The sequence below is a fragment of the Quercus robur genome, chromosome 2, assembly GCF_932294415.1.
Source record: "Quercus robur chromosome 2, dhQueRobu3.1, whole genome shotgun sequence".
In the NCBI taxonomy this organism is placed as follows: Eukaryota; Viridiplantae; Streptophyta; class Magnoliopsida; order Fagales; family Fagaceae; genus Quercus; species Quercus robur.
The window spans coordinates 84,644,266-84,716,354 of record NC_065535.1 but is presented as its reverse complement, the minus strand read 5'-3'; the positions used below and the strand labels follow the sequence as shown (position 1 = coordinate 84,716,354).

Genomic DNA, 72,089 nt, shown 5'->3' with positions numbered 1-72,089 from the left:
GGTGTCACAAATAATCCCAAGTCCATAACTCGTCCATATATCCCATCCAAGGAAAGAAGCTACATATGGCGAACCTCGTCCATATATGGACGAGCAGTGTCTACGGAATCTACTTATCATTTACAAAGGATAAGCCTTCCAAGATGGTTTTGTCCATCTTCCACTAAGGATGGACGAGCTCATCATAGAGGTCTCATCCATCCTTACTAAGGACGGACGAGTCCATCGGCCCGTCCAACCCCTGGGTAACTTCCACAGCGGTTATGGAAGTTACCCCCAACTCTCCGGACTCCTCGACATTGGGAACGGTTACCAAACAGATAACCGTTCCACACACACACACTATATAAGGCCTCTTCGATGAAAGGTGAGGAGAGACAATTTTCACTTTTGAGAAAATATTTCTTTGATACAGAGAGTTCAAAGTAACTAACTTGATTATCGGAGGATTTTTGGTCGGTCCCCACCGGTCCCTCTGATTCTGTGTTCTTTGTATTACAGGAGATCATCCAAATATCTAACGTTCGAGTCTTGTCAACCCACTGATATCCAAGGAATCATCAGTTGGCGCAGTCTGTGGGAACAGATTGTTTCACAGTTTGCTTCTCCGTGACAAAGGGTTGATGGTTCGGACTAGATCAAGGGCTACTAGCCCAGGCCATCAGGGGAGCAGCAACCCGCATCGCGATCGCCAATTCGCGCCGGTCATGCAGTCATCTGCCCAACATGCACAATCTATGGCAGACGCTATGGCGGAGTTGACTCGCCAAAACCAAGAATTACGAATGAAGATTAATATGAGGAGGCAAACACAAGAAGAACGTGAAGGAAGACAAACAGAGAGTCATGGTGGAAGAGAGAACACCGAAGTTGGAAGTCAGTTTAGAGGCACCACTTCACGAGCGGTACCATACTTGAAGGAAGAAATGGACCAAATGAAGAGAGTTATGGAGGAAATGAAGGAGAGTATGAAAAGGGCGAATCCGATAGAAGATTTGGTTCACAGGACTGATTCTCCCTTTACAGCTTCTATCAACGGTCACCCCCTGCCATTAAAGTTCAAGTTGCCTTCTCTGGATTCATATGATGGAACACGTGACACGTTTGATCACATAGCCACTTTCAAGACCACTATGCATCTTCAAGGGGTGCCTGATGAGATAATGTGTAGAGCCTTTCCTACCACCCTTAAGGGTTCAGAGCGGGTTTGGTTTAGCAAAATACCTCCAAATTCGGTGAGTTCTTTTGAAGAGTTGAGTAAGTTATTTGTTAACAATTTCATTGGAGGACAAAGGCACAAGCGTTCCTCGTCCAGTTTGTTGACAATAGAGCAGGGAGAAAACGAGAGCCTTCGGTTATTTATCACCCGTTTTAACAAAGAAGCTCTCAGTGTAGATGAAGCAGATGATAAGCTCCTACTGGCAGCCTTCCACAACGGGGTGAATTCGGATTTGTTTATACACAAGCTCTATGAAAAAGAGCCCCAGTCCATGGCCGAACTCGTCCATTCGGCTCAGAATTTTATGAATGCAGAAGATGCAATCATTGCTAAGAAGAGGAAGAGGTCCGAGAGAATGGACGCAAATCCCAGTCGTCAGCACGAGCAAGGTACTCGTCCAAAGAAGGGACGGACGGAGGAAAGGAGAGACCGAGAAAGTAAGAAGCCAGGCCCTCCAGTACGGAACCAGCAGTATACCCCTTTAAACGCCCCACTTGAGCAAGTCCTTATGCAAATCAAGGATGATCCTTCCCTGAAATGGCCGGAGAAAATGAAGGGTGATCCCAACAAGCGCAACAGGAACAAGTATTGTCGCTTCCACAGGGATCATGGTCATGACACGGACGAGTGTTTTGACTTAAAGCAACAAATTGAAAATCTCATAAGGCAAGGGAAGTTGAGGGGTTTCCTTGGACGAGACCAGAGGGACGAGAAACAGAAGGGAAAGATGGAAGAATCATCGCAACCACCACTCGGGGAGATAAGAGTCATCATTGGGGGAAGTTCAACTGGCCAGTCGTCCAAGTCCAAGAAAGCATACCTGAAGGTAGTACAGAGCGTCCAGCTTTCTAGACGATCACCAAGAGCAAGGTCTACGGACGAGCGGACAATCACTTTCACGGACGAGGATGCTGACAGAATTCATCACCCTCATGATGATGCCCTCGTCATCTCCTTATTAATTGCAAACTACACAACCAGAAGAGTGCTTGTGGACAACGGAAGCTCAGCAGACATTTTATACTATCCAGCTTTTCAGCAGATGAGATTAGGATGAGACCAGCTCCGTCCAGTGAACTCCCCCCTAGTAGGTTTTGGTGGGATGAAGGTGCAACCAGTGGGTACCATTTCCTTATTCGTGGTAGTGGGGGCATATCCACGACAAATCACCAGGGATGTAAACTTCCTTGTGGTAGATTGTCCATCCTCCTACAATGCCATAATTGGTAGACCAACTTTGAATAGTTGGAAAGCTGTTACCTCTACTTACCACTTATCAGTCAAGTTTCCAACAGAGCACGGGGTAGGACAGGTACAAGGTGACCAGCTAGCAGCAAGAGAATGTTACTTGGCCATGCTGGCCATGGATGAACAAGTTCAAGCAATGAATATTGAAGAAAAGAAGGTTGTAGCAGAGCCTACCGAAGCATTGGAAGATATTTCCTTGGATGAAAATAACCCTGAGAAGTGTACCAGGGTTGGAGCAGATTTAGAAGAGAAGATTAAAAAAGACCTCGTCCAATTTTTGAAGAAAAACATCGATGTGTTTGCGTGGAGTCACGAGGATATGCCGGGTATAGACCCGAGTGTCATTACCCACCGTTTGAATGTATGTCCTTCCTCCAAGCCAGTGCGGCAAAAGAAGAGGGTGTTTGCCCCTGAGAGAGATAGCGCAATCAAGGACGAGGTCCAAAAGCTGATGGTAGCAAAGTTCATTCGGGAAGTGTACTACCCGGATTGGTTGGCCAATGTAGTAATGGTCAAAAAAGCAAATGGCAAGTGGAGAATGTGCGTGGACTTCACTGATCTGAACAAGGCTTGCCCCAAAGATAGTTATCCACTACCGCGCATTGACCAGTTAGTAGACTCAACTGCAGGCCACAAATTACTCAGCTTCATGGATGCCTTTTCAGGATATAATCAGATAAGAATGGACGAGGCTGATCAAGAGAAGACATCTTTTGTCACCAGTCAGGGTTTATTCTGCTATAAGGTAATGCCATTTGGTTTAAAGAACGCAGGGGCGACATACCAGAGGTTGGTCAACCACATGTTCCGTCCGCAGATTGGGCGGAATGTTAAAGTCTATGTAGATGACATGTTGGTGAAAAGTCAGGACGAGGGAAAGCATCTTGACGACCTGCAGGAGACATTTGAAACATTGAGGCAGTATCACATGAAGCTGAATCCAAGCAAGTGTGCCTTTGGAGTATCATCGGGAAAGTTCCTTGGCTTTATGGTATCCCACAGGGGAATCGAAGCGAATCCAGATAAAATTCAAGCAATATTGGACATGAAGCCACCGCAAAATACCAAGGAAATCAAATCCCTCACTGGACGAGTTGCTGCGCTTAACAGGTTTGTCTCTAAAGCTACTGATAAATGTTTGCCATTTTTTAAGGTTCTCAAAAAAGCATTCTAATGGACCGACGAGTGTCAGAGAGCTTTCGAAGATTTGAAGTTATACCTTACCATGGCACCGCTACTGAGTCCATTAGTAGAAGGAGAGGAATTATATCTATACTTAGCGGTAACCCCGCATGCTGTGAGCTCAGCATTGATAAGAGAGGAAGATAAAGTGCAAAGACCTGTGTACTATACAAGCAAGGCATTGAAAGGAGCGGAAGGACGGTATCCGCAAATGGAGAAATTGGCCTTCGCACTAATCACTGCTTCAAGGAAACTGAGGCATTATTTCCAAGCACATGTCATTAATGTCATGACGGATCATCCGCTCAAGAAGGCAATGAATAGACTGGAAGCTGCAGGACGATTAATCTAGTGGGCTGTGGAGCTAAGTGAGTTCGATATCAAGTATCAACCAAGGCATGCCATAAAAGCTCAAGCCCTAGTAGATTTTATTGCGGAGTTTACCCCAAGTCATAGAGAGATGGATCGTCCACGTGGATGGTTCGTCTACACGGCATGCAGGAGGAATTGGTGTGGTCTTGCAATCCCTAGAGGGAGATAAACTGAAACATAAAGTCCGTCTACAGTATCAAGCGACTAATAATGAAGTCGAATATGAAGCCCTCCTCAAAGGGCTAAAATTGGCAAAGTCCGTAGAAGCCAAGTCCATATGTGTCATGGGGGATTCCCAACTGATCATGGGGCAAGTGAATGGGACGTATGAAGCGAAGGAAGAAAGAATGAAGAAATACCTTGGTAGAGTGATGCGCCTTGTGAAAAGGTTTGAAAAAGCTGACTTCGTTCAAATCCCAAGGGAGGAGAACGTGGAAGCTGATACTATAGCAAAAGAGGCCTCAGCAGATGAATCATTAGAGAAGTCAGATGAAGTTCAATATATGCCAAGTATCGATGTCCAGGAAGTACAGCAGGTGGATAACAGAGAAAATTGGATGACTCCCATTGTATCATACTTGAAGGATGGACGATTACCAGAAGAGAAAGACGAGGCCAGAAAGGTGAGGATGAGATCAACTATATACATCCTTATGAATGAAGTGCTATATAAGAGAGGTTTCTCTCAACCTTACCTTAGATGCTTAACTCCAGACGAAGCAAACTACGTGCTGAGAGAAGTTCATGAAGGGGCATGTGGCAATCACTCAGGAGCCAGATCACTTGTCCACAAGGTCGTCCGTGCAGGGTATTACTGGCCGCACATGCAAGCTGATGCTAAAGCATACGTTAAGGTCTGCGACCAATGCCAGCGATTTAGCAACGTCCCCAGACAACCATCGGAATACCTCACCCCAATGGTGGCACCGTGGCCCTTTGCACAATGGGGACTAGACATTTTGGGTCCCTTCCCTTTGGGAATAAGGCAGATGAAGTTTCTAGTGGTGGGCATCGATTACTTCACCAAATGGGTGGAGGCAGAACCGTTGGCAAATATCACACAGCAGAATGTAAAAAATTTCGTCTGGAAGAACATTGTATGCAGATTTGGAGTGCCAAAGGTATTGGTGTCTGACAACGGACGACAATTTGACGATGCACTCTTCAAGGACTTTTGCTTACACTTTGGAATTCAGAACCATTACTCCTCCCCTGCACACCCCCAAGCCAACGGCCAGGCTGAAGTTGCAAACCGATCCTTGTCGAAAATCATCAAGACTCGGCTTGAGGGGGCAAAGGGAATATGGCCAGATGAATTACCAGGAGTTTTATGGGCATACAGGACCACAGTGAGGACCCCTACAGGGGAGACCCCTTTCAAGTTAGCCTATGGAAGCGATGCAGTCATACCTGCAGAAGTACATATGGCTAATCACAGGGTGATGATGTATCAAGACAAGGATAATGAGGACCAGCTTCGTCTGAACCTCGATCTAATAGACGAGGTAAGGGCAAACGCAGAACACAAGGCAGCAAAGTATAAGAACCTCATGGCTAGGCAGTATGATGCGATGGTGAAGCCTAGGCGTTTCAATATAGGAGATCTCGCCCTGAGAAAAGTCTCTTTGTCAACCAAGAACCCAGCACATGGGAAGTTGGGCCCAAACTGGGAAGGACCCTATAGAGTAATCAACTGTAAAAGGCAAGGATCCTACTACCTGGAGGCCCTGGACGGGAGAAAGGGAACATCCTTGGAATGTGGAGCACCTGAGGAGGTACTACCAGTAAGAGTGAACCTATGGACGAGACTGGGTCTTATCTGTCTACTAGCGTACTACTATGAGTGATGCTGTTTGATACTACTATGTTTGGTATTGTTTGTGTGTGAAGTTTGAAACTATGATTTACCTTTTATAGTTGTGTTGTGGTTGTGGACGAAGTCATGAAGTATGTATTTATTAAATAAAAAGGCATCAGTGTGCATGTGCCTTGTCTGTAAACAATATTTATGTCATGTACAAAATGTTGTGTGAATTCTCCATGATATTGTCGTCCAATTCAATCCTCAAGAGGGTTGAAAGATCCAAGACGAACAAAATCTCTGGACGCAGAGATGTAACGTCTAAATTTTCTTGAATAAAAGGAAGAAACCACATCCATACTCGTCCAACTCATGGACGAGGTAGAGCCAACTGAAACAATCCAAATTCTAGACGAGAGAAAAAGTTGGCAAAATAAGTAGATGGTATGTAAAATTAGTTTGCAAGTCTTAAGACGAATCAAGCTAATTAAAAATACTACCTGCTAAGACGAGTTAGACTACATGAAAAATATGTATTCTCGACATGGACGAGCTAGGAGTTAAAATAGCTTAGCAGCATCCGTCCATGCAAAGAAAATGAAATCACTCGTCCATGCAAAGAAAATGAAATCATTTATCCATGCAAAGAAAATAAAACTTCATTCAAAGGGTGGACATCCTACGTCCAAAAACCCTTGATTAGTTGGAAAAGCAGAAATAGTATACTTAAAAAACCCGTCCTAAAACCATGGACGAGTATAATGTATTCTTGTTACATAAAGAAGGTCCAAAAACAAAGGACCAAATACAAAGGTTACAAAAAGAAAGAAAAAGCAAAGTTACAAAGGTTAAAGTCTCATCCTAAGAAGGGGGAGCATTCTCAGCAGGCTCGTCCTGAGGAGGCTGAGTACTGGCGTCGTCTTCCACGTTGACGTCATCAGAGCCGGTCTGGAGGAGAGAGGTTGTGGCAGCAGCAAGGTTAAGCTTGATTGCGCTGAAGTCAACTTCAGGGAAGTTTTCAGCAGCGTCCATTCTGAAATCTTCAAAACCAGCTGCATAATTGCGATCCAAAGTGTCTTGAACTCAGCCACAGCGTCCTCTCTTGCCTTGGAAAGGCGAGCATTCAACTCAATGTTCATCTTTTGTAAGTGATCAATGCGCGTTTCCTTCTCCAATGCATCCGTCCTTAGCTCCTCAATCAACTTGTTACGCTCTTTGACCTCGTCCTTAGCTTTTTCAGCAAACCCAACCCATTTCTTACAGTCAACGTTCACCTCCTGAATCCTTGTCTCCAACAAGACTCTCGTCTTGTCCAGCTCCGTTGCCTGTCTAGACGCTGCTATAAACTTTGACATGGCCTGTGAATAGACAGAACAACATAGAATGATTAAATGAGGAAAAGTTAATAACTGAACAAGGACGAGGGATACTGGCATACCTTGAAGAGGTCATGGACGCCTGAATGCTCAAATTCCTTCAAGCCCATGTTATAGCACATGTTTATATCCTCGTCCTTGACGGCTATCTGGAAACGTTCCCAAGCCAGGTCTTCATTTGCAATGATATTCATAGAAGGCTGGGACGAGCCAGGCATAGTAGATTTGGCCAAAGGAGTTCTGGGAGGAGTCTTGGACGGGGTGGACTCAACTGGAGTGGACGAGTCCACATCAACTATCTGGATGGTAGGCTGAGACTGGGGTGGTTTGGACTTGACCACCTTGGACGAGCCTTGTTTAACCCTTTTATCTCTTCGACTGGGGAGCCCTTCCAGGTCAATGTTCTTAGGCAAGAATTTTCTTTTGTCCCCAGCTGTTGGACGATCCTAGGCTTGACCCTCAGGACGTTTCCCCTCTCCTGCGATCTCCTTTCCTCGGTTCTCTTTCATTGTTGACATTCCTAGGACGAGATGAACAAATGAGGAATGTATACATAAAAAAGAAAAAAGAAAGGGAGGTTTAGCTAAAAACTTACTTTTTCGCACAGTAACTTCGTGGGCTATAGCTTCGTCTGAAGGCTCGGGACCTAAACCCCACTTGGCTAGACGTCTAAGCGTGACAAGAGAATGGAAGCTCCTGTCTGTGTGTAGACGAGCCCTGTGGACGCGGTCACGGTGAAATTTGCTCAAGGACGGACGTTTGGTAGCTATAACACAATGAACAAACAAAGGTTAGAAATTGTAAATGTACCAAATAGGAGTAAGAATAAAAATAGACAAGTGGAAGGGACATACCTTCTGGACGAAGGTTCCCCAGGTCCCCAGTGTAAGGGGGAAAGGGATCCCTGCCAACGTCCACAGGGTTCCCTGCCCAGAAGCCTGAAATAAAAATGAACTCCGTCTTCCACTTCCTATCAGACGAAGCTAGGGACTTGATCAACCTACAATCATTCCCTCTAGCAGTAAACTGGTAAAAACCTTCAGATTGACTTATGGCAGAAGGTTTATAACAATAAAGGAACTCGTCCACTGTAAGAGGACGGTCCCTACCAAAAACTTCCCTCCACAAAATTTGAATGGAAATAATTAATCTCCATGCGTTAGGATTGAATTGACAAACACCTAAACCTAACTTGACTAATAACTCTCTAGCAAAGGCATTTAAAGGAAACCTAAGGCCACCTAGGAAGTAAGATTCGTAGACGCCTATTCCAAAACGGGGCTCACAACACCATTCTCCACGGACGGGCAGCCTAGGGTTAAACTCGTCCGGGATTTGATACAAGGATTTAAGACTACCTAACCTTTGCTCGTCCGTCTTAGAATGGACGCCTACAGCGCAACTAAAGACGGTCTCAACCTCGTCCGTAGGATTGGACGGAGAACCAGCTTGAGAGCCAGAAGCTCTCCTAAGCTGTTCTTGGACGACCTCAATAGGGAGCCCAGGGGCCCCAGAAGAGTAGTCCTCGTCTGTGCTTCCTCCACTCTCATCACTAGCACTGCTAGAGCTAGACCTATCACTAGTGTCCTCACAGAACTCGTCTATAGCCTTATTAAGGCTATCAGTAGACGAGGAAGCAACAGACATCTCTAACAAGAAACTTAAACCTAAAGACGAGGAGAAGAAGAGTACCTGGCTCTAGACGGAAGAAGACTCTAGACGCAGAGAACTCCTAGACGAGGCTCTAGACGATGGATGTCAAGGAGGAAAATTTCTAGAATGAGGAGGGTTATGGGAGGCATTCCACTATTTATAGGATGTTGACCTGGGTAATCGAAACGACTCAACCAATACGGAAGCGACACGTGACATCTACCTCGGAAAAATGAATCGACGGAATCAGTCTCCAATAATAAAATGACACGTGGTGCAGTAATTATTAACCAATTGTGTCCTAGGACGTTCAGCCCTTTGGACGACTCACATGGACGAGGAGGCAACTGATGGTGTCACAAATAATCTCAAGTCCATAACTCGTCCATATATCCCGTCCAAGGAAAGAAGCTACATATGGCGAACCTCGTCCATATATGGAAGAGCAGTGTCTACGGAATCTACTTATCATTTACAAAGGATAAGCCTTCCAAGATGGTTTCGTCCATCTTCCACTAAGGATGGACGAGCTCATCATAGAGGTCTCGTCCATCCTTACTAAGGACGGACGAGTCCATCGGCCCGTCCAACCCCTGGGTAACTTCCACAGCGGTTATGGAAGTTACCCCCAACTCTCCGGACTCCTCGACATTGGGAACGGTTACCAAACAGATAACCGTTCCACACACACACACTATATAAGGCCTCTTCGATGAAAGGTGAGGAGAGACAATTTTCACTTTTGAGAAAATATTTCTTTGATACAGAGAGTTCAAAGTAACTAACTTGATCATCGGAGGATTTTTGGCCGGTCCCCACCGGTCCTTCTGATTCTGTGTTCTTTGTATTACAGGAGATCATCCAAATATCTAACGTTCGAGTCTTGTCAACCCACTGATATCCAAGGAATCATCACCTATCATTATATTACATTTTCTTCTCATATCCTTCATGCTTGCAACATTTTTCAGGGAAAAAAAAAATCAATAACTATGATATCAACAAAAGTTTAAATTTCAATTTTTTTTTTTTGGGTAATATAAGGTTATGCATACAAAATAAGTTTATGAATCAAATAGTAAATAATATTCAATCATAATGAAATTTGACATACTTGTTAGGAATATAAAAAACATGCAATTTAGCGATTAGATTTTCAAAATCTATAATTATGTTAATTTTTTTAGTAAGCGTTGGAGCCAAACTTTGTCATTTTTAAATGTGTTTTTTAAAAAGAAGGATCAAACATCTTCTCATTTTGTGTTCTTCATTCTTGATTACAAACAGGTTCAAATGAGGTTTTATATACTAGGTTTTATGATGTACTAGACTTTACTGATTGAGCTAATTGGAATCCATGCATGAATGACTTTATATTTAACTTATTTTTGTTTATTTAATTATGTACATATTTTTAAACTTTTTTTTTAGAAATAACACAAAATTTTATTTTCTAAATGAACTAACTATATCCCACATTTGAATGACCTTGTTTTTAACTTTTTTTTTTTATATTTAATTATGTAGATTTTTTTAAATTTTATTTTTTTTAAAGTGCAATACAGTTTTTTAAACAAAATAAACTAATAAAAACAATCTCATTTAAACACATCTTAAAATTATTATTACATATACATACATGCAAGAAAGTGAGACCTGAGAGTTTGATTAATAACAAAAAGAATATTTTCCATCCATCTAGTTTGGAGGAATTTCCTTTAACAGACTACGTAACAATTTATAAAACCATTAACATGAATTATATATAACTAGTCAGTAACTAGTGCAGCGTATGGAAAAGTAACATTATATAATTTTTCTTTTTCCTTTTTTTCTTATTTTATCTACATATTGAATTTGATCATTATAATAGTTCTTAATAGGTATTTATTATGATTGTGTTTATATATAGAAATATATATTATAATATTAGACATTTATTATGATTATGTTTTTTTTTTTTTTTTTTTTGAGAAAAAGGTAAGAGAAGCTTTATTAAACAGAAGAAACACATGACAAGATTACAACGCTAAATCACCCTGGAATACAGCATCCAGGTTATGTTTGTATATAGAACTATATATTCTTCTTCTTCTTTTTTCTTTATTTATTTATTTTTTTTGAGAAACAAACTATTTGCTAAATACACACACTTTAATTACTAAAAAAATATGATATACCAATATTTTTATCGAAAATTTAAATAGAGAATAAAATATAAATTCAATTAATACTATATATGAGAATTATGACATGTAAAGTTGTGAGGCCTCAAACACTTACATGGCAAAATATTATGTGAAAAATATTAGAATGTGAGCAAAAATTTATCTAAATATAGAATTTTATCATTATGATAGTTATTAAAAGATATTTATTATAATTGAATTTGTATATAGAAATATATATTATAATATTAGATATTTATTATAATTATTTTTTTACAACAGTATTTATTATGGAACTATATAAATATTGTAATATTATAAATTTATAATTGTGTTTACATATGGAACTATATATTCTCATATTTAAGAAAATATGATATGCCAAGATTTTAATGGAAACTTTAAATATGGAATAGAATTTAAATTCAATTAATATATATATATATATATATATATATATATATGAGAATTGTGATGTGTAAAATTGTGAGACCTCAAAGCTTATGTGACAAAATATTAGAATGTCATAAAAAAATAAATAAATAAAAAACTTCTTTGATCTTATCTAGATTATAGATTATAAATTTTGGATATGTTTTTACTCAAAAAAAAAAAAAATGGATATGTTATATATAAAATCAAAGCAATTTGACTTTTGATCTATCATATAATATTATGGCAGATAAGTTTTTAAGACCTCACACTTTTACATGTTACTATTTTAATTTTTTTGAGAAGTTGTAATATATATTTTGATTGAATTTATAATATATTTCATATTTATACCCTTCATTTGTTTGTTTCTCAAAAAAAAAAAAAAAAAAAAAAAAAACCCTCCATTTGAATCTTAGTACACTATATTTTCTTTAAATAGAAAAATATATACTAATTTCCTAAACAATCACAAATCACAATTGTAATAAATGTCTAATAATAATGCAAGAATATATGTATATTAAGAACAGCCATTATAATCAAAATTTATATTTAATAAAAAAATGAAAATTAAATTATGTCAAACTTGCCCGTACAAATACATTGCACAAGTTACTGGTTAAATACGTTACATGACTTGTTACGTTGGTTTTTCTATTAAAAAAAAAAAAAGTCATGGGGGTAATAGGATTTTTTTTTTTTTTTTTTGAGAAGAAGGAAATTTTCGTTTTAGTAAGAGACATTTTCTGTCATTCACAAATCTCGAAACTAGTAGGTAGATTATTTTGAAAGAAATTCGGCAACAAAAAAAAAAAAAAAAAAAAAAAGATTATTTTGAAAGAAGAGCAAATTCTACAATTTTTGCATAATCATGGCCGGATTTCCTTAATCATTCATTCTTGATCTTTTTGGATCTTGCAATTTTGTGGCGTGTGTTATGTGAATATGTAACATTTTCTACGTGCCTACCCAACAGTCAAACAACAAACCTACCGACGTTCATTTCAGGACAACCAAACCAACATTGTTTTTCTTACGCTACATTCATGTCCTGTCCTAGATTTACAAAAAATCCTCATCCGTCCACTGCACTAATCAAATAATCAAATCAAACTCCGCGTCATTAGCTTAGTGGTGGTTTATCAGTATTTTGGAATCATCCAATAGGATTCCTCTATATAATAACCTCGTACAAGTGAAATAGGAGACTACATATAACCCCCGAGAGAATAATCAAATACTCGAAATAGTTTTGATACTTTCATTTGTCATGAATATTGGCATGAATAATAAATAACATTATATCCGACCCGTTAGAATCGCTATATAGTACCAAGCTGTTCACCAACCCCAACAGCACTCTATCATTTCCCTTGCCAATATTTAATTTAAAAAAAGTAGAGGAGAAACCGAAAACGGAAGAGAAAGAAAGAAAACAGAGAAATAACACTTTGTGACAAACACAACTACCTTTTTGAGAACAATGAAATTGAACTTAACCATTACTCTTTCTCTTTGACTCTTCTCTCAGTCTTTTAACTCTTTTAACTCAAACTCAAATTCTCTCTCTCTCTATCTCGTTGTGTCTGGATTGTTCACCATACAATGCTCTAAATAGAAATTGAAGAAAGAAGCAGTTCCAAATTCACCAAAAACCAACCATGGCCACTACCAATGGGGACCAAGACTCCGTCATAGTGCCTTTACTCTCCGTTCAAAGGACCACTCCAAACTCCACCTCTCAAGTCGCCATCGTCGGCTCCAAAGTCTGCCCAATCGAGAGCCTCGACTATGAGTATGTTTCTTCTTCTAACTTCTTCTACCTCCTTCTTGGAAAGAAAAAAACAATGGCAGGAATTGTGAAAATCTTTGTGTTTGTTTGCGTGTTAAAAAGGATTTTCGAGAACGAGTTGTTCAAGCAAGACTGGAGAGGGAGTAGCAAAGTGCAGGTTTTCCAGTACATATTTATGAAATGGCTGTTGTGCTTTTTGATCGGTCTGATCGTCAGTCTAATCGGTTTCTGCAACAATCTCGCCGTCGAAAATCTCGCCGGCACGAAATTCGTCGTCACCTCTAACATGATGTTGGAGAGCAGGTCTATTTTTTTTTCTTTTGATTCGGTTCTGTTTGGTTTGATGGAAACTGTACAAATTCTCCCGAGAAAAAAAAACTGATAACTTGAATTAATATTGACATAGAATGTTATCGGAAATTGAGTTTTTATGCTCAGCTGAGTTATTGTTGAAATGTGGAAATTGAAGGGATTGGTGAAATGTGGTGCAGGTATGGGATGGCATTTTTTGTATTTGCAACGTCTAATTTTGTTCTCACTCTGTTTGCGGCTATAATTACTGCTTTTATATCACCGACGGCAGCCGGGTCGGGTATTCCGGAAGTGAAAGCTTACCTGAATGGCGTGGATGCGCCCGGAATATTTTCTTTGCGGACTTTGGTTGTAAAGGTAGAAAATTTATGAGTATTTTGGATATTATGGCTTACTCATACTTTACTTTTCCAATTAGAGTGGATACATGGAGTTGCTGATTAGTGTGGAGATTCATACAATTGAGTTCTTTTAGCGAAATTCTAGGTTCATATGGACTCACCATTTTTTCCACTAGTCACAGTTGACCACTCAAGTTGTATCCATGTGAACTGTTTCTTTTATTGTTGGGTCTCATCATATATTGTGTTTTGTAATTAATGCAAGTGGACTTGGTTGTGCCAACCTTCTTGATCAATTACTCTATGAGATTTAAGAGTGTAAGGTTTCCCTAACCAGTTCTGTTCACTAATATTGTCTACTTGTGTTAGTTCTAATTCTAATATAGTTATAGCATATGAATAAAATATAATAATTAGTAGATTTGTGTTATGCATATATATTTAAAAACTCATAAGATATAAAGAAAAAAAATAATGTTGACTATATTAAAATTCAGGGGCAACAATAATTGTAGTTTATCATGGGTGAAGACACTATTGCTGATAGAATGCTTCTATATGCAATGCTGACATGAATAGAAAAGGAACTGCTGGAATACTAGCTACTAAAATCATAGAGAGCCTTGTTAAAATACTATGATTTTTTTGGATATGTGTTAAAATACTATGAAAAATTTTATTTTACAGAATCACATTTAGCCATTGTTTTGGAGAATGGTAAGAATCTCTTATTTGTGTCTCTTTGATGTACAGATAATTGGCAGCATTTCTGCAGTGTCATCATCTCTTCTTGTGGGAAAGGCAGGACCCATGGTCCATACTGGAGCATGCGTTGCATCATTGCTGGGTCAGGGTGGGTCAAGGAAATATAAGTTAACATGCAAATGGCTACGATTTTTCAAGAATGATAGAGACCGACGAGATCTTGTAACATGTGGAGCAGCAGCTGGAATTGCTGCTGCTTTCCGTGCTCCTGTTGGTGGCGTGCTGTTTGCTCTTGAAGAGATGGCAACTTGGTATGCTATGTTAACCTATTAGCTGATCTTGTGTGTTCTCTGTCACAGTAATTTAGTATATCTTAAATTTTCATGTGATGGTTGGTTCTGGCCCATAACCCATAATTTTATATGAGAGTGCTCAAAATTTAATTGTATGTTATTTGTTTGTGTATAAAAAGAAGGCTATATAGTTAGAATTTTGACAGTATTTAAAAACTTGGAGCCATCATCATAGGCGCCCTTAGTGATGCCAAAATGACCATCCTTGTTTGACTTGTATGTATTTGGCAGCTGAATGGATGAAGTAGCCAAAATAAAAGCACTGTTTTCGATATTTATATTGAATTTGTTTCTACAGGTGGAGAGGTGCCCTTCTATGGAGAGCTTTCTTTACAACAGCTATAGTTGCAATTATACTTCGTGCTTTCATTGATATTTGTTTAAGTGGCAAATGTGGCCTATTTGGTACTGGGGGGCTGATAATGTTTGATGTCTATTCAGCAAATATTTCGTATCATGTTGAGGATTTGCCTCCTGTGCTTGCCCTTGGAGTTATAGGGGGAATATTGGGAAGTTTCTATAATTTTCTATTAGATAAGGTTCTCCGAGTATACAATCTCATTAATGAGTAAGCTCTCTTTTTAGCTTTGTGATGTTTGCACTCTGTTAGAGTTATGAAAATACTGTGGAGTCATATTTGCTAAAATCATTTTTGTTGTTTTGACTTTTCCAGAAAGGGCATCGCTTACAAAATTTTTCTTGCTTGCTTGATCTCCATTTTCACATCCTGTCTTCTTTTTGGATTACCATGGATTGCATCTTGCCGACCTTGTCCAGCTGATGCATCTGAAGCCTGTCCTACAATAGGTCGCTCTGGTAACTACAAGAAGTTCCAATGTCCTCCTGGTCAGTACAATGATCTTGCCAGCCTCATTTTTAATACAAATGATGATGCTATCAGAAACCTTTTCAGTAAAGACACCAATGCTGAGTTCCAACACTCCTCAATGCTCATATTCTTTGTTACCTGCTTTTTCTTAAGCATTTTTAGCTATGGGGTTGTGGCTCCTGCTGGTCTTTTTGTACCTGTTATTGTTACCGGTGCATCTTATGGACGTTTTGTTGGAATGTTGGTTGGTCCACACTCAAACCTTAACCATGGCCTCTACGCTGTGCTGGGTGCTGCTTCCTTGCTTGGTGGGTCTATGAGAATGACGGTTTCTCTATGTGTAATTATCCTTGAATTGACCAATAATCTACTATTGCTACCACTAATAATGCTAGTGCTTTTTGTTTCTAAGACTGTAGCTGATGCCTTCAATGGCAATATCTATGACCTTATTATGAAAGCCAAGGGGTTCCCTTATTTAGAAGGCCATGCTGAGCCTTATATGAGGCAGCTGACAGTAAGTGATGTAGTCACAGGCCCACTTCAGCTCTTTCATGGCATTGAGAAGGTCAGTAATATAGTACATGTTCTCAGAACTACAAAGCACAATGGCTTCCCTGTACTTGATGAGCCTCCGCTTTCTGAATCCCCAGTATTATTTGGTATAATCCTACGAGCTCACCTTATTACATTGTTAAAGAAGAAAGCTTTCTTCTTTCCTACCCCTGACCGAACAGGAATGGATGCCTTAAAGCAGTTTTCAGCAAGCGATTTTGCAAAGAGGGGTTCAGGCAATGGTGACAAGATAGAAGATATAGAATTGAATGAGGAAGAGATGGACATGCTCATAGATTTACATCCTTTTACTAATGCTTCGCCTTATACTGTTGTGGAGACAATGTCACTAGCAAAGGCTCGCATACTTTTTCGAGAACTTGGTTTAAGGCACCTGCTGGTGATACCCAAGATCTCTAGTGTAAGTAATGCTGTCTAATTTTTTTTTTTTTTTTTTTTTAATTTTTAATTTTTAATGGAGATTAGGTGATCTGAAGGCACCCATAGGTTATAAATTATAGTGGAGTTGATACGTAAATTCATAGAGCTGTAACACAGTTTCATGATTTTTCTGCATACTTCGTCCTGATGAATTGGCTATGTTTATATTAATCGATGGAATTTAATTTATGTCATGTATTCAACAATTAGTTTCCATCTTCCTCCACTGATTGAACTTCCATGAAATTTCAGGAACATTCAGGTTTTTTTGCCCATTTTATCTATCTAAATATCATTTATTTCTGATGCTAAATATTCATTTGTCTCATTACTTTGCATTTCATTTAGGGCCTTATTATTTGCTAAAGTGGGTAGAGCTTGGGTCCAGTGTCCAGTTGCACTAGACCTGTCTCAATAGTGACACGTGTCCATTTTTGGCCATGTGTCATCATCCCAAGCCAAGTCCTGCTGCAGCTAGTTTTGGCTGATTTGTTGTAATGACTAGGTCGTCTGTCCTGAGGAACTACATTTCTTCATTATTGTTCCTATTAAATATTCTTTCTACTATAGTATTTTCACTATTTTGCTTACTATCTTCATCTAAATGCAATGCTACTCAATTGCAGAGATCTCCTGTGGTGGGTATATTGACAAGGCATGATTTCATGCCAGAACACATATTGAGTTTGCACCCTCTGCTGGTAAACAGCAGGTGGAAAAGATTAAGATTTCGGTTTCCGCCTATGAGAAAGTTCTTTTAGGTTATCTCAGCAAGCATCAAAAGTTACCCCCGAGAATAAGTTTGTAAATAGTCTTATTGGAGCTGCTCAAGGTTTCAAATTCATCAGAAGACCGGCTTTTTCCTTCCTTTGTCAATATTGTTGCTAAATTTAGAGCTGAAGAGGGCCAGATAAGCATGAATCATGTTTCATGAACCATTAATTGTGATAATTCTTGCTCCAGTTTTGCAGTACATTGAATAAATTATGAATGCCTTTTACTTGAAAAATTGTTCTTCCTGAGCTTGGGGCAGTTGAGTTAATGGGGGCATTGTTCAAGTGGCTTGCTTTCATTTGGATGACAAATTGCCATACAGGTGAATCTAATTTAAGGTTAATTTTGTTGATCAAATTCACTGGTAGATGAAGAATTCAATAAGTTAAGTAGTTTTGAAAATTTCTGGGAAGTGCACCAAGGGATTTGATGATTTTGTCATTCTTCTTTGAGTCTCAGCGTATCATCATTATTTTTCTATGCAGTGAAGCAGAAGTTTGTTTGGGGGTTCCATTCAAGGCCATTATAAGGGTTTTGGTACTGTATGCTATAGAAATCTTCAGACTGCTACCTGGTACGGGATTACAATTATAGGGCATCATTATAGTGGGCATTATATGTTGTAGTACCCAAACATTTTGACATCATTGCAGCCTACTTATTTATTTTTATAGTTTTCTCATAAACTGTTTCAGGAATGAAGTTAAATTATTAGTTAAAGCTTATTGGAGTCTTAGAGTTCTGTCAGCCACTGTATTTTTTAAAATTGTATCACAAGCAAAGATAAATCAATGCTAATAATTTACTACTTGTCGTCTTCATGTCTTTCTTTTCGTAGCAAGTTCGGTCATTTTGGTTGGTTTGGAAAGATCTCTAATTAGTACCATGGTTATCCTGGCTTGATGTAATTTACCATTTGTTGGATACCATAATGGGGATGGTTGTGTATATTATAATTATGCCTCTTGAAACTTTCATATGAAAACCTGTGAATGAGAATTTTCCTGTGCCCAACACAAACGAACTTATTCTAGTGTAACATTTTTTCCCAAGAAACTCGTATCTAGCGTTAAAAAATGCTACGTCCACAACATTTTCATGACAGATCTTAAATGGTTATTACTGATAGGCAAAAAAATAATTTTAGTAATGAATTTAAATTAGAACCAATAATAATTTACCAATTAAGATTTGTTGTGAAAATGTAGTGAAAATATTGTTGATGGTTGCACTTTTGGTCTAACATTTGAATGCATAATTTGGAGTTTGGAGTGATATATATTTCCAATCAATGAACTAATTTTAGGCTACGTGTAATTTACATCTAGACCAAATAATTTAGGCAAAACTATATTGTTGGTCCCTTAAGTTTACCTACTGAGCGCTTTTGATCCTTCAAGTTCCAAATGAGCTCTGTTGGTCTCTATAATTTAAATTTTTTGTGCTATTGGTTCCTTCATTAACCGTCCTTAGTTTCATTGACTATGTGTTTAATAGAATAATGACGTTGCATTTTTTTAATGAGGTGGCAAATGCTAGAGATGGCACATTAGTTTTTAAAAAACTAAATTGACAAATCAAATTTATTTATATTAGCCTCATCACACACCCTTCACGTGGACGACGAGACTTTTTTTTTTTTTTTGAGTGGTTTTATTTTTTTAATAGGAACTTGGGATAGTTTTATATATATAGAACATGGGGTAGATTTTTTTTATTTTATTTTTATAGGAACATGGGGTAGTTTTGGTTGTGTACATGGGCAGTGGGAAGTTTATAGAACAAGGATAGGTTTTTTGTTTTTAATTTTTGTTAATTCATTTTTAATGTTTTAAGATAAGGATAAGTTAATTAAATTGGTAGTATTTTTGAAAATTAAAAAAGACAATAACTAACTTTCTGAATCATTTTAATATATAGAGATTAATTCATTTTAGTTTAAAAATTAAATAGAAAAAAAGTTCAAAGATTAAAATAAAATAAAAAGCTATCTTCGAAAATTCCCAATCTCACTGTTCATTTCCAGATTTCCTCCTCATCGCGGTACCAATCTTAAACCGCACATAGATTAGAGGGTGTTTGGATTGATAAAAATTGAGTTATATAACTCAGTTTTCATCTCCCAAAACTCAAAAAAGGTGGGACCTATGGAAACTCATCTTGTATGGACAAATTTTTTAGTTAAGTTTCCATAACTCAAAACTCAAAAATTTAAGAGGGCTTGTGACAGTGTGTGGTCAAATCAGTTTAAGCGAGACCATTGGGCACATTCATTGCTCTTTCTTTGTTTAATTTTTTTGTTCTTTTCAGATACGCACAACAGCTTTCTCTTCTTCACCAAAACGACAATAAGTCATGATCTTAGAACCAAAATCAATTTCGGGGCAGCATCCATGCTGGTTCTTATTCGAATATTATGTCTATGAGTAGCACATGTTAATGAGAAAGCAAAAATGGATGGTACACTTTATAATCTTGAATAATTATCAACATCTATCCTTGATTTTCTTGGTTTTCTTCCCTTTAACATCCTTATGCCTTTAGGTGCCTATATCATCTAAACAGTTTGAAAAAGTATAAGGGCACCAATGAGATTGAATCTTAGCGCGATTCAAGATTAACATTGGCGGTGTGAAAGAAATCTAGAACGAATGATGAGATTGAGGATTTTTGGGAATTGACTGTTTAGGTTTTAATCTTTTTCTTTTTAATTATATTTGCTATATAGTTTTTAATAACTAATGTGGCATTTGCAATGTCATTAAAAAAATGCCACATCTTTGTTCCGTTAGACACATAGACAATGAAATTAACAAAAGTTAATAGAAGCTCATTTTTTACATCTGGAGGTCAACCTACCAATTAAACTGCTTGGTATAATTTTTGTCAAAATTTTTCGTTCTCATCTCCAAAAAGTTAAAAATTAAAAATTAAAAAAACAGCAAAAATATTTTGAGACCTAAAGGTCGGAGAAATGTGGTGCTGTTTTGTTTCAAATGTCATGCTGGAGCGAAGAACCTTGATACCCAATTAATATATACAATATTTTAAAACAAAATATTAACCTAAGATGAAACGAAAATCTTGTAAAAGGTTAATTTTTTTCCCAAAGAACTTTAATCATAGAGCAATAGAAGAATAGAAAGAAAGAAGAATGTAAAACTGTGTATTTTGTATTCAAGTAGAGCATAGAAAGAAAGAATGGGAGATTAAAAAATAGTTCGGTATTGCATTTTCATAGGGGGCAAGGATTTGCTGCAAACTAAGTTGCAGCAACTCCTACAAAATGCACACGTGTCAAATAGCCATTTAGTGAAAAATTCAATCTTGATAAGAAAGTTTTCATTTAAATATAAGTCTGGACAGGTGTCTATATGAGGCATTGACACGTGTATTTTTGTAGGAGTTGCTATAACTTAGTTTGCAGCAAATCCTTACCCTTTCATTGGAAGCATTCTTCATCAACAATGCAGCAAAACCATGGTTAAAAGTCTCAACAAAAAGCTGCATGAAAGTATTTCAATGTTGTGTTGTGTCGTGGCTGCTTTACCTAGAAAGTTTAAATACAGGAGAACAATAACTGATTCTTTTGATAGCAAAGTTCAAGATGTAGATGTCTCACTCACCACCTGTTGATACTTGTCACAGTAAGGCATTCATTTGCAATAATAAAGTTGAAAAATAGTACACAACTGAACACATTCAAGAATGAAGAAAAATAAACAAGAGAAAGAAAAGGCAATGTCAAAATGAAATTTTCGCTTCTGCAGCTGAAGAAAACACAATTTGATTTATAAAAGACAACTATCAAACACAATTTGATTTATAAAAAGACAACTATCAAACACAATTTGATTTATAAAAGAAAACTATCGGATATCAATCAAGGCACTTTCTTTGCACTCTTGAGGTAGTCTGCCCTTATTGACCACAGCTGTTCTCCCACTGATTTCATGTCTGGCCGATCAACTCGAACAGGTGCTGCACACAGGAATGCCAAAGAAAACATTTTCATAAGTACTTCTGCATCCACTACTTCCTCCATCAAAGGATCCACCAATTCCCCCACACTTCCTTCATCGTACTTCTTGAAGGCCTGCACAATATCAAATTTGCTTGACCTGAGAGCTTATATACTGGATGGAAGGGTTTAATGAGCAACAAGGAAACCCAAAAAAAAAAAAAAAAACTTTGATACACTGCATTGATTCATTGATTGTACAACCATGCAGGTGTTAGGAGTTGCAATTATGAACAAACCCATTGGATAATTGTTGCAATTATGCATCCCTCTTAACTTTCTTTAACAGTGGCACCATCTAGATAATCACTGGCTATAGCCTATAAAGATCTACAAATGAGGTCTCTGAATTTGCCCCACTCGGGGTGGAAATTACTAATGTCATTGACACAATTTAGACTTTCAATTCAGGTTTGCACCAAGATAGAATTATTATTCCCTAATCATAAGGACAAAACACACACCCAAACATGGCTGCAATAGTCTTCTTGTATATAGGAAAGTTCTTATATCTATACTAGAGAATCACATATTAACCATAGTCTTCTTGTATATAGGAAAGTTTTTATATCCATACTAGAGAATCACATATCAACCGTGGAATAACATTATAATAGGATAATAATAAATAATAATAAAAAAATCAAACTATTTAACGAGTAGAATTAGCTGGGTAGGAGTCAGGAACCTTGTCACATCCATGGACAGCCTAATTTACAGCTTTTAGTTACATCCAAAGCATCAAAAAATTATTCAATACTCTAGGAGCAATGCTCCATCCTCTCACAAGAATGGTGGGTCACACTATTAATTTAGTTTTTTTTTTTTAGAATCTATTAATTTAGTTAGTAGGATTCACTATTATTTGAGTGGAATGACTAATGAGCATTACTCCAGAAGTACTAAATAATTATTCCAAAACACTTGCTATGAATACCAAAATTAATACTATTTTAAATTTGAATTTCCACTTATGTAATTTTATTATGATCGAGGATTATGTGGGATTAGGGTTTAATCATTTTCCTTGTTGGACATAGGCAAGAGAGTGATAAGGAAGATCTGGAAGAACTAGTCTACATGCCTAACATTGATGACATTCGGGACAAAGATGAAGAGTGCAAGGGAGAGACCTTAACCTAGGTTGCATTCAAACTTTACCACCTCAAGTTGAACTCCCTAAAGTTCTTAAGAATAGTCTTGATACATCTAACGTGAGATGAGGTTGAATTCAGGATAGTACAACCAAAAGAGGCGATAGTGAAAAAGGGCCCAAGCATTTTACGCCTGAAAGGGTTTAAGAGGGCAATGAGCGACGATTCAATTTCCACTTGAAATCAAACCTAGGAAGCCTTTAGATCTTCTCCCACTTTCAACAGATGTTATAGTATTTGGGACAATAAGAATGATACAAACCCATGGGTAGAACTCACCCTTGAAAACTGGCTTGCAAGAGAAGGGAGCCCAAGAGTTTATATACTCATGGTTAAGCTTGTGCTTAAGCCACGTGGGACACTTGGATCATAACAACCTCAAGCAAGTGATGATCCATAGTAGATTAAGTCATGGCATTTACCGTAGGAGATTAAGTCATGGTTCCAATTAGGCCCGAACATTTTCCCTACAACTTCGTTAGGCAATTGCAAGCTTGTAGTGTTGAACCACACAAAGTGTTGAATTGGGTAGGACTAGATGCATATGCTAATGATTTTCATTTGATTACAAAAGTAGCTCCACCTTTAATATTGAGGATCTAGTTGCTTATAAAGGTCCAGAAAATATCTCATTTGATACTTCAATGAGCTTTCCCATGATCCCATTACAAACCCTATTACTCATCCAACACCACCAAACCTTTTGCCAATACGTAAAAAACATATTAATGTCATTTTGGATGAGCATCCTGTTTCTAATAGGGGTGGAGGAGTTTAGTGCCACTTAATTCATTGGAAGGGCAGACCAGAGTTAGCTTGGACCTGTATCACCAGAGGAGCTATTGCAATTACACAATCTTCTAGGTACTAGCCAGAGGTATACTCTCAAGTGATAATCTCTCATCAATACAAGCCATTGTTATTTTTAAGAGAATTTCCTCATTTCGATCTGATCTGGAATCCTCTCTTTCCTCGTATCTCTACTTATTTTAGCTATACTCATTTTATGAACATGTTGCTTCTTAACAGCCCTACGTTTAGTACCATAAAATTTTCCCTTTTAACTTAATAGGTATTCTATGATGACACAATACTCCTAATGCGTTTCTCCACTTCATCCACACTACTCTACATAGAAATCCTTTGTCCCATATTTAGTGTTCCACCAATTGCAGTATATCATGTGCTTGATTTTTTTTTTTTTTTTTTTTTTTTTTACATTTTAAACTTTGGCTACTTTATAAGGAAAGAAAAAAAAATGATATAAGACAAGTTATGATTAGTGGAGAATAAAAGGGAACATCCAAAATGGGATAGAGGATTTTATTCCCCTAATCTTATCCTCATTATTTGGGATTATGTTTATGGTTTGATTATTTTACTTGTTAATTTTCTTGGAAACCTATTTATAAAGGGCTCCAGTAAAATGTAAGGGACACATAATGTGATGAAGGGAATTTGATGTTGGAATTTTCCAATAGCAAGGTACTAATTCCTGGCATGAAAATTTTCACTCCTCCGGGAGGAGTCACAACAACTGTGGGTTCCACCATGTGTCCCACATTGGCATCCACACTTGTGAGAGGGGGGAGGACTCCTCCTGTAGGAGTAAATAATTTGTCATTCCTGGCAACCTACATGTCCTGCTTAGTGCTAATTCCAAGCAACTAGGTATTGATTCCTAGGTATATCTTTCCTTTTCTATTTCCTCTCCCAAATTCCTTTTGAACTTGTCATGTATCAGCACCTAGCCCATATCAGACGCAAATTGGTGTTTACCCAGCATGATTCAGCCCAAGTGACAGGCCTACCAAGAATAACTTGAAACATTTCATCTAATTGTGGCCTCAGCAAAGGAGGTTTCTGATAGATGTAAACTTATAATCCATCAAATTGGTGTATTGTTGCATTTGTACCTCAAATGTTAGCCCCCCCCCCCCCCCCCCCACCCCACAAAAAAAAAAAAAAAAATCAAAGTAATGGAAAATAAGCTTACCCATCGAAGTGTCACCCGCTGTTCAGGAGGTCTCTTCAACTCCACAGGACGACGGCCTGACAGAATCTCTATAAGTAAAATCCCAAATGAGTAAACATCACTCTTGGGGGTGAGTTGATAGGTCTTCATGTATTCAGGGTCTAGGTAACCCACTGTCCCTTTCACTTTGGTAGAAATGTGTGTTTGATCAGTATCTAATGGACCAAGCCTTGCAAATCCGAAATCGGCCACCTTGGCTCTCATGCTCTCTGTCAGAAGAATGTTGGATGACTTCACATCTCGATGGATGATTTGCTTCTCTGTAGCAAGATGAACAAAAATTTAGACATCAATTAGATTTGCAACAAAGAAATGACACATGCTGTAAGAAGTTTATGTGGCAAGAAATCATTAAAATGTGAAATGGCATCCCAAATATTTTGGGTGTTAGATATTGTCTCAAATTTCTAATTTGATTTGGTTTAGATTTTCTTGGCATGGAAGTAAAGGTTTTTCCTTGGTGAAGAATGAAAGTTCTTTATTGAAGTATAAATTGGGTATTCCTTGTCCATCAAGGAATAGAATTGCTGCAATGAGTTTGGTGGCATTTGCCCAAGGGTCCTACCACATGGTTAGAGGAGAAGATCCTAGAAGAACATCGAGTTTTGTCACTTTGAAGAGTAGTTTGAGTGTTTGTCAATTAGGTGTGAGAGAGTTATTAGGTATATTAGGGCTTTGGGATGGCGTGAGCCTATGTGTGTGTGAGGTTTTTGAGTTAGTTTATGTTTGTTTTGTGCAAGTATGTAAGATTGTGAGTTTGGTGGTTTGTAAGGTTTGGTTGAAAGTGGTTGTAATCCATATTGTTGATAATGGATTTTGGTCAGTGTTGCACATGGCATAGGCTTTGAGTTGGACGAACCACATTAACTATTGTTGTATTGTATGATTGTTTTTATTTCTTATTCGTGTCAATGCACTTACACTAGCTCTAAATCACAAAAATGGGCTCATGGTAAAAAGAATGTGTTATGGAGAGGCTGTTATCAGGACACACACACACACACAAAAGACCAAGTTTGCAAGAAGAAGAAAGGAACATTTTTTAAGTCACATGAAGTTTCCCATGGTCAGAATCTCAAACATGAACCAATGACTGTCTTCATTACCTATAGAAACCACTGGGCACCGCTATGTGAAAATCATGGTCAGTCTAGTACTTAACCATGCAAACTGATAGATATAGACTGTTTCAGCCTTCCTAATTATCAAAATCACTCTAAACTGACGATTGATAATTTGCAAAAAAGGAAGGTGTGGATTTTGGATTGGTGCTACATGTGCAAGAGTAATGGTGAATTGGTTGACCATCTCTTCCTTCACTATCCCGTTGCTATGGATCTATGGACTATGGTTTTGGGTTTATTTGGAGTATCTTGGGTTATGCCACATACTGTTTTGGGGCTGTTAGGGTGTTGGCGAGGCAGCTTTGGTCGTCATTGAAATGGTTATATATGGTCCATCGTTCCTCATGGCTTAATGTGGTGTCTTTGGAGGGAGAGAAATAGTCGTTGTTTTGAAGATATTGAGAGATCTATTCCGGACCTCAAGCTATTCATTTTTAGAACTTTGTTGGATTGGTTGTTTGCTTTGCAAAACCAATCATTCCCTTCTTTTATTGATTTCCTAGATTCTTGCAATTTTTGTTTTTGATTTGTTGTCCCCTTGTACACTCCCTATGTACTAGGGTGTTTCCTTTTTGATATCAATATATCTTATTACTTATCAAAAAAAAAAAAATCACTCTAAACTGAGAAGTGTATCTGAAGTCTATGCCAAAGGAATTCTGTAAAATTTAGCTTATTTGTTCAGAAAATGAAGGAGGAGCAAGGAAGATTTAGGAAGATATTGCAACATTCCAACCCAACTCAGTTGTAACATTGCAAATTTGATTCCTGCCCCCTCAAAGCCAAATAAATAAATGAAGGACTGTTCCTCGGATTGGTCTTCAGAATTACAAGGATCCATGAAACAAGCAAACTGAATGGAAAGTTTGTCACCTGCATATAGATGGAGATAAGTTAGGCCATGAGCAACATCAATGGCAATTTCAAGTCGCTGATTGAAATCCAGGATTCTTCCACGTTGACCTGCCAGTAATAGCAACAACATAGTTAGCACCATTATTCTCATCAGAATTAAGATTTTTTTTCTTGTGATTAAGTAAGCTTACCATCTAAATGTTCTCTCAAAGTACCATTTGGCACATACTCTATGATGATAAGGCGTTCATTTCCTTGATCAATATAACCTAGCAATTTCACTAGATTCCGGTGATCAATTTTGGCCAGAAGTTCAACTTCACTAGAGAATTCAGTCTGCAGATTCTCAAAGAGTTCCTATGCAATCATGTCATGTGTACAAAGAAAATGCGTCAGAATTGTAAATTGAAAAATTTCATGGAATGAGAGATATGAGAAGATAACTGAAATTCCTTTTAAGAATTTTTTCATTATAAAGGCAACTTAAGCTTAAAATGACTTGAAAACTTATAAATTATATAAACATTGTAAAATAAAAGTCCTATTTTTCCACCACTTACGCAGAGCCTCTTTTAGTTTGGAAATCTTTGAACTACGTCATAAACCTACAAGTTTATCATGTTTTGTTCCTATTAGACCCAATGTGAACAGTACATCACTCTCTTTTGTTGGCCATTAGGCACTACTTCTATACATAAAGCTTGCACCAGTGTTCTGGTTGGAACCATTTGTCCATTCCAGCCCGCCCAACAGAATACCTAAAAACTTGCGCCTGGCCCCTTCTTTGATGAAAATAAAACAAGAAACACAGTTGGTTTCTTATTAGGTAAAAGACTAATCATCTACACAAAAAAACTAGCTTTTAATGGTCTAATTTGCTTGAGAGAGCAAGTTGCATCTTAGTCTAATAATATTGAATGCCATTAATCTGTCAAGTTGAAAAGAGTTGCTGAATGCAGAAATGATCCCTCTAGATGATGTTTCCTTTGCTTATCCTTCATTTACTTTTAGGTGAGAATTCCTTATCCTTTTTTTTTTTAATTTCCAAAGAACATATTTTGCAGAAAGCAACCCATTTCTAATCAAAAGGTGGCTGTATGTTTCTTGATCTGAATGTTCTATCACATTAAATGCCATTACCCACAACGTAAATTCTACTGACTAAATGGTAGAGATGATATTGCATAAGTAGTATATTCAGCATCATTTAAGGAACCAGTACTACCTTCTTCGCTCGCTTTATCGCAACCATGTTGCCGTTTTCTAGCTGTGCCTTGTAGACAGTTCCAAAGCCTCCTTCACCTATTCGTAGTGATGGTGAGAAATTGCTGGTTGCTTTCGAAAGCTGGCTCAAAGTGAGTTGTAATGATCCAATTCCTTTGAGTTTAGGTGAAATTGAGAATCTAGAAGGACTAGGTGGTATTGGCATCCGATGTGGACTGGCTGGAATCTTTTCAGGAGCCGGATTCGCATCACAAGAAGAAGCTGAATCTACTGCAAGAACAAAATTAATCACTTGTGAAGTATAGCATTAGAAAGAAAACAAATGAAATCAAGAAAATTTCATCTAATTAAGCCAGAAAAGATTTAACATTGGGGAGAATAATACCATAATTGCAAAACACTGTAAATAGTAAAAATGTAAAACACTCACTTTTAGTCATCATATTATTAAATTCATAGAATTGGGGAAGCTTAGCTATAACAGTTCATAGTATTTTAAAGTCATAGATGGCAAGATTCAGAATAGAAAATTGTACTCACTTGAGTGTGGATCCTTAGAAAGAACAGCGTGGGAAGTTGGTTTCTTTCTCCTCTGAAAGCAGGCACAGAGGAAAACACAACACAAAACCAAAGCTCCAGTTGTTGCCATGCCAGCTACTTTTGGGGTTGACATATGATGCTGGTCATGGGATTTCGACTTCTCTTTTAAATTTCTTTGAAAAAGTTTTCTTCCTGCCTTAAAGACCAAACCATCTACAAAAGCAGTAACACTTAAGAAAGATTCGAAGACTGGTACTATAAATTCTGACTATGCTGAATAAAGGTAAACTTTTTACTAATATTTGTACAAACCAGAAACTAGAGCAAACACTTTACATTGGCACATACCTAATGAAAGGTCCACTTCACAGTGATTACTTCCAAGGTACCCGTCGAATATGCAACCACTTGCATGATAAAATTGGAGGGCTTCACAGAACAGATCTTCGTTGACCGCATCCCCATTAATGTAAAACAGTTCATGACCATTAGAATTTGAATATGTTATGCTATCAGTACCACAAACCTTTGACTGGACAAATTCAGAGGCAAAGATTCTTGGCAGTTGCACCAACAGCAACAGACTTAACACAATGATATCCATTCTCAACAAAAGAATGAACTTAATTTCCATGTTTGAGAGCTAAATGATAATGCAAGCATCTCTATATTCTGCTAATCACCACCAAGCAAAGCCAGAAAAGGAGATGCACAAACAGAACCTTAAAATACTCAGCCAGTATGCTTCAAATCAAATGAACCAAAGCCTTATTGTAGTTGAACCGGATAGGAAGAGGGCTGGAAATGCAAAGCCCTCTACTCTAATCTTTCGAGTTTAAGAATTCAATTGCTCAAATATTTCGGACTATCATCATGAAAGTCGATCTTACAAATTAGCGAGAACCACATAATCTAATTCAAGAAAAAGCACAATGCTCCAATACCCAGTGCGTCAAATTGACAAAGGAGAAAAACACCTCACAGGGAGTTGAACCAAATAGCAATATAGTTGAAACCGATATAAAAGGAACTCACAAACAAGTTAATGTCTTCAAAGTGCTTTATCCATGTAGATTCAAGTTCAATTACTTTCCAAGTGCTCTATAAATGTAAGCTCAATTTTTGGCACTACCCCTCAACACTCAATCAAAGCCTTCACTACTCAGTTCACCAAATCCCAACCCCAAGAACTGAAAGAAGCCAAATTTCTCAAAATCAAACTAAATTGACTAAAACCCCAACTCACCAAAACCGGAAATGAAACAAACCCATATCACAAAACACCTAAATATAGCAATACTAAGTTGAAAAGTACAAGGTTCAACTGGTGATACCTTTGAAAGACTTCCAATGACTTAAGCCACACGATACTACTAAGCTACATGTAAGAGAATCAAACCTGAAAAGAAGGAAGCCTAGGCTAGGCTGTGACAAAACTGGGGTTTGGATATTGGATTCGATTGCTCTCAGTATCAAAAGGCAATCATCATAAATAGAAAGAAAAGTCCGGCCAAAGTCGAGGAGGAAGATGTTGGAATCTGACGTAAACCATGGCCGTCTATATAAGTCTATTTTCTCTCTCTGTCTCTCTCTTTGTATATACGCGCAATATAATAAGCAAACCGTAGTGTTGGACAATGTTGACCGTTGGGAAACTATCACATAGGCGTTTTGGTCATTTGCTTTACCGTTCACATGTGAGCTTTTCTAAAGTATGGTCATTTCTTATGTATGCAATGATGATACATAGCACGTAAGTTTCTTTCACGTAAAGATCTTGACCCTTTTTTTTTTTTGATGAGATAAAGATCTTGACCGTTGATACATATACATTAGCATTACAGTATATTATATAATTTATCTATGATCTTACCTTTGGATTCTTGTTACCCTTATTTGTAAAAATTCATGCAAAATAATCATTAGCTCAACTGACATCTTTTAGTATTTTCATTATAGGTGTTTAAAAACATCTGCTTACTTTATTTAGCAAAAAATTTATGAAAGATTGATTTAGTGATTTTCAAGACCTAATGAGATCCATAAAGTTTTAAGTTTAAAACTCTTAGCCTGTAGTTCAGAGTTACCCTTAAGAAATTTTTCTATATACGTGGGACAAGAAAACTACACACATTTAAAGAAATAATCAAGTATTTAAAGAGCTTTAAATAACAAAAATGTGAGACTTAGGCCCGTTTGGATTGAGAAATGAGAGAGAGAGTAAAGTAGAGTTGGCTGAAATTGTAGTGTTATTCCTGCTGGATTGAGCTTTTAATTTTTTAGGGATGACGGTTGGAGATGGTTTTGGTAGCTATTGATTATATTGGCTATGTTAGTTGTAGTTTTTTTTTTTTTTTTTGGCTTTTGGATCAAATGGGTATTACTATCTTTATGACACGTGGATTGTTGAGAATGGATAGCGCAGTGAGGAGTTTTTATGATATACACACCATATAATATACCCCCTGAAGTTGCTTGATATGGTGTAAAATGTTATCGCGTGGTTGAATAATTGAACATGTTCAAGGAAGAAACCAAATAGGCTTAATTAGATTAATTAATTTATTAAATACTAATCGTTTGTTGAAGTGCAGTAGTCACCATTTATTTAATTATCCATACTCCATGATTTCCTTTTGCTCTTATATGGTTGATCAGCCATCCGCTTTTTGTGATAAAGACTATTGAACCCACACAAAAAAAGAAAAAAAGGACAAGATATTTAGGGTAAAAAAGAATGAAAAAGAAAAAGGAGAACAGATAATTGCATCATGACACCATAAAAAAGCAAGACCTTCAATGTTTCTTTTTGCTAGAAAAATGACCTCCTTTATGAAAATGGAATTAAGGAGGCTAGTACATTGATTTGTACAACATTCCGAAAGGTCCTGTCCCTGTTGCCAAACGTTAACGGTTGTCACTAGTCATATGCAAATAAGGATTAAGGTATATAATTAGAATTTTTTTTTCCCTTTAGTATAAAAGACCACATGAATGAATACCTTTCAAAAAAAAAAACCACATGAATATTAGACCATTGATAGTAGAGATGAATGGCCACATTTGGTGGGACCAGTCACACAAACAAATAGGTACGTCATATGTGAAAGGAGGGTGTATTTCATGCATTAGATACACATATTCTCCTCCAATATCATATGGATCTTATAATAGTGTATGAAGCATGTGGAGTTCACATATTATGAAGAAAAAAAAAAAAGATAATGTACTCTAATTCATGAGATGATTATTAGTACGACAGAAACATGCCATAGAGTGAGTAAGGTGCTTTGGGTATTAGAAGGCTATGCTGCTCTTTTGTGGTGCATGCTTGCAAGAGTTGGTTGAAGTTGTAGGTTGTGTGTTTGTTGTGAATATCATGTGCAGTGTATGTGATGTGGCAACCTTGCATGGGCTTCTCCATGGGCATGTTGATGAGCAGTGGTTGGGTTGCTTGTGTGCAAGGCAAGGCTAGGCTACTTAAGAAGGCAGCATGCTAATTTATGTGAAAAAATGAGTTCGAGTTATGACTTGCTTGGCAAAGAATGGTTGGGTTGCATATGGGTGGTGATGTTGTGGGGGATGTGCAGCCAAGTCTAAAAGGTGGTAGACACCTGCCAAGCCCTCCAATTGGCGTATATGGACCAAGACTGACTGTTAGGTGTTGGTGATGTCAATAACATGTAACTGTGTATTATTATGTATATCTAAGTAATAGTCACTAATAGCTATTTCTTACATGTTTAATTAAAGATGTTAAAAGGTGGTAGACATGAGCCAAGCCTCCAATTGTTGTGCACGAATCAAGACTGAGTGTTAGGCATTGGTGGTGTCGACATCATGTAATTGTGTATTATTATGCGTATTATTATGCGTATCTAAGTAATTGCCACTGATAGTTATTTCCTACATGTTTACTTAAACACATTGGTGGTATCTTAATCAAGCTTCCCATCCTTTGGTATGTATATATATGTTCAATTTATGCAATTTGAATAATCTATTTCAAATTTGTATTGCATGATTAGAACAATATCCTTCTTAGGGGAGTCATTACAAAGATATGGATAGGTGTATTAGTGGAGGCTAGTCAACTCAACCAAGTGGGTTTGGATGCCTAATACCTTCCAAGCTCGTATCCTAACTTTGAACTCATATTTGATTATGTTAGACCTTTTACAAGGGTCCAAAAATTTGTTCTCAAACCTAAATTGGGTGGCGACTCCCTTCTTTTCCTTAGCCTTTAATTAGTGGTATACTCTTAAATTCATGTGTAGGATGGCTTTTCATCGAGTTGCACCTAAGATTAGCCAATCACACGGCACGCCTAACCCAGACATACCAATAGCCTGCAATAACATAGGTCACTTGAAGCCCAATCCATACCTTTAAACCCGAGTACCAAATTCAACTAAGCCTAGATTGCAACCCCATGCATGGAAAGAACTATCCTATATGTGGAAGATATAGGATGGGTTAGAGAACTTAGAGACATGACAATGATAGTGAGTGAGAAAAACTAATGCTTGGATTGAGAGTCTACGCGAAAATGAATGTCTTTACCATCTGATAATTACGCTCTGTTTGTTTCGCTGGAAAACTATCTATATAGATAGTTTTTCATATTTTCCAGTGTTTGGTAGCACAAAAAAAAATTAGTCAGCAAAAAATTATCTTTAGTCAATGGAAAACTCTAATAAAAATAAGGCTTATTTTCTATTGGATGTTTTCCAAATTTTTTTTTGGGAAAACAATCTCTCTCTCACGCATCACATCTCCTATAAATATTATCTTTTTCTTTATCCTCTATAGCTGCGGGAAACATAACTTATTTTGGCGCCGACTCTCTCTCACAGTCTCACAGTAAGCTCTCTTAGTTTTCTCCCTTCTCTTTGCTTTTTCTCTCCTCTCATATTCTCATCGTCTCTCCCCCTCTGGTCTCTCCTCTTTTTGCAAATCTCTCTCTATCTATCTCTCACAGTCAACAACTCTTCCTTGCACTGGTAATATTTCATTCCTCTCTACCAAAACCCCAATTCTATAGTTTGCTTTCTGTGTCACTAATGATATATATATAGTAATTTAATGTTTTTATAAGATAAGTTTCTTGATTTCAATTACAGTATTCCCATGTTCGACATTTTTCGATATTAAATTTTATAACCTTTGGCATTTGTTGTGGGGCAGGGGGTAGTTTGAGTTGAAAATTTGTATGAGAACAAATAGACTACAATTTAGGTGTTTTATATGATTTTTGATGTTTGTGTCTAATGATTTCGACAGTCAAGCATGTGGGCATGCTCAAACATCCATAATTCTAATTGATAAACTCAATAGATATTTTTTTAACATTATGAAGAAAGTTTGCTATTGAAGATTGTGCCGGATTTTGAGTTTGAATTTATGTACAATCTTACACACTTATGGGCAAACTTTTGCTTTGATCTAGTGATTATTGTTATTTACTTGGTACATTTCAAAGTAGATACGTTTTTTCTGCACACCAAATTCATGATTGGTTTACGGCTTATTATTTGTAATAAAAATTTATAGAGAATTTCGGTTGTGCATTCTGTTTTCCATGATACAATTTGAGAGTGTAAGTGCCATGCTCAATCATGACAGGAAGATAAGAAAGTTATCTGCTACAAAGGTGTCGGATGGTAAAACTTAAGCACTTCTTGCCACTATGCGTATTTCTATTCACTTGGTATTGATGCTTAGAGTTCCAAAGCCACAAAAATTGTAGTGGTATAGCTGCAATGAGATAGTTTTCCAAAAAAAAAAAAAAAATGAGATAGTTTTCCAAAAAATGTTTGTACATACCAAACACTAGAAAACATTCTCAAACTCATTTTCAAGGTCGTTACCAAACACTGGAAAATGAGATAGTTTTCCAAATAATGTTCTCTGGAAAATGACCAATTTTCCAGAAAACATTAATACTGAAACAAATAAAGCGTTAGCAAGTGTAAAAAGAAAGAAGGAAAAGAATGGTGAGAGAGAGACAGAGAGAGAATTTTTTTTGTTTTTTGAGTTAGAGAATTGTTATATTTACTTATATGTATTTTTTAAATGAATTGATAATTTTAATTGGACCATGTGTCATAATTTTAGACTTCATTGGCACACTAATAGACAAAATGACGACATTGCAAATGATTTCAAACTTTAGATACTAAAATCAATAATTTTAATTTCAAGAATCAAAATCAAATTACCACAAACTTCAAGGATGCAATTTACATTACAATTTTTTTTTCCTCTCCCTGCAATAAGGTGAAGGACTTTGTCCTATCATAGGAGCAACAAATGTGCCACCAAAACAACATGCTATTGGCAAGAATTAATGTAAGTCGAGATACTTTTACAATTTTATATGATAAAATGAAATTCAAGTATCAAGAGCCTTATAGCTTAATTAATTGGTATTTTTCATATTTCTAATAGAGACTTCAAGAACTTAAATCCCACATTTCCATTGTAACTATCAAATTACTGAAATTCAGTGTTATTTTCATAACATAATTTGTTCCAAAGGAATGTAATAAAAATGTGACACATTTTAGTTTGGAAATGAAGTTATAAGACTAAATGGTTTTTTGTTTTTGCAATTTACGATTACTTATCACATACATTAAATTTCCTTTTAAACCCAAACTTCTATGATTTGATCCATCATAGATATACAAAACAAAAGTCATCATCTTTAATATTTGAAAAAGGAAAACAATTTATTTCCGTAAACTATTAGCTTAATTTCCAACTCTCGTGAAAAGACATTTGAATTAAAAAGAACAATTGGTTTGATTAGAAACAACATAAAATGGAAGACCATTTGATTGGAAAAGCTGATGTTGACTTTTATCTTAATTCTTTACTGGTAACTAGTAAGTAGTGATTCCACGAGGCATGTTTTCACACCAAATAATATTAATTCTTTGCTCTCAGTGGTACCACTAGGCTTGTATTAGGTAGCAAAAAACAAGGCATGAATCCACACACCTAATTGTCATTTTATTTATGATTCGAAGTTAAAAAAGATGGTGGGAAGACTTGTGAATTCAGAATGGTCTATGGTGTGAAATGTGAATTAATGGACAGCATAACGTGTTGGAAGTTGTTATGAGCGTGTTTGAAGTTTTTTTAGAAAGCGTGTTGGAAGTATTTATATATATATATATATATATATAAATACATATATATGGGTCAAGGAACAAGGCCCACTGGTGGGTCCAACTCTGATGTGTCCCTTCTTTGAAGCCTAATTCTAGACTTTTAAGTGCCACAGCCCATTTTAGTGTTGCTCTTGTGGGTAGATTTGGATCAATTGTGGGCTAAAGTTAACACTAGCTGGGCCTGTTCTGGGTTGGCTTTGCCCCAACTCTTTTTTTGTTTTTTTTAAAGGAAATTTCTTCCATTTAAAAGTACTAAACAAATGTGGGCTAAACCTTTTTTTTTTTTGGGGGATCAAATGTGGGCTAAACTCTTTTTTTGATGTTTCTTGCGGATTTGTAAAATCACTGATTCACATAATTATTGGGTTCGACAGTGTTTTATGTATTGGATCCGATAAGATGCTATCATTTGTCTAAAAATTGCTAGTACCTTGTATATTGGACTTGATAAGATGCTGCTATTTGTCCAAAAATTTTCACATGACAACGTCCCAGTGAGTTCGGTGCACACAACACACTGGACCTAAGCTTTTCCCAAATTATTATAGCCACTCAAAATTCACTGTACAACCAATGTACTAAAAAAGTTCAAACTTTTCATATTCTAATGTTATCAATTTTGTCAATTCCACTATTATCTACTTTTTTTTTTTTTTTTTTTTTTTTTTGCTTAGAAAAAGATAGGGCCTGGATTCATCTGGCTTGTTGCTAACTTGTGTGAGTGGTGATGGGTTTTCACGTGATTGTAAGGACCACATGGTTTTTCATTCTAACACTTTATCCAAATCCAATTGCCTCGACCGACCTAATATGTGGCTAAATTTTGGGAGATAGAAGAAGCCAATTTAGAATTCTGGTTTATGAACCTCAAAGTCTTTATATTAAACAGGCAATTTCAAGCTAAAGATCTACCATATGAAAAGACAAATATATTCTACACCAAACGGATAAAGTAGTTCTTTATTGTTATCATTGTGGATTTACTAAATGAGTGATGTTAAAGGTGCTCCTTTGAATTAAAAATAATGATAATAAAGAAATTATTTATTACGTTGTTAACATCACATCAATCACACGTATATTATTTTGTTTGTAATAAGAGAAGCTCGTCTTGCATATACTAAGTTTTTTTTTTTTTTTTTTTTTTTTTTTTTTTTAAATAGTCTGTTTATAACTTTAACCAAAAAACTATAAAAGTTAGACTCTTTTATAGTTATATTCTAATTATATAATTTATTATAAAACCGATTTAAAACACAAATATTACTATTTTCGTGTGTATTCTAATAAGTATTACTGCTTACTAAAAAAAAAATATGGGATGTTTATCCTACATTGGTTGTGTGTATTTAGGGTTCGCTGTTTATAACTTCAGTCTACAACTACAAAAGTTAGACTATTTTGTAGTTGTACTCTGGTTATGTAATGTATTATAAATTCGGTTTAAAATACTAATATTACTATTTTCGTATGTGTTCTAATAAGTATTATTGTTTACTATAAAAAAAAGTTTTTTTAGGTCTTTGTTAGTTTTGACTATGCATATTGTTTTGTCAATAGTTGCAGTGATTTATGGTATTATCTTTTTTTGACATGGTTTTCGAAATTGAGGTATCACATATTCGTAAGAATGGAAATCATGCAGCACTTTTGTTAGCAAAACACATTCAAGGTATTGAGCATTAAGTTACTTGGATTGAAGAGAGCCCTTCTTTTTTTTCTTTTTTTCTTTTTTTTTTTAATTCAGATGAAGAGAGCCCTTATTTCTTAGAACATACTCTTTCAAATGATGTAATTTCTTTTAGTTATTTTTAATGAAGTTCAAGTTTCTTATAAAAAATATATATATCTTTCCCAATAAATAAAATCGGAAAATCCCATTCTTTAAAATATATATATATATATATAACTCCATTTATTCAATCTTTTTTTCCTTAATCTTGCCAAAATCTTAAAATATTGTAGCCAAATTTGAGCCCAATTTTGTTTGTACATAAAACCAGTGGAGACCATATATTTGAACGACATACAAAAAGTTGTATGGCAAAACTTTGCAAGGCAAGGCTAGGTAAGTAAAGCTTGAGAAGTTAATCATGGCAATTAAAGAAGGAAAATATTGGATACTTCTTTTTTGCTGAGAAAAAATATTGGATACTTATAACATTCTCATCAAAGATTTCAAAAAATTTAGCATTTAGCATCTCAAAAACCTACTTTATCAATTTTAACAATTCACTTTCCAATACCCCCAACATCAAAGATTTTATATTTTTTACTAATTCATTAATATATATATATATATATATTTTTTTTTTTTTTTTTTTATTCTCATTCTCATCTCTTTCACTACCAACAAACCCACTGCCATTGTCAATACCCACTGCCACCACCGCCCACAGCCACAACCACCACCACCACTGCTAACACCCAAAGGCACCACTACCAACAAGTCCATCCCTTCTTCAACTTTGTAGCACGCCCCCACACACATGAAAACAAACCATCAGATTCTTATTCCTTGGTCCTCCCATGGAAGACCCGAATCTTCGTCTCCGCCCTTTTCGCTGTCATCGACGCTTTCCGCCGATCTAACGGCACTGTCAACTGTCGTATCCTCTCTCTCCTCAATGTCAAAGTAAGCCCGAATCCCAACCTCGTGAAAGGCGTCAAATCTTCAGACATCATGGTCGACCCTTCTCGCTGAACCCACCAAATCAAAACCCAATCCCAAAACCAAACCAAATCAAATCAAGACCCAAAATCAAATCAAACTCACCTCGATCTGAACCCAACACAAAACTGCAGCTAAAACCCACCCCAACCTATCCGAATGACCACCATCCTAGCAGCCCAGCCTCTCCAGTCTCAACCCCAGCCAAGAACACCGACCATGCTGACTCAAGAATGACGCATCAAGAACGCCAACTCAATTCGATTTGAACACAAACACAAGCTTGGGTTTTTGGGTTCGGCCATAGAGAGAAGAGAAGAGTTTGGGTTAAGGGAGAACCAACAGAGGAGAAGAGCTTGCATGTGAGAAAGAGAGAGGGCACATGTGGAGATTAAAATATAATATTTGGGTTTGACACTCAGCTACCGTGTGTTACTAGAGATAGCAATGCACTATAGCTAGGTGTCAAAAAATTTAGCATTTGGCTTCTTTGATGGAGCATGATTTTTTGTACTTGGAGCTATAAAAATAGCATATCAGAGCATTTAGCATCTTTGATAAAAATGTTCTTAAGATTACAACTTATCTTCCAAAACATCTATCTAGGAAATATTATAATTAATGGAGATAGAGATGTATCTACTATCTACTGCCTTGAAAAAAAAAAAAATATATATATATATATATATATATATATATACAGGGTGGGTTGGTTCACTAAATTTGATTTATTTTTATTTTTTTGTCAAACTAAAAAAAAATTATTAAAAGGGTATTTTTAAAAAAAAAATATATATATTGTTGGACTATATTATTTTCTTATACCTTCTAGAGTTGCAAATTTTTAGAATGGTCAAAAGGACGAAAACCAATATCTATCCAACTATAAAATATTTGAATTGATTTATTTTATTTTATTTTTATATTTTAAAATTACACATTAGAGATGACTTATTTATGAATCAACTAGTAAATAATATCCAATTAACCTGAAATTAGATAATAATAACGAGAACTTATAATTCAAAAATGAATGTTCTAAAACATTAAGCCAATAATAAGTTATTGGATGGTTTATATTAACAAATAATTATATTAGATATAACTTGAAGTTAATCTCTATAAATGAATAAATATATTTTCCCTTCAGAAAATGATTTCCCATTCACCAAACCACATTTTGAATGGTTCTTCACACTTTTGAAGAAGCAACTGATTTTGTTGAGGAATATAATTCTAAAGAGTTTTCTTGCTTAATTTTCTCAGGAATTTAATTCATTTTGTCATTTGAAAATACCCACTTTTATTTCATTGTGAAAATGAAAATAACCACATTTAATTCCGTCACTTGCTTTTGTGTGCGTATGGGGATTGGATTTTCTGGGGTTTCACTTTTCGCTATTTTCAGAACCAGGTTATTGTTAAGTTTATAGTTATACTACAGATTTTACCATAAACACAAATGAAAGACAAAAAAAATATTTTGGAAAATACTAGTTCTACGTGATAGTTTCAATTTGGTAAGGTAATAAATTTCTGTCACGATATTTACATTTTACAAATCAATTGAACTTGGTTCTTGAGAGAAAATAAAGTTGCAGAAAATGAAATGTAATGGAAAATGAAATACAATTTTCTTTTACATGGAAAGCCTCCATGTTTGGAGGAAGAAAACTAGTCTAATATTCCACTATTATTTTTTTAAATGGTTACAATGAAATATTGTAATGGAGAAAGAGGGGAGAGGAGAAATAATAATGGAGAAAAGACAGAAGAAAAAGGTGGGAGAGGCTTCCACCGTAGCAAGAGAGAGATGGCTCATTAATTCCCCTTTCTTCCTTGAGTCATTCATTCTTTAATAGTGATGGAGGTAAGCATGTGTCACTTTCCTATCGTGTAAGGTGTTGTATTCCCACTTGAAAATAAGAAATTAAAAAAAAAAAAAAAAAATGCACGAATACCGGAATATATGTAGAGTATACTATTAGCAAATAATTATAAGCATTGGAGTTGGGCATTTAGGTGAATATAGCCAAATCCAAGTGGCTTAACTCTTTAGTTTTGTCTTTTAAAATTTGAGTAATTAATCAATTTATGTCTATGTTGTCACTTGTCATTTCCTTTTTTTCATTGTGGGATCCTCATCAAATCACTTCATTGTCCCCAGACCTGTTGCGTTACTGATTCCTCTCTCCATTTCTTCATAATAAAATTTTGGAACTCACATTTTTCTATTATATAATTTATATCAATAAAAAATAATATCATATTTGTTTGTGGGAATAATTTTTTTTTTTTTTTTTTTTAATGTAAACCTCTCTCTCTCTCTCTCTCTCTCTCGATATCATCATTCGTCATTACAAAGATACCTCTGCATTAAAATAAACAAGACTCCCTCAAATATAATAATGTAGTAGTGGTTAGTGCTATGGAGTCTTAAGTCTAACGTGACCCATTAGACATTTGACATGTATCGATCGGTTGGGTTTAGTCAATTAGCGTGTCAATGCCCATTTTGACATTTATTTATGTATTTGTGTAAGCATTGTTGTAGTGGACACTTTGAGAATTACCTGTCTTCGTAGATGAAAATCTCATGAGATACAATTACAAATATCATTACTATCTCTTGTTAAAACATAAGAGAAGAAGGTAAAAGCAAGAGAAGGGGCTAGAGAGAGAGAGAGAGAGAGAGAGAGAGAGAGAGGGGAATTTATTTCATTATGTATCTTATTGCTCTCCTAGATTAAAAAACGTACCCCATTGCCTTTTGCTTGATTTGAGGGAACACATGATTAATTGAAGTACTAGTTGGTAGTGGCTTCAAAATCTTATGTTCTTTTTTCCTATAAAAAAAATATATATATTATGTTCTTTTTGAAACACTTTTAACTCTTATTTACTTCACTTAATTAACAAGCAAACCCACAAAAATAAAAATTCAAATATATATTGTGGTGGGAAAAAGACTAATAGGCCCATTTGAATATTTATACTGGGCCAGGGGCCTAGTCCACGGAAGAACCCCTCCTCGGTCATGGAAAAATCCTCATCGGATGGATATAGTCGAAGGTAAAAGAGGTAACAGACCATCAATGGTGAAACTCCAGACTGTTCCACAGGGCAGTGAAAGCACGAAAGTGGAGAAAGACGACAGATAGAACGAAAGCGTACAAGGGAAGGTAGCCTTTATTGTATTCAGTGCCTTGTGCTTGACACAGCCATACTTCTCTGTCCTTACAACCACTCCCAACAACTGGAGGTAGGGGCGGATGGGACAAGTACCTGCCTTGGGGACCCCAAACAGGTGGAGGAAAACGACTATAAAAGGAGAGTAAAGAGAAACAAATAAGGGGGGGAATGGATCCCCAACACACCGGAAGCACCAGAAAAAGCTCCTTGGATTCAGCCGAGGACTAATTCTCCCTGTTAAATTTGGCACCATGGGAAATACCTTGATGATCATCATTCACATGCCAAAGCCCAATTCTAGTAACCCACTCTCTACAAATTTATTGTTCAGGACTCCTTGGGCTGGAACCACATAATTGTTGGGCCCGAACCCCGAATCGTGACCCTACATATATATATATATATATAACAAAATATTAAAATAATAATAATAATTTGATAGTATTGAGTTAAGGGTATTTGAAATCTAGATATCTTTAATAGAAGCATCAAGATGTGTCAACTGAGTTACAAAACTCTTGGCATATGACATTATTTGCATTCCTCCTATGATGCCTTGTATTATATGGATTGGATTGGATAAGTGTTTGTTATAAGGACGTGTGATGAATCCCACATTAAACCTTTACTTGGTTGAACTATGCTTTATACATAATTGCAAGGAGCCTGGGCTATCATTTAGTTAGTCATTTTGGAGAACAAGCATAAAGGTGGCTAACACTTTTCTTGGATTGTTACAAAGAGTATAAGAGCAAATTTGTAATGCTATGTGGCTCAGGGGCATTGCATCACAACGTGTGACCTGAAGAGAAAATCAAGAATTTAACTGCACGGATATTGTAATACCTTAGATTATGTGTATTGGATTAAGTAAGTGTGTGTTATGCAAGCGTGTATTGAGTCCTAGATTGAATATTTACTAGGTCTAATTGAACCTAATAAGTGATTACAAAAACTCTAAATTACAACTTAATTATTTCTTTTGACATATAAATCTATATGTGTAGCACTTTCTTCAAGTTGTTACACCTTAACTAGCACCTCTTCATCTCACTTTTTTTTTTTTTTCAATTTTTGTCTACAATTATTGTGGTTGTATTTCTCAACATGAACAAAAAATCTATGTTATATACTTGTGTTTGCAATGTTTATTGAGATTTGTTGTGATTGTAAAAAGAGTTGTGAAATTTTTGTGTATGTAACATTATTTTTTTTTATATTGAAAAATGTTAAAGTTACAAATTATTTTATAAACTATTGATGTGGTGAGTAGTTATTAATAAATAAATAAAAATGATGTTAATAATCAATTATTTATAAAGATATTATAAAATAGTTATTAATAAATAAATAAAAATGATGTTAGGAATCAACCATTTATAAAGATATTTAATGACTTAAGCTTTCCTCTTTGATATTTTTATCCCTCTAAGAAGTTGACCAAACTGTCCCATGAAGAGCGCAAAATAAGGGTTCTCTATTTATTTTTTAATATTTTATTTGGGTTATAAAAAATGGAAATCTCAAAAAGCCAAAAGGCAAACAGATCTAGGTGTCACATGAGTAGGTGGCTAACGTCATAGATTCGAAGCATTTTACGATAATATTTCCCAATAGTTATAGTTCTAATCATTATAGCTAAATAAATTATCTACAAACGCACATCAGTACATCACAAATCCCACGCTCGAGTTGTACAAAAAAAGTGATACTCTCCATACTTGTGAACCACTTGTCCCCATCCATTCTTTTTTTTTTTCCTTTTTGGGTAAACAAAGATATTTGAGATCTCCATTCCATTGTATAGTGACAGAAGTAGAACCCTTTGGCTTTGGTATCGTACTAACCACGGAATAGAATGGAGGTGGAGTTGTGTAGAACTGTACATCTTAGATTTAGACGATGAACACTTGTTGTGGCCTTCTGTTGTTGATAGTGACTGGTGAAGGGATCAACTTGCTCATTTTTAACCGTGATAACAAAGATATTTTCCTTGTTAAAGAAAAGTAATTAAAAAAAAATGAACAAACTTTGTTTCATCTTTAGACTATAACTTTGTTTGATATATTTGTATCAGATATGAATTTTGAGATTACATTTTATTCTTATATTTTTTATGCTATTTACAAAATTTTTAAAAAATAAAAAATTATTAGTTATGTCATCAATCATATATTTAAATTTTAAAATTTTATATTATAAAATTATGCATAAAAAATAAATATGTAGATCAAAGAGTGAATAATATTTGATTAATACAAAATTTGATATACGTGTTAAAAATATAAATAATATGAAATTCAAAGTTTAGATTCTTAAAATATATAGCCAAACTTTTTCATTTAAAAAATATGTGAAAACTCTATTTTTTTTTTTTTCTTTTTCTCTCAATAAATAATTAAGGATATTTGAACCTTCTATGTTTCTTGCCAAAAAAAAAAAAAAATCCTCTATGAAGCTACATCTGGCCAAAAGGCAAATCATCAGCATTTTTTTAGCCGTAATATTATTGAAGAAGGATTATCAATATATGACTTAGGAAGGGCTGGGCCTAATGTTGGTTTTAGTGTGGTATCCTTTGTCATAGTATTCCTTTTGAGATTAGTGTTGCATGCATTTTTTTTTTTTTAATCTTCCGTTCGATTTTTAAAGCAATCTTTGGCTATATACACATAAATTCTGGCCAACACTAATTAGTTTACTTCATTTGAAATCAGATTAAAAAATAAGGACTTTTGTTTTTGTTGAAAGAAAAAGGTATTATTGTTGGGCATTATTAATTATTATGCCTTTACCCTAGATTTTTCACTTTCCCACTATCATAGCGTTTTGACTAAAAAAAAAAAAATGCAAACGGCTATAAATTTTTTACTACCTCCTAGAATTAAGAGGGGCTCAATTTTTTACTCTCCGACTCACTGAACTTAATGATGAGGAGGACATAAGGACGAAGAATACTATGGGGAGTAAAAATCCATTGCATGCAGATGATGAGGAGGTAATCCCTGTACCAACTAATAAAGAGATTATAACTGATCCTGTTTTATTCAATGCTCACTTACAGGAAATAGACAAGGACCTGAATTTGTCAACTACTGAACCAATGCTGACCTCAGAGGGAGTATGTATCGGTCAAGGAGAGGGCTTACCTATTAATGATCTATATGAGGCATCTACAGCTTTGGATTCGGTTAAGAGTCCTACATCACATTGCCAACATGGTAGTCACGGGGTTGTCAAACCAAGGAATAAGGTAGAAGACGATGTTTTGGGGAAGGAGAATCTGACTGGTACTTGGAAAAGACAGCCACGGCAAAAATACAAGTCGAAGGATGAGCAGGAATCTCTATTGATGAAACGAGTGACTAGGGACACTGATGAAGAGATGGGGGATGTTGAAGGCAGCAAGAAGAGAAGGGCAGTTTGTAGCAATGATTTATCGGTGGAGGCTGGTGACCAGCCCCGCCGACAACAATGAAACTCTTAGCATGGAATTGCAGGGGGCTTGGGAACCGTCCTGCAATTCAAGAGCTTGTTGATATTGTACGAGCTCAAGATCCCATGGTGGTGTTCTTGTCTGAAACTTGGTCAGATAGGGAACAGATGGTTAGTATTAAGAAGAGGTTAATGTTTGATGAGTTGTTTGTTGTCCCAACTGATGGGCGAGGGGGGGGTTTAGCCTTGCTTTGGAGAGGGGGTGCAAAGGTTTGGGTGGATAGTTTTTCGAAGTATCACATTGACTCCATTGTAGATGGGAATTCAGAGAATGCTTGGCGATTAACGGGATTTTATGGAGAGCCGGATACTAATCACAGAACTGAAGGTTGGAATATGCTCCGAATGCTTAATTCCAAGCCAAAGCTTCCTTGGGTTTGCTTCGGGGACTTTAATGAATTGCTAAAGGGAGAGGAAAAAAAAGGGGGCGCTCCGAGAGCTCATAATCAAATGCAAATGTTCAGAGATGTGTTGGATCAATGTGGTTTTGTGGATTTAGGGTACTCAGGGCCGGATTTTACTTGGCATGGAAGACAACGTAATGAATTGATTTGGGAAAGATTAGACCGGGGGGTGGCTAATTATGATTGGTTGGCTAAGTTTCCCACTGCTAGAATTCGTCATCTGCATTGTTTTACCTCTGATCACAGGCCTATTGTCCTAGCTTTTGACTCTAATGGGGAGGCGCAAAGGTGGAGAAGGAAACCCTTCAGGTTCGAGGCGATGTGGTTGACAGATCCGGGGTGCAAGGAAATTGTCACAAAAGCTTGGGATTCTAATGCCGTGGGTACTCCTATGTATGTTGCCACGAAGAAATTGAAGAAGTGTAAAATGAGGTTGAAGAAGTGGGACCGGGATCATTTTGGGAGTGTAAAGAATAATATAAAGAAGCTTAAAGAACTTTTATGGAAGGCAGAGATGGAGTCGGTCAGAACTGGGAGCTATGAGGAAGCAGCTCGCATTAAATCCGAACTTTCAGTTTTGTATGAAAAGGAGGAGAAGATGTGGCAACAGCGCTCTCGTATTCAGTGGCTGCAAAGTGGGGATAAAAATACGAAATTTTTTCATGGGACAGCCACTCAAAGGAAGAGGAAAAACTTCATTAAGGGTTTAAAGGATGATGAAGGTGTCTGGCATGAAGAGGAGAACCAAGTGTCGGGTTTGCTTATTGAGTACTACTCTCAATTATTTTCAACCTCACATCCTCATGATTTTGATCGTATCCTCGATGGGGTTGATACAATTGTTACTGAAGAGATGAGGGTAGAGCTAGCACGTCCTTACACTTCTGAGGAGGTAGACGCAGCTATTAAGGAGATGACCCCTTTGAAGGCTCCAGGGCCAGATGGTATGCCTCCATTATTTTTTCAAACCTATTGGTCGGATGTAGGAGTGGATGTTCATCAAGCGGTCTTGTCCAGCTTAAATTCAGGTTCTATCTTGAAATCTATTAATCATACTTTCATTACTTTGATTCCAAAAGTTAATAATCCAGAAAAGGTCTCAGATTTTAGGCCTATCAGTTTATGTAATGTGATTTATAAGATTCTTAGTAAGGTGATTGCAAATCGCCTTAAACCTTTGCTTAATTCCATTATCTCAGAAGCACAGAGTGCCTTTACTGCTGATAGATTGATTACTGATAATATCTTGATAGCTTTTGAGTCTTTACACCATATGAAGACTAATTGCACAGGGAGGAAAGGTTTTATGGCCCTAAAGCTTGATATGAGTAAGGCCTATGATCGAGTGGAATGGGTTTTCCTTGAGAAGATTCTTTTGAAGATGGGGTTTCAGGATTCTTGGGTTGCTTTAATTATGGAGTGTATTCGTACTGTGACTTATTCAATCCTTGTTAATGGAGAGCCGAAGGGTTTAATTACTCCTTCTAGAGGCTTAAGACAAGGCGATCCCCTCTCTCCTTTCTTATTTTTGTTTTGTGCGGAGGGTTTAAATGCTATTTTCAGGAGAGCAGCCTTGGACGGAGAGATTGAAGGTTTTTCCTTATGTAGGAATGGACCAAAACTTACGCACCTTTTCTTTGCAGATGATTGTCTTATCTTTTGCAGAGCAACTTTGGAGGAGTGCCTTAAGATCCAGTCACTGTTGGATATCTATGAAGTGGCTTCAGGCCAGATGATTAACAAGGAGAAAACTACGCTATTTTTCAGCGGAAATACAGATACACAAACGCAAGATGCAATCAAAGTGGCTCTCAATGTCCCTGCCATTTAACACTATGAAAAATATTTGGGGCTTCCATCCTTTATTGGCAGGGAAAAGAAGGCTTGTTTTACTAAAGTAAAAGAACGAATATGGGCGAGGATGCAAGGTTGGAAGGAAAAGCTTCTGTCTCAAGCAGGAAAGGAGGTTATGATCAAGGCTGTAATTCAATCCATTCCTACGTACTCGATGAGTGTTTTTAAATTGCCGACCAGTCTTTGCAAGGATATTGAAACAATGATTCGCAAATTTTGGTGGGGGCAAGGCGATTCAAAAAAGATTCATTGGGTGAAGTGGAGTTCCTTGTGCTCTTCTAAGTCGATTGGTGGGATGGGTTTCCGAGATATCCAAAAGTTTAACAATGCTCTTTTGGCTAAACAAGTATGGCGGTTGATCCATCAAAAAGATACTTTGCTATACAAGGTGTTTAGTGCGAAATACTTTCCTCATGGGAGTATTATGGATGCTTCGGTACCTCAAAAGTGTTCATATGCTTGGCGAAGTATTTTACAAGCTCGGGAGGTCATTGAGAAGTGTGCTATCTGGCGGGTGGGCAGTGGTCATGGGATAGACGTGTGGAAGCATAGATGGCTCCCTAACCCAACCTACAACAAAATTGTTTCTCCAAGAAGAGAGTCTTCTGTGTCTCGGGTTAGTGAGTTGTTCTATCCGCATACTCGAATATGGGATCCAGGGAAGCTTGAGGAGAATTTCTATCCGTGGGAGGCAGAGATGGTTAGTCGGATTCAAGTCTGTGCTGGTAGTATCGAAGATCTCCTGGTTTGGCCCCTGACTTCTGATGGTTGCTTCAGTGTTCGTAGTGCTTATAGATTCCTGGCTTCGGAAAATCTTAGCTCTCAACCAAGCTCTTCCTCAGGCACTGAGCAGCAGCACTTTTGGAAAAAAATCTGGAAGATCCGAGCCCCTAATAAGATTAAACATTTCATTTGGCGTGCGGCAAAAGATGCGCTTCCGACTAAACAGAATTTGCGCGCTAGACATATTCCCATTGATGAAACCTGTGATCTTTGTGAGGATCATCAGGAGACGTTGCTGCATAGTTTGTGGCTGTGTGACCATGCTCAGTTTGTTTGGAAGTCTGATCCAGGTTTTGCTCCCTTGTTTCAGAAACGGTTTCGAACGTTTCGGGACTTGCTTGAGGCAGTGATGCTGAAAAGTTCTCAGTTTCGGGTTGCTCTGTTTTGCACCATAGCTTGGAGTTTATGGCAGAGGCGTAATAGGCTCAGGGAGAAGCAACCATCGTGGACTTTGAACGAGTTGGGTAGTCGAGCTAAGGCTTATGTTGTGGATTATCTCAATGCGAATTATCAGCCTTCACAGGGTTCTTCTCGGGCTGCACAGGTACCTTGGTCTCCGCCGAGGGAATTGGTATACAAAGGAAACTTTGATGCGGCATTCTTTGATACGTCTGGTTGCGCGGGTGTTGGAGTGGTGTTTTGGGATTGCCAAGGCCAAGTGATTGCAGCTTTGAGTCAAAAAATTCCTCTGGTTCAATCGGTGGAGCTGGCAGAGGCTATGGCTGCTCGTCGGGCCCTGTTATTTGCTAAAGAGCTGAGTTTGTTTGATGTAGAGATAGAAGGGGATTGTTCAAGGGTTCTTGCTGCCCTGAACATGGCGAGGAGCTGCAGCACTTTATTTGGTCATGTGATTGATGAATGCAAAAGTCTAGGGGATTCATTCCGTTCTTGCAAGTTCAATCACGTTAGGAGGGAAGGGAATAGGTTGGCGCATGCTTTAGCTAGGAGAGCAGTTATATCTGCAGACACGGATGTATGGGTAGAATCTCTACCTAGTGATTTGGATAATGTATTCCAATCGGATTTGATTCAATAAAATTTCCTTACCTTTTTCTCAAAAAAAAAAAAAAGAGGGGCTCAATTTTTTTTAAGAGTAAATTACTTATTTGGTCCATATTCTTTACACAATATTTTAATTTGGTCCCTAATATTTCAATTATATCAATTTAGTTCCTAACCTTTCAATTGTATCAATTTGGTCTCTAATCTTTTAGTGCTGTGTAAATTTAGTTTCTGTTATTATCTTTTGGATGGAAATTGCCGATGTGGCAAATAGCCAAAATAAAAAATTAGTTTTATTTTTTAGAATCAACTTTGTAAATTTATTCAAGAAAACTCAAAAGTCAATATCATAATCGATTATATTTTGAATGTCTAGTAGAATAGATTTCATCCAAATTAGTAATGGAAATGAACATTTAATATATATATATATATTATAGAAAATATTTGGATTTTTTTAATAATTAACTGAAATTTTCAATTTAAAAAATTGAAAAAAAGAAAAAAAAAAAAAAACTAGACAATTAATGACAACATTTAACATAAAAATTTAATTGAATAAACTTCAAACTTAGAAGATTTAATTGCACGAAAATAAAGTTAGATGTCTGAAATGAATTTTGATTAGACTTAGAAGGTACAATTTACATTTTTGCTTAGTAAAAAAATTGTTTCAATTATAAGTTTATGTATAAAAAAAAAGCTCATATTTACTTATCATGTTAATAAGTTATGAAAAAAATTATCAAAATTGTTATGCTCATAACAATATTTATTTAAATTTAGAAAGTATAATTTACATTTTTGTTTAATAAAAATTGTGTCAATGATAAATTTATGTAAAAAAACAAAAAAATTTACTTATCACCTTAATAAATTATGAAAAACCTATCAAAATTGTAACATCACGGTATATTTAGTCAATCAAACTCCTTAGAAAAATATTAAAAACAGAAGCTTACCCATCGCTTTTCTAACAATCTTGGCACGCAGTCAAACTGATTCCAACAAAAAGATGCGTAAGTTCAGTGTCATCCAATTTTTTTTACAATTTTTTTACAATTTTACCATGCAGTGACTTGTGAGTGACAAAATTATGGAGACATGAACTCATTATTTTATTCCCATCAATTATTCATAAGTTGACACTTAACAAAATTGTAGCAAAGTTGTGAAAACTTTTATGCCACTGAACATTATACAAAAAGAAATTATTAAAAAAAGCACGCAATCAAACATACTTTTATAGAATGTTATTAGGCCGACATTGGGATCACACACTGCTATCACACTGTCGAGATCAGATGCGTAAGGTCTTTCCCTCGCCTAATATGAAAAAATGAGTATTATTAAACGCATTAGCCGTACACTTTTTTTCTTTCTATTTTAATATAAAATTTTATTTTTTTAATATTTTATTTTACTTGCATACTTTTCAAAATATCTCGAATAAAATAATTTATTTTACACTATATTTTATTAAGATATTAATTATATATGTATTTTTAATTATTTATCTTTTTTCACACACAACAACTATTATTTATTATCTTTCTTTATTTTCGATATACATAAAGAAAAAATAAAAAACTAAATGTAAAATGGTATTCATTTCTAAGCAAAATTGTGTAAAATTTACACATTTTTCTATTAGAGAGATGCTACGTCTACAACATTTTTACAACAAATCATGGGTGGTTAGTTGTTATTGGTTCAAATTTAAAACTAACACTAAGATTACTTTTTTACCCCAACAAAAACAACCAGTAACAACTTGTCACTTATGATTTGTTGTAAAAATGTTGTAGAAATGTTGTAGATATAACATTTCTCTTTCTATTAACACCCTTACACACATATTTGCACATACATCAAGAATTGCCTTGGAAAGATAACTTGAAGTTGTGATTACAAAAGTACATAACATCATATTTCTTCATTTCACATAAATAGTGAGTACCATTATTTAAGAGAAATTTTAATAGATGCCCCAAGGACATTTGTTAATGAATCATTTTAAGAAAATTTTTATAAAAAAAAAATATAATGTTTTGATAACCTTTTTTTTTTTCTATAAAAGTTGTGTCAAAATTTTCCTAAAATAGTTTGTTAACAATTATCCTAAAAGCACCCGTTAACACGACCCTGAATTAATTAGTAGAACTGGCCATTTTGTGAGCGGAATTAATAACATATTATTATTCTCTCCAAATATTGATTATTTATCTCTATGACATATAAAGTATAAGCTATAAAGACACAAAGACATGAACAGGGACCCTTCTAGCTTTTAAAATATCTCTTCTCTTTTATATTTTATAATTCATATATTTTACTAATGGTCCCCTATATTCTAGAAAAATTGTACTACATTTATAATATATATATATATATAAAGCTGAGCCCCTTTGGCTCCAGCATTGCACGGAGAGATATTTTTCAATTAAATTACTTTAACATAAACACCCCAGAAAAAAAGAAATTATTTCATTACGCCATCTTTTATTCCCAATAAGACGAATTATAATTCCTAACGTAATTATTATTCAATGTACTACATCCTAATTTCACATAAATTAGGATGGGTTCCACCTAACGATCTCGTATATAAAACTATTTGATAAATAAAAAAGACAACATAATATATATCTCATGCAAAAATGGTAATATAGTTAATTATTTCTATTAATATGTTTGGTTTTGAAATATTAACAAAATTTATAAAATCACAAATTTATATTTTGGAAATATAATAATTTTATAATTATTATGCACACAGAGATAGTTTGCACTTGTGGAAATATAATAATTCATGAAGTTATTACATGTATTAAAGAATTACTATTCATCAATTTATTCCTAATGAATGACTATTACATGTAATAAAAATCCAACCAAATGACAGAATAGCTATTTTACATGAATCAGTATTCCATTATATAATCTATTACAGCGTATCAAAAGTATATTGAATAATTTCATCGATAAAATATTCTAAAATGATTTTAATTTAAATGATACTTGTAGAATGGTAAATGGTAAGTCTATGTGTTCAAAATCTATAAATGCACTAGTCAAAATCTCGTGCATTGCATTAGAAAGATTAATGAAATGTGATTTTTTTTTTTTAATTTGTCTAAACTTAAAGTTTGATAATTTATGATTATTATTAGTAAACATTTTTTTTTTTTTTGGGGAAGGATAAACATTTATTATGAATGTATTTGTATATGGAACTATTTAGTCTACTAGAAAAAATGATATGTTAAGATTATAATAGGAGGTTTAAATATAGACTATAATAAATTAATATATACATATATATAAAACTGCTTTCTCAAAAAAAAAAAAAAAAAAATATATATATATATATATATATATAAAACCGAAGATGTTAGATTTTTTTATTCACCTCATAATATTTTACCACATAAGCTTTGGGGGCCTTGTAATTTTGCACGTCATTTTTCTAATTAATATTTTTCAATTGAGATTAAATTTTCTATTATTAAAACTTTCTATATATATACACTCCATTAAAATTTTGCCATATCATAATAGATATTTCCATATATAAAAACAATCATAAGAAATGCTTATTACTAACTACCATAATTATACTATCACGCACCATTGGGGTGATTGTCACTTTACAAATACAAGCTCTTGTAGATTATGAGGGGTAAGGGTCGGGGTCAAGTCTCCACGAGATAACTTCACACACATACATTTAGATTAGGTCAGAGTAGGATTTCAATCTCAATAAAATAAAATAAAATAAATGCCATAACTATCAAATTTCATCTTTAGGAAAAAGAAAATAAAAGAGAGCATCAAAATTTTTAATTTGGTTTTAAGAGTTATGAAAAATGCCAAACTAGGATATTTTATATTATTTAGAATTCACGATCTTTTTTAATAAAGCAAGCAACCTAATACTTGTGCAATTAAGTTTGATCTATAAACAAATTCTAATTAAATTAGACAAGGTTTTTTTTTTACAAAATCTCTTATTTGAATTTTTATTTATTGATACTTATTAAATAAAAATAAAAATATATAATATATAAATATTTTCATTCAAACTTTTCTGTGTATTGCATGTGTCAATGTCTAGTTTATATATTAAAATAATGATCTGTAAAATTATGAGATCTCACAAGCTCATATAACACAATATAACGAGATTAACCGGATTATATATATATATATATATATATATATATATATATATATATATATTGTGGGGCCCGACAACAGATGGGCCAGATCCACCTGTTCACAGGAAGACTTAAGGCCCAAGCCGAAGAAGATAGTAGTCAAAGCCCAATAACGCAAAGCATCAATGGGCCAGAGAAGCCGCCGAGGAGGGTACAGCCCTCGGCTGGCCCAGAACTACACTAAGGAAAGGGGCAAAAGTGGCATAGGGATAATCTTGTAAGAAATCTAAAATATCTAGAAAAGGCTGCCCATACTACCTGCCCTAGACAGAGCTTTGCCTCTCACAGAGTCGTGTTTCTTTAGCCTACTCAACCACTCCCCAACAACTCGGGTCTAAAACTGATGGGACAAGTATCAGTCTTGAAAGGGTCGACCCTACACGTGGACGAAGGAAATTGAACGCATGCGAGTATAAAAGAAAAAATATGTAACCTAAAGGGGGGGCTCCTCCAGTTCCACGGAAAGGAGAAAGGGCTTCAGAGGCACAGATATTGGAACCATGCTTAAATATCTTAACAAAACCACAACCGGGTAAACATGACTTAGCCTTTCGATCCCACTCTCTACAAATGATATTGTACGGGCCCATTTACGTGCGAACCCAAATCAACTGCGGTCTAACGCAAATCGTGTGCCTACAATTGGCGCCGTCTGTGGGGAGGCTTGCGTGTTAGCTCGAGCGGTGGCGAGGTTGAGTTTCTGTCGAACAAAGGGCTATGAGGACGCCTGTATTACCGGCGACACATTGTTGCTATTCCAACATAGGCTCCCACTAGGGGCTACGTTCCACGGTGTCAACGACATGGGCAAGCCTAGGGGCTTCAAACATCAAGCCGACTTCCTCCACCTTATTCGAGGAGCAAAACGTTCGGACGAATAAGCAAGTAAAGAAGCATACAAGTTTTGGACAGAACCAAGGCCTTGCATGGTCCTCGGACCCAAGCCTCTGGGGAAACCAACTGCTTAAAAAGAATCATACAAGTTTTGGACAGAACCAAGGCCTTGCATGGTCCTCGGACCCAAGCCTCTGGGGAAACCAACTGCTTAAAAAGAATCATACAAGTTTTGGACAGAACCAAGGCCTTTCATGGTCCTCGGACCCAAGCCTCTGGGGAAACCAACTGCTTAAAAAGAATCATACAAGTTTTGGACAGAACCAAGGCCTTGCATGGTCCTCGGACCCAAGCCTCTGGGGAAACCAACTGCTTAAAAAGAATCATACAAGTTTTGGACAGAACCAAGGCCTTGCATGGTCCTCGGACCCAAGCCTCTGGGGAAACCAACTGCTTAAAAAGAATCATACAAGTTTTGGACAGAACCAAGGCCTTGCATGGTCCTCGGACCCAAGCCTCTGGGGAAACCAACTGCTTAAAAAGAATCATACAAGTTTTGGACAGAACCAAGGCCTTGCATGGTCCTCGGACCCAAGCCTCTGGGGAAACCAACTGCTTAAAAAGAAAAACAAAAAATTTTGGACAAGTACACAAAAGCGCCATCGGAGTTCCCTAACTCCCAGTCGATTGCTCGGATGGATTATTTATAAATCATCAGCCTTGGACGATATTCACGCGCTTATCACAGAATATCCAACTGATATCCCGGTTAGTTTCTTAAGTTTGATTTATTACAAATTATCGATATAATGCCTGATAGTGTTGACAGATGAGAGTTGATTAGATTATGCTTCAAAATAGCTTTATCACAAATATTCTCAAAGCAACACATACATAGAGCACATTCGTTCACAAAGTTGTGTTGCCCATTAGATCAACGCTTAAAACATGTAAATCAATTTCCATTTTTATTTCGATGAAGAAATAGTACAGTGTACAAATGAAAAACTGGAATCAGCCTACGTCAAAGCTTACTACATAAGCAAGAAAAAGAAAAATACAAGAAAGCTGGAGAAAGCCGAGGAGGTATGTCGGAGGAAAGGTTGGCTACAGCTCCGAGACCTTATTCTTCCCCCGCGCTCTTACATGCCCATAACTCAGGCAGCCAAAGAAACCCAACTTGAGCCTGGCACCGTTGAAGGAAAGGTGCAGGGAGTGGGAAACTGAGGGGCTTTCTCTAAATATTCGCCTGTTGCTAAGCAGAGGCGCTGATGGCGGAGAATCTTTCTTCTGACATACCAAAATGCTGGCATGAACAGAGCCTGCTTCGGATTTTGACTAAAAGAGGGAGAGACGTCGTTCCCCCTCGGTGGAGCTGGAATACTCTCCTGAACTTGTGCTTCCTGTGCCCATACCTTACTGTTATAAGCCTCATGAGGACGCGGCGCTTCTACGGCGGAGAAAGTTCTTTCTTCCCAACCCTCGCTTTCAACATGTTATGCCAAGAAAGGAGAACTCCGGATATGGGAAGCGTGATGTGAGAGAAAAATAAAAGGATGGGTGTATATATAAAGCAACCCTTTCTCCCTCCTATTTATTTGAAAAGACAAGATAATGGCAGTCAACTCACGCGGCGTCCCAAGGAGCACTACAGACAAAGTAGTCTTGGCTCAACTTCCAACGTCAACTGCAGCCAAGAGACTCAAGGAGCCTCGTAAAGGCGCGCCTCGATCCTTGGGGCGTCAGAGAAGTACTGCGTGGCCAGAGGTTGCAGAAATATCTCTTAATCCGCAGATTCATTAAATTCGCGGCCCAAGCCCGCTTTGCATGAAGGCCCAGGGACACCCTGTTTGGCACCTCAGGAAATGCTCAATGAAAGGGAAAATCTGAACTCAAAGTCTTGGAAAGAACCTAAGGCTTGCATGGTCCTCGGACTCAAGCTAAAAGGGAAAACCAAGTACTGATGCAGACATTGGTCTTGGACAGAACCTAAGGCTTGCATGGTCCTCGGACTCAAGCTAAAAGGGAAAACCAAGTACTGATGCAGACATTGGTCTTGGACAGAACCTAAGGCTTGCATGGTCCTCGGACTCAAGCTAAAAGGGAAAACCAAGTACCGATGAAGACACAAGTCTCGGACTCAAGCCTAAGGGAAAAATCAAGTACATAAGATAAAACGCATAAGTCCTGAACAAAACCCAGGTTTTGCAAAGTCCTCGGACTCAGGCTTCTTGGGAAATCAACTGCCCGAATGAAGAAATTTCTCGGCTTAAACACTGGAAAAGGTTAAGGCTCGCGTATCATTGAGATGGCAGAATAACCTAATGATCGACAACCTAAGGAGGCCATTCATCCGATGGGTAACATGTCCTCGGATAACTACTTCTTGCACCTTATCGAGCATTTAACACCCATCACGGCTAATTTTAAGATAAGTCTCATTCCTCACTGGTCGGATTGTTATGTTGAATAATAATTTTGTTAAAGTTATCGTGGCATCTTTTTATCAACGATTACTTTGGCCTTAGTTATTATTGATTCAAATGCTATACTATTATGCCGAGCAGCGCTTTCACATTTGTTAGAATATATAAACAAGACATACGAAATAGAGTAACACTAACTTTTATTAATATGAAAAATTGTTACAACGTACAAGGAAGGGCTTAAACAAGCCTATACAAAAAATGAACTGCTAAAACAGTAACAACATCCGTAATACAAATAAGTAAACCATCAGGTGTCTTCTGAACTCGCCTTCAAAGTCTCGCTGAAATCTATGCCTCAGTACTGTTCATGTCAGGAGAAGATCCTTATACAAAAATAATGAAGGAGAAGGAAGAAGAATTGGAAGACATGGAAGCACTTCAACAAGCTCTTGTCACTGAAGAATGCAAGGGAAAAAGAAGATGGAGGACATGAGCGGGAAGGAGGAGAAGAAGAGGGAAGTAATGAAAAGAAAGTAAAAGGAGCAAAAGAGGGAAAATGGGAGCCATATTAGGTATGCTCATGAGAGAGCAGATGGAGATGACAAGGGAGGTTTTCGACTCAGTCACACCAGAAATGGGGTATGACGAGTCCCTGCTTCGGATTTTGGCTAAAAGAATGGGGAGACAAATCTTGAGTCTTCGCCATCCTTGCCCTGACCGAGCCATCTCAAGTTTTGTTAGGGCATGGCGTTTCTGGGAAAGGAAGGATTCATTCATGGCCGACTATTATGGTGGATGTATTATTGGATTAGGAGTAACCAGATGGAAGAAGTGAATTATAAGAAGGGCCTAAGGGATTCAGATATGAAAGAATCACCTTTGGATTTCTCTCTTTATATAAGGGAGTAAAACAGGGGCACGTAACACGTTCTGATCCTCAAGGAAATCTGCGAATAAATGCGCATTCATTTCATTCCCCCACGTTATCAGTAACCGTAAGATTTGGGAGGCCTCGTAAAAGGAAGATATTAAAGGCACACCACGAATAACCAAACGGTATAAACGCATCCCGCGCAAATCGAGGGAAACATCTCGTAGACCGGCGCATTCCTTGGGGAGGTGAAAAGTCGCCGACGTTGATCAAGGGCCGAATTTAATGAGCCGCTATAAATGCTCGGTATTATCAAAACCCTCCTATCCAACCAAGGGGTCGGACAGCATGGTTTTGAGGGGCTATTGTGGGGCCCGACAACAGATGGGCCAGATCCACTTGTTCACAGGAAGACTTAAGGCCCAAGCCGAAGAAGATAGTAGTCCAAGCCCAATAACGCAAAGCATCAATGGGCCAGAGAAGCCGCCGAGGAGGGTACAGCCCTCGACTGGCCCAGAACTACACTAAGGAAAGGGGCAAAAGTGGCATAGGGATAATCTTGTAAGAAATCTAAAATATCTAGAAAAGGCTGCCCATACTACCTGCCCTAGACAGAGTTTTGCCTCTCACAGAGTCGTGTTTCTTTAGCCTACTCAACTACTCCCCAACAACTCGGGTCTAAAACTGATGGGACAAGTATCAGTCTTGAAAGGGTCGACCCTACACGTGGACGAAGGAAATTGAACGCATGCGAGTATAAAAGAAAAAATATGTAACCTAAAGGGGGGGCTCCTCCAGTTCCACGGAAAAGAGAAAGGGCTTCAGAGGCACAGATATTGGAACCATGCTTAAATATCTTAACAAAACCACAACCGGGTAAACATAACTTAGCCTTTCGATCCCACTCTCTACAAATGATATTGTACGGGCCCATTTACGTGCGAACCCAACTCAACTGCGGTTTAACGCAAATCGTGTGCCTACATATATATATATTATATAGGTCTTATAGATGTGAATTTACTTGTAAAAAATAAGTTTAAAGCTTGCAATTTTATTTTTTAAATATAATTTTAAAACTCGTATGTTATCATTAATTCAAGAAAGAAAAATAATTTAATCTAGTTGTGAATAAGGTTTTTAATTAAACAAGATGTTTATGAACAACTCAAACTTGGTTCAGGAAAATGTTTGTTTATTTAGCAAACAAGCTCAAGCCCAAGGTTAGACTTGACTATTAAATGAGTCAAACTCAAACATACGTTTGTTCGCTCGTGAACATGAGATTTGATTTAACTATATGTAATATTATGCTTTTATGTGTACATTTGTTTAGAAATGCATTTATATTTGAGTTTTATAAACTAGATTGTTAGTTAAACCGATTCAATTGAGAATCGAACACCAATCCGGTTCGGTAAAAAACCCTAAAATTGCCAAAAATCGGGAACATGGAGTAAAAACGGTTCATTAACTGTATTGATTTTTTAAACCATGATTTATATAGATTTGAGATTTGATTGTATAAGTTTGTATTAGGTTCATATAATGGTAAATTATTATTTGTAGTAAAAATTCATAAATTTGTGAAGAAATATAAAATTTTAGTCATGTTTCTATTACACACACACAGATGGGTTTAAATTACACCTAGTGTAACTCTACAAAAGTTACACATTTTTTAAATTATAGATTTCTAAGAAATCTAATGAAACAAGTTTGAACATGCAATCAAGTATGACAAAAAGAAATGGGATCAAATACATAGAGATGGGTTCAAATATATATAAGTTAATCAAGTAACTCGTGAATAAGCCCAGATTTGTTTAACAAAAAGAAAAGAAAATAAGTTTGAACATACAATTCTATTTGGTGGTGAGTTGACGCTCAACTTGTATTTGAATTAAAATTAGATGAATAAATTTGAACTTTTAATACTCAGCTCGAGTCTTCCTTGTTTATTGTAATGACTATAAATGTAAACTTACTTTCCAAAAAAAAAAAAAAAACCTTTAAATGTAAACTTCATGTACATGCATTATATATGCATATTACTTGTATGAGTTGTACCCTTTTTTTTAGAAGCATATGAGTTGTACCCAATGCATAAATTCAGCATAAAAACAAAAATGCATCCAATGCCGAAAGTTTCACTGATGAAGGGAAATTTTATTGTAGTCAATTGCACGGCACGGCAAGAGTAGTATCACTCCCATACGACATAAAAAGAGAATCATTCGAATATTTAGATCCGTTTAATAGAGCATTTTATTCACATATTTTTAATTTTTAAATAATATTATATATATTTTTATGCACTTTTTTACCTATATATATTTCAAAAAAATACAAATAATATTATTCAAATTCCTCAAACGGGTGCTCACCTTTTAAATCCCAACTTATTTATTTATTTTTTGAGAAAAAAAAAAAAAAATTTCCTCGTAATGTAATGCAAAGCCAAAAACAGTAAATACCAGAGAAGAGTCCCTCCCATATATAAACACCACACTCTGTGTCTCTCTTCCTCACACTTACTACTTTGTCCTTATCAATTATCATAACTACAAAAACACATACAGATTTTTGTGTCTGAAAACCAAAAAGAATATCTCTCTTTTTTTTTTTTTTTGGGTTATAAATAAAAGCAGAGGAGAAATCGAAATTGAAGCGAGCTTTGTAGAGAGTTCGAGCTTGAAGAGAAATCAGAATGGCCGGAAATGATTGGATAAACAGCTACTTGGAAGCTATATTGGACGTGGGTCCAGCCTTAGACGATGTAAAGTCATCTCTTTTGCTCAGAGAGAGAGGCCACTTCAGCCCCACTCGCTATTTCGTTGAGGAAGTCATCACTGGCTTCGATGAGACCGATCTCCACCGTTCCTGGGTCAAGGTACAAATAGACTCACTCAAATGGTGTTTATTTTTCTTCTCAGTGACTATATCTATGGTTGTGTCTGTGTGTGAATTTTTTTTTATTTTTTATTTTTGATAAGTTTGTTCTAGAAGGTTGTTTGTGTCTGTTCTAGAAGTAGAACTGATGATGATGACGTGGCGTGTGACAGGCTTCAGCGACGAGGAGCCCCCAGGAGAGGAATACGAGGTTGGAGAATATGTGTTGGAGGATTTGGAACTTGGCTCGCCAGAAAAAGCAGGTTTTTTTTTTTTTTTTTTTTTTATAAATAATTTTGTTTATTTGTTTGTTTAGCTGAGTTATTGAAGTGTTGGGTCTGTTTTGTTGTGAAGAAAAGTTTTGATATTTGTGAAATGGTAGTAAAATTGCTTGATGGGGATTGTTTGCCTCTGTGTAATTTTTATAGTAGTTTGCAGAGTTAGTGAGTGATGGGAGTTTTTGAGGTAAAAGTTTGTGAACTGGTTTTTGGCTCTGATTGAGCATTCGGTTATTGTCATCAAAAGGGGGTTTGAATTTCATGTTTAAATCTTGTTATGTTATTTGAAAGCTGTGCTAAAACACAACAGCTTGTTCAGATTCCCAATTAAAAATTATGACTAGATTGCTTTTATTTCAACTTAGCGGAACAAGAGTAAATAAGTGCAATGAACCAATAACACTACCCTAAGCCATATTCATCTATCATCAACAATAAAATGAAAGTTTAAAGTGTAGGGAAGAGAGATACAAATACAAAATAACACTTAGACATGTTATCGAAGTGATAAAGAGGAAATTGAAGAAGTCGGCAAAAAACCTCTCCACGACCTTCCAAGTCGAAATCGATCCATTAGAGAATAAAGTTGAAATACACAAATAACAAAAGACCCTCCAAGCCTAGTCTACTTTATGTACTTGAGCCCTCCAAACTCCTGTTACTAACTGACTTTTCGGAGCCTTGTCTTCTCTAACTTTTCGGATCCCGCAATTTAGGCCAATTGCATCCGCCAATGAATGACTCCTTCCAATGCTTCCTAGCGGCACCAAAATCTCACTTTACATTTAGAATGGGTGTGGTAAATGTTTGAGCTAGCAACCTCTCAAAAGATCTAGAGATGGAGAGGTAGGAGTCGAGGAAAATCACAAGGGAATGTTGTAGATGATTGTGGGTATAACAATCTTTAACTCTGAAGTGTATTTTCTAGGGTTTTCTCTTTGAAAAACACTCCATACAATTTATGGGTAATGAGGGTATATATAGTGTGGATAAAAACTTGGTAACTTTTTGCCAAACAAAGACTTTCGTAAGTCCTTCGCACCTGTGAGACAATCACAAAAATGACAACCTAACACGACTCTTCATCTTTCAGTCATATGCTCTACACGTGACTTTTTCGCAGTTTGCTTGTTGCAAGCAACTCATGATCCAGTCGCGAAATCCACTTGTTCAACTTTTGAAGCTTGATTCTTTACCGATCTCTCACACTCATCCCTTATAATTAAACCCATATACATACAAGGAAAATGATTGAAGAAATTACAATCAAATTTGGCACGGAATTAAAACCAACACAATATAGTTGGAAATCACAACTTTACATTATTCATTTTGAATTTCAAAATGCTGACTTTGTGCCCAATACAAATGCTGTTACTAGTTTTTAAAAAATTGGTTGATTATTTAATTATAGGAGAAATCATTTTATTTCTTTGGGTATCTTTGATCTGAGCACTGTGCAAAGTGTGAAGTTCTTGAATTTTTATTCTACATTTGAATGCCAATTTATTGTTGCTTGTACAAGTACAACTATCTGTTACAAATTCTGAGTTTCCTGAATAACAAGAGATCATGTTCATGTCTTATCCATTTTTTTTGTTAGCTTGAGGGAGAAGAAGCCCAAAGGAAGGCTAAACGTCGCCTTGAACGCGAACGAGGCCGCAGAGAAGCAGTTGCTGATATGTCTGAAGACTTATCAGAGGGAGAGAAAGGAGATGTTGTTAGTGACATATCAACTCATGGTGAAAGCAACAGAAGTAGATTGCCAAGAATCAGCTCTATGGATTCAATGGAGACATGGACTAATCAACAGAAGGGGAAAAAGCTATACATCGTATTAATAAGGCATGAACTGAACTTTAAAGCTCTACTTTTTCAGATTTGGTCTTCAGTGGGATTTTGAATCGAATAGTTGGTCTTGCTGTACCACATTGTATTCAATAAATTGCTTCCAACTTTTGATTTATGTACCTAATGATTGAATTGTAACTATCATAGACCTCAGTTGAGTCACTGGTTATGGGAATTAAAGTATATTAAACATGTTGTAATGATAATTGATGTGAATGTGTTGTTCAATGTTGGTGTATAGTGTATACAAACTTTGATTCCTCTATTGTATGCATGATGGTATTAATTATTTTTAACAATCACTATCTGTGCAGCCTTCACGGTCTTATCCGGGGTGAAAATATGGAGCTTGGTCGTGATTCTGATACTGGTGGTCAGGTAATATTTTGCTGTAGAAATTCTGATCAATCAAATCCTAATAAAATGATAGTTCTTCTTTTGCTGTTAAATTGTACATCTTATATAGTTGCTTATGTAGATACCCAAATGATCTAGGTTTCTGTTCTTGTAGGTTAAGTATGTTGTGGAACTTGCAAGGGCCTTGGGCGCAATGCCAGGGGTGTATCGGGTTGATTTGTTGACTAGACAAGTATCTTCCCCAGAAGTAGATTGGAGTTACGGTGAACCCACAGAGATGCTGACACCAAGAAACTCAGAAGGTTTCATGGATGACTTGGGGGAGAGCAGTGGTTCCTATATTATTCGGATTCCATTTGGACCGAAAGATAAGTATATTCCCAAAGAACTTCTGTGGCCTTATATCCCTGAATTTGTTGATGGTGCGCTTAATCACATAATACAGATGTCCAAAGTTTTGGGTGAGCAAATAGGTGGTGCGCAGTCAATCTGGCCTGTTGCCATCCATGGGCATTATGCAGATGCAGGTGACTCTGCTGCTCTTCTGTCTGGTGCTTTAAATGTACCAATGCTCTTTACTGGCCACTCACTTGGTCGAGACAAGTTAGAACAACTTTTAACGCAAGGCCGCCAAACTAGGGATGAAATAAATATGACATACAAAATTATGCGTCGGATAGAGGCTGAGGAATTATCTCTTGATTCTTCTGAAATTGTCATAACTAGCACCAGACAAGAAATAGAGGAGCAATGGCGTTTGTATGATGGGTTTGATCCAGTTCTGGAGCGTAAACTACGAGCAAGGATCAGGCGTAATGTAAGCTGTTATGGCAGGTTCATGCCTCGCATGTTGGTAAGTAATGGGGCATTTTCTTATATCCTTGTGGAAACTGTAGTTTCTTTAATTGATTACAATATCATAAATGTCAAAACGCAAGAGGCCTGACCTGTTTTCTAGCTTCCGATCATAGATCTTGAGCTATCTTTGGAGTGATTGACTTAAAAGAAACAAACCTGAGCAAATTGATTCTTAGTTAAACCAGAAAAATTCAAATTGGAAGGTCTTTTTTTTTTATTATTTTATTTTTTTAATAATAATTTTATTTGGAAAATAAGATTTAGTTTGTGAACTACATGTGAACCTAGCTTGTTTTTGCCGTGTTTTAAAACTCTATAAATAAATGGTTTCCTGTTCCTGTTATGTTATTGCTGGGTTCTCTAGGTAATTTCTTGCTTATTTATTAATATATTTTATAATTTTTGCTCTCTGCAGGTAATTCCTCCTGGAATGGAGTTTAATCATATTATTCCACAAGATGGTGATGTGGATGGTGAATCAGAAGGAAATGAAGAACATTCTGCTTCTCCAGACCCACATATCTGGTCCGAGGTTCAAATTATTCCCTATACACTTACTTTGATGTGCCCTAGACTGAAGCCAATAAATTTCTTGGGATATTCTGCTTAACATAGTATGATTAATGCCAGATGTTATGTTCTCCTGTTTTATTTGGTTTCTGAACTGGTGCGCATTAAACTTGGTATTTTGCAGATAATGCGCTTCTTTTCCAACCCTCGTAAGCCCATGATACTGGCTCTTGCTAGACCAGATCCCAAAAAGAACATCACGACTTTAGTCAAAGCATTTGGAGAATGCCGTGCACTAAGAGAGCTTGCTAATCTTGTATGTTGAAGCATGTCATGACACTTGTTTAATAAAGACGTGTTCTTGATTGTGTTGACTTGCTAAATTATCAAAAAAAGTTGATCTCAAATGGACACTAAATTGGATTTTATGCACCTGCCTTTGATCATACTTTTACTTTTTCTCTGTACAATGCAGACACTAATTATGGGTAATCGAGATGGAATTGATGAAATGTCAGGCACAAATTCTTCTGTTCTCCTCTCAGTGCTTAAGCTTATTGACAAATTTGATCTCTATGGGCAAGTTGCGTATCCCAAACACCACAAACAGTCCGATGTTCCTGACATATATCGTCTAGCAGCAAAGACAAAGGTAATTCTAGTTTCTGTATCAGATAACACTCTAGCTTTAATTAGGAAAATGGCATGTTGTTGGAGATAGTTCAATACTGCTAATGTGCGTGGCACCATACGCTTGTATTTCTATATAATGTGTACCATTTTGGAATCTAGCAATATAAATAATTTAATATTACCATCTTTCTTAGTGTTCATCAATTTAGTTAATTAGTGCTGTCATTGTAACATTTATTTTTGTTCATAAATATGTTGTTCTCAATTGCTTTTGGTATTCAATTAATTATACATGTTAAGATGTCTATGGATGTTTCCTTTTTGAGCACACATGCACTTTTGGAGATGTATGTGCAGGATATTTTGTCGTCACATTTTCATTCTGATCCAATTTTATTGCAGGGGGTTTTCATTAATCCAGCTTTCATCGAGCCATTTGGGCTTACTCTACTTGAGGTGCTTGTTTCGTACTTTTGAAGAGTTTATGTTTCACAGATCAATTGTTATTCAAAAAAAAAAAAAAAAATATAAGTTCTGCTCTTATCTTTTGACCCCACAGGCAACAGCTTATGGTTTGCCTATGGTTGCGACAAAAAATGGAGGTCCAGTTGATATACATCGGGTAAGCTTACTCATTGGTTGTAATAAATTGGTCAGAAGATTGTATATCTAATGGTCATAAATGGAAGAGTTTCACTGTGGTTCTCCAAATCTGATGGATATGTCTTTGCAGGTACTTGATAATGGTCTTCTCATTGATCCCCATGATCAGCAGTCCATTGCAGATGCTCTTCTAAAGCTTGTTGCAGATAAGCAGCTTTGGGCAAGATGTCGACAGAATGGGTTAAAGAATATTCACCTATTTTCATGGCCAGAGCATTGCAAGACTTACCTATCTCGAATAACCAGTTGCAAACCAAGGCATCCACAGTGGCAGAGAAATGATGATGAAGATGAATCAGAAAATGAGTCTCCAGGGGATTCCTTGAGAGACATACAGGATATATCTTTGAACCTAAGATTTTCATTGGATGGAGAAAAGAGTGGAGCTAGTGGAAATGATAATTCCTTAGATTCCGAAGGTAATGCTGTTGATAGAAAGAGTAAATTAGAGAATGCTGTTTTGAATTGGTCAAAGGGCATTTCAAAGGATGCACGAAAGGCTGGGTCCACAGAGAAAGCAGATCACGCTGGTAAATTTCCAGCATTGAGGAGGAGAAAACATCTCTTTGTCATTGCTGTGGATTGTGATACTGATACAGGTCTACTTGAAACCACCAGAAAGATTTTGGAAGCTGCAGAAAAGGAAAGGAGTGAAGGATCTGTGGGGTTCATATTGTCTACGTCCTTGACCATATCTGAGATACACTCTTTTCTGGTGTCAGGGGGATTGAGCCCTCATGATTTTGATGCTTTTATTTGCAACAGTGGCAGTGATCTCTACTATTCATCTCTTAATCCAGATGATGGCCCCTTTGTGGCTGACTTTTACTACCACTCACATATTGAATACCGTTGGGGTGGAGAGGGCTTGAGGAAGACTTTGGTTCGTTGGGCATCTTCAATTACTGATAAGAAGGCTGAGAATGGGGAACAGCTTGTTACTTCAGCTGAACAACTCTCAACCAACTACTGTTATGCTTTTAAAGTGCAAAAGCCAGGAATGGTAAATATTTCTTTACTCGTTGGGGGAATGACTTTTGATATCTGCATGAAATGACTATTATAGTCTAGTCGAATTGAGGGTGAATCTGTTTTCTCAGATTTATTATACTTAATTACTTCCATTGTTTCACACATATTAGGTGCAATACTATTGGGTATACACTGAAAAATCATCTTTACTTTCTTTTTATATTATCTTTGCAGGTACCCCCTCTTAAAGAGCTTAGGAAATTGCTCAGAATTCAGGCTCTGCGTTGCCATGTTGTTTATTGTCAAAATGGAACCAGGCTTAATGTAATTCCAGTGCTGGCATCTCGTTCCCAAGCCCTACGGTATAGTTTTCGTGCTTATTATATCAGTGGCATATGATTTTAGCTAAATTTTTTACTTAGTTTGGTAACGTTCTCCCTCTTCATCTAATGGGGAAAAAAAAACCTCTCTTTCTTCATCTTCTTTGGAATATTATTTTTGTGGATGTTCAAGAATTTTGGCTGAATTAAGTGCCTTCTGGCGTCCAACATAATTACAGGATCTCATTGATTCTCGTGCCAATATAACAATTGCTACATTGTTACATAAATAATGCATTGCAAACATGTAATAGTTACTAAAAGCTTCAAATGGTGTAAGAGGTCGATGCTATGTGGGAGTGAACAGTTTACAATTAATTTGTATCTATTTTCAATGTCAAACAACGTCCACATTTTTCAACATTCTAAAACTTCTTTTTGTAAGTAATTATACAATTGCTTTCATTTACAATAAAAAGGTGAATTAGCAAATTGGTTGGTCAAATTAAACTGGTAAATGTGATCTGTTCCCTCTTGGTTGAATCAACGTGGTTAAAGATCTTTGGGGACATCTATTGAATGATGGAACTAGACTTTACATTTGATGATGATGGCAGAGGTATGAAGTTGTACTAATGGTTCTCTATAACATGTAAACATGCCTGAAACTTGCAGAATATCTTAACTGCATGTGTCATTTTCTGTAACCACCCCCTTTCTATATTATTCTTCATAAATTTAATCATTTGTCACATTTTCTTCAGGTATTTGTATATTCGTTGGGGTGTAGAGTTGTCGAAGATGGTTGTTTTTGTTGGAGAATGTGGTGACACAGATTACGAAGGATTGCTTGTTGGACTGCACGCAAGTGTAATATTAAAGGGTGTTTGTAGCAGTGCCACCAATCAACTTCATGCTAACAGAACGTACCCACTTTCGGATGTCTTGCCATCTGAAAGCCCCAACATTGTTCAGACAAATGAAGAGTCTGGTAGTGATGATATCCGGGCTTCCTTGGAGAAATTAGGATTTCTCAAGGGTTAGAAATTTACAAGTTTTACAACCGCGCTCTCTTAATTGCCTTGATGTATTTTTTAGAGGTTTATTCATATAACATCAAGGCAATATTCATCATCTTTTATTTGTTCTCTTCAAAGTAAAGCTTTCAGTGGCTTGTGAGTTTTGGAATAAGAAGCCAAATTTTCTCTTGTTTGTATAGCTGTTGCAACTTGCAACTTTCTATGTATCAATGGCACCTGAGTTTCTGGGATGAACCTCTCTCTCTCTTTCTCTCTCTCATTTCTTGCTTTGTTGCCGCATTGCTTCTCTTTGTTCTGCTTGGGTGCTGTGTGTGCAATCTGTCTGCATTGGTGGAAATAAATACCTTCCAAGGATCAGTATGAGCAACATACGAATCCAGAACATTTAGTTAATTTGAAACACACAGGTATATAAGATTGGTTGTAGGAAGTTGATTGTGACAAGATTATATGTTTTTCTTGAACGGTCATTTTCCTTCGTTATAGATAAAGAATATATTTATGTTTTCTTTTCTTCAAAGGGTGAGGCATGGGCAATGGATTTCACATCCCTTGAGGTGGACATGACAGGAGAGAGTATATAGAAAAAAAATATTTGGGAGCGATTCATTAGGGTCAGGCAATAACGTTTACAAAGACGTAAGCTTATGCATCTTTCAATTTGAGAATCTCTCTCTCATTTGAGATCTGAAATCTATATTCTCTCTCTCTCTTCATGGTTGAGTTGTGTTGCTGTGTAAACTTTTTGTTCTCCTTTTTCTTGTTGATGGTTGGAGTAACCGACCATTATACTAACGAAAATCGCAATCAATATCGTTGGAATTTCAATCCAAAAACGCAACATGACAGTTTACGTTTGAAGGATTCTGACAATGTTGGCATAGCTCAAAAACTACCTCCAACATCGGCCGCACCGAACTGTGTTCAACCCTAAGTTAAACGGTAAAATATCTTCTAAACCTTAAAAGAGTCTTTGTGTATATTTTATTTAAACATTAAAATTTCAAAATATATCATTTAAGCCCCAAAGTTTCTAAAATTTTTTTGTTTAAACCTTCTATCACTTTTTTGTATTAACAACCATTAAACTTCACATTTTCAATTGATTTAAATGAAATTTAATTCAAACATTGAGGTTTAAATAAAACATTTTGAATGTTCAAAATTTAAGCAAATCATATTCAAAAGAAATTGGTATGGATTGGGTTGTACTGGAAGGGGGCTCTTAGATTCTCATCGATGCCTTACAAAGTGGACATAGATCACTAGCATGGTACAAACTATTCATTCTTCCTGTATGGTAATTTGGATGAAAGATGTTTCACCTAATGTTGTTTTTGTACTTTAGGCTGATTCTAATAGCCTTAATCATAATACGCATTATCTTTCTTCTCAAAAAAAAAAAAAAAAAATCTAAGATTTTAAAAGTAATTTACCAAAAGTCAAATGTTTTAATAACTATATCATTTATCAAATGTTTTAATTTTAAGTTTTAATATTTTAAAAATATACGTAAAAGATGAATTTCTAGATTGAATAGTATATAGTACTCATATCTGATTAGTGTGAATTTTTGGATTGAATAGTATATAGTACGTATTTGATTAGCGTGAGATCTAGTAAACATTTAATAGATGATTAGTACTCCCGCGTGCGCGCGCGTGTATATATATATCTTTATATATTAAGAAGATTCAGAAAGTTAGTTATGCCTTCAAAAAATGTCAGAATACCCCTAATCTAATTAGATAATCTTTCTTCATAAAAAATAAAAAATAATGTTAAAATTGTAATTAAAAAAAAAAAAAAACTATCAGAGAAACTTTTTTTCCTAAAAATTAGCATACTCTCTATTTAAATATATCTCGAATTTTTTTTCCATTTAACCTTATTATTAGAAGAATTTTGTTAGTTGACAAGTTGTGAAAGTAAGTGGAAAACTAGCATCTCGAGTTTTTAAAACTCGAGTTCAATAGCAAATCGAGTTTTAACAATTCGAGTTCCAGAGCTATCAATTCCACGTGGAACTTGAGTCTCTAAGACTCGAGTTCCAGTGCGTAGCTACAAAATACATCCCCACAAACGTACTTGACTTTAGAAAGAAGAAGCTCTAATCAAGAACCAACCCACCAATCTCTAGCAGATGTTCAACCCTTCAAAACCCAAAAAGCAACAAGACCCTTTTCAATACAACCAAGACAACAAAAAGCAAGCAATGCCCACATAGGCATTAGACCAGCTGAGGCAATTTTGGTTGAAAAATCAACAAAAATTCTCAATCTTGTTCATCTCTCTTCCATAGCTTTTTCTTTCAAATCATTCACATTTTTAAGAGTTGTGTGTAATTTGTTTAGATCATTTGCTCGGTGATGGAGATCGTGAATTGTACCGTAGGTCGACGATTGGGATGTGCTTGATGGAGATTCGATTTGTGTGTGCCGTGGGTCTTCTTCTTTGCTGTGGATCTTCTTCTTCTTTCTTTCTTTCTTCTGGGTTTCCTTCTTTCTTCTGGTTTTTTTTTTTTTTTTTTTTTGGGTTCTTTCTTTCTTCGGGTTCTTTCTTCTTTTTCTGGGTTGTACGTTTTTTGATCTCTGTTTGAAATCGAGTGTAAAAAACTTGAGATTCATTTTTTTTTTAAACTTGACTCTTAAAAACTCAAGATCTATGTGACATTAACATGTCCAACTCAGCAAGCAAGAAGCGAGTCTTTAAGCCTCGAGATTTATATGGAACTTGAGTTTCTAAAACTCGAGATGCTAGTTTGCAATGATTTTTCAAACCCATATTAACTTACTATATTCTATCCCTTCACAATGTTAGTCTGCAAATATCCCCAATATATCTCACGCATGTTTGAAACATTTTTTTTCCTAAAAAGTAGCAAATACTAAACTAGCAGTTTACTCAATTTCAAATCTTAAATTTTAGTTTACAAAAAATTTCTTCCTGTGTAACCTCACTAACAATAAATAAATTAAAATTGAAAAATTACATTAAACTAAAAAAAAAGAGCCTCGTCGCACATGTGGACCGCATGATGATGTTAGTCTATACTTTATATAAGAGGATTCTAATTTTTCAACTAAATTTTTATGTAGTTCAAAAATACTCTCATTAATGAAGAGTAATTTCATTTAGAAATAAGGTCATAAATATCAAATAATAAATTTCATTATGAATTCAAAAAGAGAATTCTTAAAATTTAGGATTTTTTCCCCTTCACCTTTAAAAAAGAAATTATAGTTACTGCTTATCTCTAAAGTTTATCCATTTTATTTATTTGAAAAAAAAAAATCTAAATTATAATAGATGCAAATTATTAACCTTTACTCAAAAAATAAAAAAGCCTTTGAGCACGAGCGTGTGCACGTATTTAGAGGCTAGTATATATAAGAGGATTCTCCTCTTTTAACTGGATTTTTATGTGATTTAAAAATATCCTCATTAATGAAGGATAACTTTATTTAGAAATAGGGTCATAAATGTTAAATAACAAATTTCATTTTAAATTCAAAAAGAGAATTCCCAAAATTTAAGATTTTTTTCCTTCACATTCAAAAAAGAAATTACAGTTACTACTTGTGGGAGAAACGAATCTTTCCCCAATCAGGTATTGTCCGCTTTGGGAATGGGCCGATGACCGATGCCACCCTCATAGATTTGTTCAATCCCACATCGAGGAGAGACGCCTCCCACCCTTACCTTATAAGCATTGAGCCTAAGGAAGGGTGTACACATGCTTATAATAGATGCAAATTATTAACCTTTATCTAAAAAAATAGAAAAGTCTTTAAGCGCATGCTTAGAAGCTAGTGTGTGTGTATATAAATATAAATCCTCTATACCATTTTTTGTATTCCACATTATGTTCCACCAGTCACAACTTGCTATGTATTTGTTTAACTTTCCTTAGAAAATAGCCAAAGTTTAAAATGAAAAAAAAAAAAAAAATGACAAATTGTGATTGGTGGAACGTAGAGTGAAACACAAAATGTGGTGTATGTATATATATATATATATATATATATATATATATGTTAACACCCCATTTTGCAATCTGCATTTAACCTCACATGGAGGGTAAAAAGATAATTTCGCCTTGGAAATATGCATCTTGATTTTGGTCATTAAGTCCTTAATCTCATTTCAGCAAAATGATCTTGATGTTTTAACAATTAAATCGACTGGTTATAACCCTAATCGAACCATTAGATTGAATGTTATTATCAAATCAAGTTTTAATGGCTGAGATGCATTATCACTAATTGAGTCC

General features: G+C 36.0%; 3 protein-coding genes across 4 annotated transcripts; 2 read left to right on the top strand and 1 right to left on the bottom strand.

Annotated features, from left to right (window-relative positions):
- Positions 1-12,847: 12,847 nt before the first annotated feature.
- Positions 12,848-18,364, top strand: LOC126715471 (putative chloride channel-like protein CLC-g). The gene is made up of 7 exons (XM_050416072.1): positions 12,848-13,249; positions 13,349-13,549; positions 13,738-13,915; positions 14,653-14,915; positions 15,256-15,525; positions 15,631-16,762; positions 17,409-18,364. The coding sequence occupies exons 1-7, from the start codon at positions 13,116-13,118 to the stop codon at positions 17,541-17,543; spliced, it is 2,313 nt and encodes a 770-aa protein (XP_050272029.1). The 5' UTR covers positions 12,848-13,115; the 3' UTR covers positions 17,544-18,364.
- Positions 18,365-21,120: 2,756 nt separating this feature from the next.
- LOC126715470 (calmodulin-binding receptor-like cytoplasmic kinase 3) lies at positions 21,121-30,124 on the bottom strand. Of its 2 annotated transcripts, XM_050416071.1 has the most exons (8): positions 28,858-30,124; positions 28,510-28,722; positions 27,971-28,239; positions 26,937-27,102; positions 26,764-26,853; positions 24,728-25,026; positions 21,427-21,652; positions 21,121-21,393 (listed from the first exon to the last, which is right to left on the bottom strand). In XM_050416071.1, the coding sequence occupies exons 1-7, from the start codon at positions 29,141-29,143 to the stop codon at positions 21,440-21,442; spliced, it is 1,536 nt and encodes a 511-aa protein (XP_050272028.1). In that variant the 5' UTR covers positions 29,144-30,124; the 3' UTR covers positions 21,121-21,393; positions 21,427-21,439. The 2 variants fall into 2 exon arrangements, with proteins under 2 accessions (XP_050272028.1, XP_050272027.1); XM_050416070.1 differs by having other exon boundaries at positions 21,121-21,652; positions 28,858-30,123.
- A 29,844-nt stretch (positions 30,125-59,968) lies between these two features.
- LOC126715469 (probable sucrose-phosphate synthase 1) lies at positions 59,969-68,050 on the top strand. The gene is made up of 13 exons (XM_050416069.1): positions 59,969-60,335; positions 60,508-60,597; positions 62,216-62,457; positions 62,778-62,841; positions 62,975-63,673; positions 64,094-64,210; positions 64,373-64,504; positions 64,664-64,840; positions 65,224-65,277; positions 65,381-65,443; positions 65,555-66,487; positions 66,691-66,818; positions 67,541-68,050. The coding sequence occupies exons 1-13, from the start codon at positions 60,153-60,155 to the stop codon at positions 67,818-67,820; spliced, it is 3,162 nt and encodes a 1,053-aa protein (XP_050272026.1). The 5' UTR covers positions 59,969-60,152; the 3' UTR covers positions 67,821-68,050.
- Positions 68,051-72,089: the final 4,039 nt, after the last annotated feature.

Excerpts from the sequence above, each read along its gene's own strand:
- LOC126715471 (XM_050416072.1), top strand. The coding sequence starts at position 13,116 with ATGGCCACTACCAATGGGGACCAAGACTCCGTCATAGTGCCTTTACTC. Across the intron at positions 13,250-13,348 it reads ATCGAGAGCCTCGACTATGA|GATTTTCGAGAACGAGTTGT; the intron begins GTATGTTTCTTC and ends CGTGTTAAAAAG. Across the intron at positions 16,763-17,408 it reads TGATACCCAAGATCTCTAGT|AGATCTCCTGTGGTGGGTAT; the intron begins GTAAGTAATGCT and ends ACTCAATTGCAG.
- LOC126715470 (XM_050416071.1), bottom strand. The coding sequence starts at position 29,143 with ATGGAAATTAAGTTCATTCTTTTGTTGAGAATGGATATCATTGTGTTA. Across the intron at positions 28,723-28,857 it reads TGAAGTGGACCTTTCATTAG|ATGGTTTGGTCTTTAAGGCA; the intron begins GTATGTGCCAAT and ends CTGCTTTTGTAG. Across the intron at positions 21,653-24,727 it reads AGCGGGTGACACTTCGATGG|GCCTTCAAGAAGTACGATGA; the intron begins GTAAGCTTATTT and ends GATATTGTGCAG.
- LOC126715469 (XM_050416069.1), top strand. The coding sequence starts at position 60,153 with ATGGCCGGAAATGATTGGATAAACAGCTACTTGGAAGCTATATTGGAC. Across the intron at positions 62,458-62,777 it reads CTATACATCGTATTAATAAG|CCTTCACGGTCTTATCCGGG; the intron begins GCATGAACTGAA and ends CTATCTGTGCAG. Across the intron at positions 64,505-64,663 it reads TAAGAGAGCTTGCTAATCTT|ACACTAATTATGGGTAATCG; the intron begins GTATGTTGAAGC and ends TGTACAATGCAG.